The 72,089-nt window shown below is 47.1% G+C and overlaps 1 protein-coding gene and 1 long non-coding RNA gene across 2 annotated transcripts; one reads left to right on the top strand and one right to left on the bottom strand.

Moving 5' to 3' along the window:
• Positions 1–30,272: 30,272 nt before the first annotated feature.
• On the bottom strand, positions 30,273–58,630 carry LOC144100574 (uncharacterized). The gene is made up of 3 exons (XR_013307740.1): positions 58,501–58,630; positions 55,646–55,697; positions 30,273–30,402 (listed from the first exon to the last, which is right to left on the bottom strand). It is a non-coding gene; the product is annotated as an uncharacterized LOC144100574 (long non-coding RNA).
• Positions 58,631–66,711: 8,081 nt separating this feature from the next.
• On the top strand, positions 66,712–68,666 carry LOC144102638 (anaphase-promoting complex subunit 10-like). Its single transcript, XM_077635858.1, has 2 exons — positions 66,712–66,734; positions 68,381–68,666. The coding sequence occupies exons 1-2, from the start codon at positions 66,712–66,714 to the stop codon at positions 68,664–68,666; spliced, it is 309 nt and encodes a 102-aa protein (XP_077491984.1).
• The last annotated feature ends 3,423 nt before the right edge of the window (positions 68,667–72,089 follow it).

The following is a 72,089-nucleotide window of genomic DNA, read 5'->3' as shown; positions in this document are numbered from 1 at the left end:
GGTTTCGACCGTACCGGCTCATCAGAGGTGAGCTCGATTTCGTGTGAGGAGGTTTGTCTTTCACGGGCGACTGCTGAATAGGTCAGCGAATTCGCTCAACAACTGCTTTAGCATGTCGACCTGTGTCCCGCTTAGGAAATCTGCATTCACGGAGTGAGCCAGAATGTTTTCCACGTTGTCAGTAGCGTCCGCACCTCCCTTCCAACCCTGACTCTCGCTGTCCAGCTCTTCTGGTTCATTTAGAGTCAGATTGACGATCCCCCTGCGTGCCACGAACGGCTTCATCAGATTGCAATGATAGATTCTCACCTGCTTTCCCCTGCCTGTAACCCTTAGCGCGTAATTCGTCTCCGAAAGTTTTTGCAACACTTCTACTGGACCATCCCAGTGAACTTCCAGCTTGTTTTTTCTCGATGGCCGGAGGATCATCACGCGATCGCCCGCGGTGAAACCTCGAAGGCGAGCGTTTCTGTCATAATAGACCTTGGCGGCCTCCTGGGCAGCTTTCATATTTCGATTTACTAATTCCCTCCTGTTGTTAAGGCGGTCCAGTAGCTTGAGCACGTACTCAACCACTGTCTGGTTCTCTCCTGTCCCTTCCCACATTTCTCTCAGCATTCGGAGGGGAGAGCGGAGGGCTCTTCCGTACACGAGTTCTGCTGGCATAAACCCCGTAGCTTCGTGGGGGACTGTTCATAAAGAGAAAAGTGTGGCCGGCAGACAATCCTCCTAGTCTGCTTTATGCTCATAACAAAGAGCGCGTAGCACCCGCTTCAGCACCGAATGCCATTTCTCTACACTGTTGGACTGGGGATGATACACCGAGCTGTGCAACAGTTTTATTCCGCATCTTTCTAGGAATGTGGTCGTCAAGGCGCTTGTAAAGACCGCCGCCTGATCGGCTTGGATTTCGGCCGGAAATCCTATTCTCGCGAACACTAACAAAAGGGCATCAACTATTTCTGTGGAGCTCAAGTCCTTCAACGGAATTGCTTCGGGAAATTTTGTGGCGGGACATAGCATAGTAAGGAAGTACTTATAGCCTGATTTCGTGTTAGGCAAAGGGCCTACTGTGTCTATTACAAGCCGGCGGAAAGGTTCCGAGATCAATGGAACAATTTTAAGTGGAGCCTTCCATGTCTCTCCCGGCTTGCCCACGCGCTGGCACGCATCGCATGATTTTACGTAGCGTTCTGCATCTTTGAAACAAGCCGGCCAATAATATTCCATTAATAGGCGCTCCTTTGTTTTATTGATTCCCAGATGTCCTGCCCAGCCATTTCCGTGGCAGAGACTCAGAATGTCCGCTCTGTATTTTTCGGGCACGACCAGCTGATCAAATGTTTTGCCTTTTCTGTTCTGCTAGTGTCGGTATAGTAAGCCTCCCTTCTCATGCATCGTTATGTTGCGTCTCGCGATGCCCTCTTTAGCTGTAAGGTGCAGTCTTTCCAAAGTGGGATCCTGCTTCTGTTCTTTTGATAGGGACTCCCTGTTCACCTGCAGAAGGCGATCAAAACTACGCGATGTTGGAGGTAAAACGGATCCTTCAGCGTTTTCTGATTCCTCTACCGACTTAGTGGTTGAAGTCCCTCGTAGCTCATTTGCTCGGTCAGCTGTCTGGCTTTCATTCCTCGTTGGTTCACTTCCCTCCTCATTTGATTGCAACAATATGCTGATGGTGCGTCTCTGGCTACCTGAGGTTCGGGAATATGACTTAGTTGAGATGCGAGCTGACGAGTTTTCGATCTTGTCAAAGCTTGTATCACCCCGCTTCCGAGTTTCTGGCCTCTCTCGCGTAGCAATTGGTCTGATCGATTCGAGAAGAGGTAAGGATATTGAAGTGGCACGGCCTTCGAAACTGCGGCCTCAGTGATTAGCTCTCCAAACGGTCCACAAATTATCACTCTAGCTATGGGAAGGCATACACTGTGTTCTTCTACTGCCTGTTTTATCCACGAGGCTTCTCCCGTAAAATCGTCCACTGGCACGTAAGACGGGTGGACAACGTCCATCGTCGCGGCGCTATCACGAAGCACCCTGCACGGTTTCCCGTTAAGGTGCAGCTCGTGCAGGTATGGCATAAGGAGCTCTAGATTCTCGTCGTTATCCTCGACGCACGAGAACACCAAACGTTGCTTTGTACACTTGGCTGCAAAGTGCCCGACACCACTGCAGTTGTAGCAACAAAATGGCCTACTAGCCTCAAACTCTTTTTTCGCGGCTTTGTCTGCTCCCTGTCTCTTCGCCTGTTCTTCACGCTTTTCTGGCGCTGCCTTCGTTGCCTCTGATTGCTCCGAACTTCTAGCACTTCGCGTCTTTCTGCTAGGCCCTTTATTTCGCATCGCGTTTCGAGCGTGTGACGCACCCTCTTCAGTGCTCAACCTTCTGCGCGAAACGTACTCCACTGCAAGCTCAGCGGCCCTTTCAACTGTGTCGACTTTTTCCCTGTCTTGAACCCACAGTTTCACCACTTGGGGAATGCTTCGGTAAAATTGCTCAAGGCAAACACACTCAATGATTTTGTCTCGGCTTTCATAAACCTAGGCTCCTTTTAGCCACTCTAGCAGATTCGTCTTTAGTCCATACGCGAAATCCGGATAGCTCTCGCTATCGTTTTCATTGCGTTCCTGAAGCGCTGTCGGAAAGCTTCGGCTGACAGCCGGTACCTTTTTAGCAGGCTGGCTTTGACTTTTTCGTAGTCAGCTGCGTCTTGTGTGCTAAGTCTCGCTATGACTTCAGCTACTTCACATGGCAAGAGTGTCAGAAGCCGTTGCGGCCATGTACTGCGAGCAAAGTTCTCTCTTGCGCAAGTTCTCTCAAAGTTTCCCAGGTACAATCCTATGTCCCTTCCACTTTCATAGGGCTGCATGAATCTGTTCATTCTATATGATTGTGCATCGCTTGCTCTTTCAGGAAACCCGGCTCTCGAACTGTCGCCTTTTTTTCGATTTTTGCTTTCAAGCTGCAATCGCTTTAGATTTCTTTCTTCTTTTTCAGCTTCCCACTTTTGCCGTTCTTTCTCTTTTTCCCATTCCGCTTCCCTTTTTCTTTTTTCTTCCTGTACCAAATTCCACGTATCTACCAGCTGATCGTCATCTACGTGCGTTTGAATTGTCTTGCATATTCCAAGTTTTGTAATTTTTCCCTGTACTTCTATTGACAGTTCCTCGCATAACAACAGCAAGTCCGACTTTGACAATTTCATAAGGTCCATGACAATGCTTTCTCCGCTCTGGCAATGCTATCTGCAAAATGTCGTGAGATTACTCTTTCTCAATTGACATACACTTCCCAGTGATTCGAGATTATTCTCTCAAAATCTGAAGCCTGGCGAATCCTATAGCAAAATGCCGAAACGCTTACAGGTTGAGAAATCACGATGTCGCACGGTCCATCCCAGCTGCTGCCAACCAGTTGTTAGAGATGAGGGGTCCTTGAGTGAGCTGACTCTTTCAGCACCGCAGGTCCCTTCTCCGAGTGACGTTGTCGGACTTGGTTATGAAGGAAACTGTACAGGGGGTTTATTTTACATTATTTGCAAGATTTTAGAACCCATTGGAGGGTGATGGGGGAAGGTCGGAGGATCTGAGAAGATCTGAGGATGATCGAGGATTCTCTCTTTCACGGCACTCGTCGTCCGGTTTAAAAAGGGTCCGGTCCCTAGGATTCCCCAGGTTCGAGGAAGTCTTCGCCAGGTTGGGCGTGGCCTAACTTGCGTTGTCGTACACACACACACACCACTTCACATAGGGACACGCCCCCGTCACATGCCTTGCCGGAGAAAGAGGGTGCCGCTGGACAATCGCCCCCACCAGAGAGAGCGTTGTCTTCGCGTCCGAACGACAGTTCTCACGCTCCAGCCGGACACGTCTTCCGGGAAGTCCGAATGGGCGAGGCGCCGGCGAGCAGGCATAGTTGAAGGGGTGAGTCACCCCTGCTCGGTTCTGGCGGTCGCTAACTGCCTCCGTGCCGCACGGTAGATCTTCCGGGAACAAGGTTTACAAACGGCAGTGGAATCCTCCGTCTCGAATCCAATAAACCACGTGAGGACCGGCCGTGGGAAACAAGATGCCTATCGCCGTGCAGGGACCCCGGCTGCAGGTGTCCTGGCCGAATACGCAGCTGAATCAGACCACCGGCTGTCGCCAGAAACCTTACAGAGGGCACTCACGCCGCCCCCGCTTCCTTTCGCGCCCCCGCAGCGACATCGCCGCCGAGATTTTTCCTCTTTCCCCTCTTAGCAATGAGAGACTACCTCTCCACAGCCCGGGAGAAGGCGCGGTCACCCGGTTCTCCCGGGACCCGCTTGTCTTCTGGCGGGAACGGTGCACACGCACGGACGCAGATCTGCCACTGAGACGGCTGCCTTTCTCACCCGGCCACCGCGTGTGAACTAACCGCCGAGGGCCGAGCGCGAGGAGCCACGCGAGGTGAGCGGAACCTATTTCCTCACCATTCTGTGTGTGTTCCACCCTTTTTGTTCATTTCACCCCCGTACCCGAGCGGAACACTCCCTCGTTGCGGTGGTTGCTTTGTTGCTTGCTGCTAATTGTAGTGCTCGGGAGCAATAAACGCTCATCCGAGTAGAATACTAGTGTTTGTGCCCTCTGGCCTGAACCCGCCGTGGTTGTGACTTACCGCACCGCGGGTTGGGGCTCACAGCTCTGACTGCTAGGGCTGGCACGCTGGTGCTAGAGAGCGACTACTGCTTCTAGCCCTTCGAGCGTTATTACAAGAATAACCCCCATATCTTCTAAACAACATTAAAGGCGCTCACGCAAAGTATATAAATAATATAGTTTCGGTAATATTTATAACTGTATTTTTTCTCAATATATTGCCACGCGTGATTGCGGGAGCTTACTGATCACAAGAGACGCGGCGGGCTTCGACGAACATCTTGACCACAGCTCCAGATCGCTTCTTTTCAGGCGGCGCGTGCTAGCGAAATGCACCGTGTCACTGCCCCCCCACGGAAAAAAAGTACATCGTCCCGATGCGCAGCCTGCGTGTTTTAAAAAAAGAAGTTCACTAGGTAAAGCATCATGTGCGCGCGAAAGTCCAACTCTACCACTATCGCTCGCAGTATGTCTGGAGACGGACAACGTGCACTACCTCAGGGTGCAGGAATCGCCGAGACTCCTGAAAGCCGTCAGGAACGACCTCACAGTTGAGGTCTCCAATTGGCCTGATTACTTTGTAGGGTCCAAAATACCGGCAGAGCTTTTCGCTCAGTCCGCGTCGGCGAATGGGAACCAGACCCGCACACGGTCTCCTGATGTGTAACTAGCATCACGGCGTCGGAGGTTACAGTGTTGGTCATCTCGGCATTGTTGGTCGAGAATCCTCGCTCTGGCCAGCTGACGAGCCTCTTCAGCGAGGTGCAGGAAGGTGTGAAGATCCGCATTCGTGCCGATGTCGTCCACATGCGCTAACATGGCGTCCAGCATCGTGGTCACGTCGCAGCCGTTAACGAGACGGAACGGTGGCATGTTTATCGTTTCCTGTACGACTGTAATGTGTGCGAAGGTGACGTATGGGAGCACTTCGTCCCAAGTGCTGTGCTGAACGTCGACATACATTGAGAGCATGTCACCTAGAGTTTTTTTTAATCATTCCATTAAAACAATCATCTGAGGGTGGTAGGATGTCGTCTTTCGGTGGTCTGGATGACTGTGGTGTAAAACCTGCTGCAGGAGGTCAGCCATGAATGCTCTACCCCTGACGGTGATTAGGATCTCCGGAGCACCGTGACGCAAAACGATCTGATGGATGAAAAATCTTGGCAGAGCTGATGTTTCCGCGTATCGTGTCAGGTAGTCACTTGCAACGATGATCCACTTGTTTCCCGAATGAGAAAGAGGTAATGGGCCCAGCATGTACATCCCGATCTGCTGGAAAGGGCGTGCTGGTGGTTATATAGGCTTTAAGAATCCAGCTTGTTTTGTTGAGGGCACTTTGCGACGCTGACAGCCTCGGCACGTTCTGACGTAGTGCGCAACGTCCGACTGAAGGCGGGGCCAGTAATACTTCTCTTTGATCCTTGCAAGCGTGCGGGCTACACCCAAATGTCCAGAAGTCGGTTCGTCGTGTGAAGCTTTAAATATTTCGTCACGTAGGCTCGTCGGTATGACAATAACGTATTGCTGGTTGTTTGCGGCGAAATTTCTCATCACGAGGACACCATGGCGAACGCAGAGTGACGCTACCGAGCGCTTGACAGCCTTCGGGACAGTCGGGCGGGTACCGTTAAGAAACTCCATGAGGTGTCGAAGTTCCTGGTCGGCATATTGTTTTTCAGCGAGTCTGATCGCATTAAAGGTGATGTCGTCGTCGTAGTTACCGTCCTCCATTGGAGATTTCACTGGTGCGCGCGAGAGTCAATCGGCGTCCGAATGCTTCCGGCCGTACTTGTACACCACTGTCATGTCGTATTCTTGGAGCGGCAGACTCCATCTGACAAGGTGGGCTGACGGATCTTTGACGGTCGCGAGCCAACACAAGGCATGATGGTCCGTCACTACAGTAAAACGTTTTCCGTAAAGGTAGGGCCGAAATTTCGACGTCGCCCACACTATCACTAGACACTCTCAGTTGCTGAGTACTTAGGTTCAGCGTGAGACAAAGAGCGGCTTGCGTAACCGATGACTCGGTCGCGCCTACTGTCGATTTGAACCAGAATGGCTCCCAGGCCGACGTTGCTTGCGTCAGTATAAAGCTCCGTAGATGCCTTTTCGTCGAAGTGAGCCAGAACTGGAGGTGCTTGCAGAGGGCGTTGAAGAGTTTCAAATGCTTGTGCTTGAGGGGCGTCCCACGTGAAAGGCGTGTCTTTCCTCGTCAAACGCGTCAGGGGCTCAGCGGATCGAGCGAAACCTTTAACAGAGCGACACTATTAGGCACATAATCCTAGAAAGCGGCGGATTGCTTTTTGGTCCTGCGGTGGAGCAAATTGACAATAGTTTGGGTTTTGTCTGAGTCAGGCCGAGCCCCCTTATAACTGACGACGTGACCCGAAAACTTAACCTCAGTGTAAGTAAACTGGCATATCTCATTTTTTAACGTTAGCCGAGAAGACTTTATGGCTTGCAGCACAACTTAGAGACACCGGAGGTGCTCTTCGAGCGTTGGTGCGAACACAAAAACGTCATCAAGGTAGACGAGGCATGTCAGTCACTTCAGGTCTGCCACAACTGTGTCCATCAGCCGCTGGAACGTTGCCGGTGCAGAGCACGAACCAAATGTCATTGCCTTAAACTCATAGAGCCCGTCCGGAGTAATAAATGCGGTGTTTTCTTGGTCCAGTTCATCTGCATCGATTTGCCAATATCCTGATTTAAGGTCCATGAATGAGAAATAATTTTTCATAGCAGAGGCGATCGAGAGCATCGTCGATTCGAGGAATGGGATAAACATATTTATTTGTTACTTTGTTTAAGCGATGGTAGTCAACGCAAAACCGCAGTCTACCAACTTATTTCTTCACGAGGACGAGGACGACAGTTGCGGAGGGCTGAATTACGTCGTCTCGAAGCATCTCCTTAATTTTACGGCTGATTGCAGCGCGTTCAGTGGAAGACACACGGTAATGTGACTGTCGGAGAGTGTGCACGGCGCCATACGTAATTATTTGATGCTTGGCCAAGTGTGTTCTTCCGATGTGGGAAGAAGTCGAGAAGCTATCGCCGTAGCGATAGCTTTGTACTTGGCCTCGCTGCTGCGGCGACAACGCGAGGTTAATGTCGTATTGGAAGTAGGGAACACCGGGTGAACTTCTGCTGACGACACCATGGCAAGGCTGGGCGCTCGTCAAACGTCGGCGATACCATCAATGTGGGCCACAGTGGTCCTGAGGCTGGGATGTTGGTGCTAGCCTCCAAAATTCGTAAGCAGTACTTCGGTTCCTCCGTTTTCGAGGCAAACGACCGCTATGGCGACAGCAAGGCAGTGGTCGAAAAACATAGGTGTATTCCTTTCGACCAAAATTCAAACTTCCGCAACGTCTTCGCGCCGACAGATACCACAACTCAAACGGGGGGGTGGTAACGCCACCAAGGACGTTAGGAAGCACTGTGGATTGCGTTCTCGGTGGAGAACGTCACTGAATTTGATTTAAGGTCAATGACCGCTCCATGTTCTGCCAAAAAGTTCATTCCGAGGTTTACGTCCCGGGAACACTGGTCGAGTACGACGAAGGCGGCCAGGCGCGTGTCCTCTTAGATGGTCACTCGTGACGTGCACTCGCCAGCTGGGGTAATAAAATGATCCCCGGCAGTACGAAGCTGTGGGCAAGTCCAAGATGTGGTCACCTTTTTTAGAGTCGCGCCGAAAGGTCCACTGATTACCGAGTAGTCAGCGCCGGTGTCCAGAAGTGCGATGACGTCCGTACCGTCGATTGGAATGTTTAGATCAGCAGTTGTAGCCGTAGGTGTACGGGAACGTCGCGGAGTCCACTCACGTCTGCGGTGTGGCGCCAATCGGTTCGTTGCGGAAGAGAATTGATGCGGCGAGGCGTGTAATCGGGCTCGTGATCGTCGGCGCGTCGTATAAGCGGTCGGTCATGTCTGTGCAGTGGTGGAGGATCTTGGAAGTGTCGCCGGTGAGCAACCTTCCCACCACAGGTTGACGCTTCTAGTTTTCCCGAAGAGGACTAGGAAACCTTCCGCTCGAAATGTCGGCGGAAGAACGTCGCGCAGACGAGAAACGACGTGGAGACGGCGACCGAGCATATTAGTGTGGTGCTTCGGATGCCGTGCCAGGTAATCGCTTATTTCTCGAGGCCATTCACCACGCTGCGGTCGGGACGCATCGGCACTATATCCCTCCAGACCCACACGTCCGTACCGGCAGTTGCGGTAGACATGACCGGGCGCGCCGCAGTGATAGCACAGAGGGCACCGATCGGCAGTACGCCAGACGTTGCTCTTCCGAGGGGGGACCTGAGAAGGGTGAGGAAGGTGTCGTTGGCGGCGAATGTGGACAGTTCTATCGGGGCGACTTGGAGGCAGCGGTGGACGGCGAACGGCTGCGGCGTATGTCAGCATATGGGGTGTTGTGTTCGGTTGAAGAGGGTCTGACGGCGTGAGCGCCTGTTGGACCTTTTCACAAATAATATCCGAAATGGAAGAAAACTGCGGCGACTGCGGGACTGGAAATAGCTTTTGAAGCTCGTCGCGTACGACAGTCCGGATGGTCTTCCTTAGGATGTAGCGACGGCGGACGCTCGTACTGTCTGGATCGTATGTCGAGCATGTTCTCCCTCGTAGTGGCTTCGGAAACAAATTCGGCAACTCTTCTGGGCGGGCTTCGAACTAACCCAGCAAAGATCTGCTCCCTAATGCACCTTATAAGAAAACGCAGCTACTTCTCTTCGGACATGTTGGGTTCAGCCCGGCGGAAGAGCTTCGCCATGTCCTCGGAGTAAACGACGACACTCTCGTTTTGTAATTGAACGCGTGCCTGGAGGAGCAGCTCGGAACGTTCTTTCCGAAGGACGGTGGTAAAAGCCGGCAAAAACTGAGTCTTGAAGGAACCCCACGTTGTTATTGAGGCCTTTTGGTTCTCAAACAAGTACGAGCTGCACCCTCCAGCTAAAAAAACACGTGCTGCAGCTTCGATTCTTCAGCCCACCTGTTGTATTGGGCTACGCGCTCGAACGTATTGAGCCAGTCCTTTGGGTTCTCGCCTGGAAAACCTTGAAAGGTGGGTGGCTGGCGTGGCTGTTGCAGCACGACGGGCGGCGAAGGGATTGGCATCCGGCATGCTGCATGGGAGATTACTGATCACAAGTCAACGGCGGGCTTCGACGAACGTATTGACCACAACTCTTCTTCTTCTTCACCCCAGGTATATGGCACATACCCACGCGGGGGGGTTGACCACAACTCCCGATCGCTTCTTCTTCTTTTGAGGCGGCGCGTGATAGCGGAATACAGCGTGTCTATATGCGCAGATAAACAAATCCGGTTCTAAACGACCCCAAACCCCGTAGATAAGTTCAGAAATCCAAATTGAAAAAGAAATTGTTTTTTTTTCGGGGGGGGGGGGGGGGGGAAGGATTTGGCGCAATATGGGGGAGGCGTCTTTTCCTTTTGTTAAAGCCAACCTTAACTTTCCTTCTGTTAAGGCGCAGTTCGGGCGTTCATCAAGATTTGTAAGACAGGCGTCATTTCCTTTCCTTAAAACCAACTTTACTTTTCTCCTTTCCTTACGGCTCGATTCGGGTGTCCACCGAGAAATGTGACACAGGTGTAATTTGCTTTCCTTGAAAGGATCGACTGTTCATTTCATTTTCCTTCCCTTAGAGGCGCAATTCAGGTGTCCACCGAGATATGTGAGAGAGGCCTCATTTCCTTGTTTGAATCCAGGGTCAAACTTGCGGCCCCACTGACGGCTCGAAAAGCTGGCGTAGTGAAGGTTTTCTCTTCAAACACAATCTTAAATTCTCTTCAAAAGCAAACGAATGGCGCATAACTGGCCGCCAGGGGTAGTGGACACCTCAGTCGAGCTTTAAACAACGTGGCGGTAGTGACATATGTGCATGGAAAACGTTGACATTCATAACATTATAGCAGAAAAGCGGCACTGAAGCTGTAGACCGTCGCCTTTTTTTGTGTACATTGACGTTAGTGTTTACAACACTCTAGACTCCGAATATATTGAGGAAAGGAATGCGCATAAAAATTCGCAAAGAAATGCGCATAACTGGCTCTCTGAGGCAGTTGACGCCGCAATCGATCTTTGAGGTACGTAGTGGGAGGGAGAGAGAGATGTGGGCTGTATGCATTAGCGCTGACAACGTTGCGGGAGAAACGCTCCATTGCAGCAATGAGCGGCAGCGTTCATCAGGTGACCAACCTCTCGCGATCAACCACTAATTTAACTGCTATTTCGCAGGGTGGGCGCGTTGCCTATTTGTAAGGAACTGGCGCCACACTGCGTCTCGGGAAGACACTCGAGAAAAAAAAGCAGAAGTGGAACGTGGCGACGAGCGCGTGCGGAGCAAACAGAAGACCGCGGCCGGCGACAGACGTGTTCGAGATCTGCTGTCCCCAGTAGCACGAGGTGGCGGGCCCATGCGGGTCCAACATGGGCAATAAGCGCTGGTGGCTGCCCTCAGCAAACCTATGTGGGTCCCTCGTGGGCGCAGTGCTGGCAAAAAAGGTTTGGGCTGCCCATTTTATGCCTGAGTGGGCACCTCGTCAGCTACGCAAGGGCTTAAATAGAGCGGGCAGCCCACCTGGGTCCCACCACAGATGCATGCGGGGAACAGTGCGGGCTCTATCATGGTAAAGTGTGGGAAGCCCCTCTTGGGGCTGCCTGTACAGCACCTTGAGGAAGCCACGGTGGTTTTGTGTGGGCAGAGAGATAGTATTGCTGCCTTCGGCCTACATGGGTCCTGTGTGGAAAATACAGGGGCTAGACGTTGGGCTTCAAAGTGGCGAAGCGTTGTAGGCATGCAGTTTAGGCTGTCTGAGCAACACCTACGTTGGTCCCGCATGGGCTAGGCGGGGGCACATTTGTGTTTCCCGAATCTTCCACGCATCTATCCTAAACAGGGTATAAAGGGCTAAGCATGGGCTGCATGCATGCCACCACAGGAAGGAAGGAAATGAACTTTAATGGAATAGGAGATGTCTGCTTGGTTGTGGGCCAGGCATGCTACTCCAGATGAGGGTGAAAGAAGAAAAAGGTAGAGAAGAGGATGACATAAAGAATAAGAAAAGAGAAAAAGAAAAGGTGAATGGTGAAATCAAGCACACTTACGCACTGACAAACGCGCACACACAAAATTGTCAAAGAATGTCCACCAAACCCGTGTCTCTTAAAAACACTAAAAATGCTTTTGTCCCTCGCACACCTGAAGCAGCGTTCCTTCAGGGTCCAAGGACATTCTCGATGAGAACGAGGCCATCCTTTCGGAGTCCTAAAGCACTTAAAAGTGTCTAGCGATGATTGTTGGAAGCGTTTGCAGCGGGAGACCAAATGTGGCAGATCCTCGGGTAGACCACATGAGGGGAACAAAGGGCTACTTATTCGACCAATTTTATGTAAATAGAATTTAGTGAAGGCAACGTCCAGGCGAATTCGGTGGAGGCAATTTTGACCACGTCTAGTATATTGCGTGGCATGCGGAAGTCACAAGGGGGGTCAATACGAAGAAGGGGTATGTAGTGATGTTCCGGATCGCACCACAAAGAGCGTTGCGTGCGCCAGGATTTTGTAGATAGAAGTCTCGCGCAGTCACTCCGAGAAAACGGTATAGGTAGGAGCAAGGTGGTGTCGCCATGTGCCGATCTCGCTGCACCGTCAGCGTGATCGTTGCCTGCAAGGCCACAGTGAGCGGGTAACCACTGCAACACAACACGATGGCCAAGCACACAGGCCTCGGAGTGGAATCTCTTTAAGTCATCGATGATCAGCTCTTGAAGGCTTCCTGATGACTTTATGGATTGTAATGCAGCCCGAGGGTCACTGAAAATAACCCACGCTGTTGGGGGTTGTTGAAGAACGTAAGTTAATGCTGCTCGCAGAGCAGCCAGCTCGGTATCAGTAGTCGAGGTGCGATGACTGAGTAACGCCGAAATTGTGGTGCGCGTTGACGGAACCCAGACGCCAATCGCTGATGAGACGGATGTGACAGAGCCATCAATGTAGACATGACGGTGCGCACTGTAGCATCCATAAATGTGTTCAAGGGCAAAATATTTGTGTGCAGGACAGGGGTGGTCGTTTTCCTTTGATGACAGGAACCGTTGTTTTGATATGCCATGCTGCGTACCTCCAAGGTGTGGAGGAAGTGCAGTGGGAGAATGTCAGAAACATCCTCTATGCATGCGCTGCGAGTGGATGGTGAGGCACACAAGCCATGAACCGCATCTGGGACGAATCAACTCCTGGGTTAGCAGTACTGATGCAGATAGACGCCTGCTCGCTGCTAGACTACACACTGTGGAGGTGGTCTCGGGAAGATCGAGGCAGAATCCCAAGGCCTTAGCTTTCATAGCTGCAATGAGTTTGATATTTGTTTGTGAGATACCCTGAAAAGCTGGGAGGCTAGCGTAGGAGGCTTTCACACAGCGCACCATTCAGCCGTAGTAATAAAGGTGTAAACCAGCCTTTTCTGGCGGTGGAGAGCATACGAAAGATAACCGCTTAAAAGCAGAGCTTAATTTAAGCTGTTGTACATGTGGGGCCTTTCCGGAGCCAAAGGCTCTTCTCCTTCTCCATTTTGTATCAAGTCTGACTTTGATCTAAATCGTTTGCTCCCCAGCCGCTGTAGAATGAAGGCCGGGTGTTTATTAGTGTATTTATACAGGAGGTGTTCGCCAATTACTACTCGAATTTGGCAAAACCCTCTTCTGGTGAGGCAGTTTTCCGGCTCTGGTCACCTAGTTCAGGCCATGATCCAAACCTGGTTGTTCAATAGACAATGCGGGAAACTGCTTGGCAGTCTGGAAACAGCGCGCCCACAGCTTGCGGTGTTCATCTTGGTTCGGCAGAGCTCATAGATCTGGTACGTCCTTTGCTATGCGTGCTTCCTTAATACCAGTGTTTCTGTCACGAATCTCGTGGCCAGAATTTCAGAAGCCAAGCTTCACCCACCGCGCTGCTTGCACTGCACGTCTTTTACCATATGTAGGTCATTTCAGGCGGCGCTAGCGTGCTCCTTACGAGTCCTCAGCTTCGCTTGAAGTTTGGCGCTAATGACGCAAGAATCTGCACGGTAAAGTGGGTTGGAAATTCGAATTCTGTGCCGTTGTTTTCTTAATACGCCGCTTTAAAGGTCACCAATTATCATCGATATTTTATTTTGAAGTGGACGCGAGTTAATCAGGTAGGGTAGCGATTGGTTATTTTACGCTGAGTGCATTAATGTGATGACCAAATTCTGTGACAGCACGAATTTACGTGCGCTCCGACGGTAGCAACTTCATGCAATTGAATATAATCACACAAGATCCTCGGCCAGCTACGAAATGCCACTCTTTTAACGGCAACGTGCAAATGCCCACCAGCGGTTTTCAACGTCAGCGTTTCAGAGCCAGAGCGCCTTTGCTTCTGTTGCCAGTGTTGATTCAACGATGCCGGCGTACCGCTAGTTGCAATTTCGTCTTAAGTTAGACGCAGTTGCAGTGAATATTACCATTCTAGTAGTCGATATAAACAAGAAGATTGAGACATGTATAATAAGAAATTCTTGCGAGCACGGAACGTAGTATTTTTCTTATATTTCCTACTTGCGATGTTGGATTGAACTGCATAAATTCCATTTTTATTTTGCAACACGACGTTGCGAGGAAAGCCAGGAAAAAAATGTGTAAGCATCTAGAGAGATTTGGAATGTCTCTATACTCAACACTGGAGGTAGCGTTGATCATTCCTTCCTGCCATGAAGAGCGTGCTTGATTAGAGAAAGAGCAGACAGCACTAGGTGGATGTACGGACTCGATATATACGTTGTTCAAGCTGTGTTTGCAGGTGGTAAATTCGCATGTTTTGTTGCTTCCGACTGGGTAAAGCTGGACAAATCACTTAGCCGCGGCGCAAGCTGTTGCAGCTTGCCACAACGATAATAAAATCAGGCGGCCTGAAGGTTTTGCACCATGCTGCCTTACGTACTTTCTAACGTGGAAATAAGTTTTTCCTCCGCAGTAAAATAGATACATTATCCTGTTTTGAACAAACTTCATTCACCGCGGATATCGATTGCATAGATACCCCCCCCCCCCCCAAAAAAAAAACATTCACACCTCATTTCTTAAGTATAGTGTGTGTTACATCACAAAGACGCTTTAACGCGTCGTTTATCACGTGGGCGCTATTGCACGACATTTGATTGAAACAGCGCATGGGACCTCGCAGAAGCTCCACAGTTGAAAGTTTTCTGGCAATTCTTGAAGCAATTGAACACAGAAAAACCCAACTGAACACGTAAAAAGCTCAGCAGTAAGGGGTGTATGTGGGCTTTTGAGTGCTCTTAGTTCGATATAGCACGAGCGATAAAGGTTTGTAGAAGCAGCGCGATGAGTGCCCGGACCACTATTTACCGAAGAATTAATGAATACGCTTTTCGCGGACTTCATGCTTGAGCAACAAACGCCTAGGCTGGCTGTAGAGGTATGTCTCCTCTTTTGTGTTGTTCACGTAGGCGTCGATATGTTCACGTCCGACCTACTATGTGCTATCCCATCGAGGGTTAGTAATTGCACAAAATCAGCTTCTAATTTCGATAAGAAAGAATAAAGACTCTGATCCATATCTTAACCTAACCGCCAATCACGTATAAAACTCTCTGAAAAGTCAGCGCAGAAAGCGAAAGCTGCGCACTGGTTGGCGTGCTAACGCGTATATATCGCGTGGCATTTGGTGTGATTAAAACGTTGGCATAGAGTAAAAAATAATTTAAACACCGAGAAGCTCAAACGATACTGTTTTTCGCACATACCGTAGTGTCATCGCGCAGTGCACAACCTAGCGCAACAGCGCATCAGTATTTCACACTACAGACTAAGCGCAGCCTTCTTAACACAAAGCTGGGCTGCGGTTTCGTTTTCTCTACCGAACCAACATGGCGGGCCTGGTTCTTAGAGCGCTACAAGTTGGCGCTGCGCATTTCGTCTATCCCTTCTTCATGCTTGTTTTTTCTCCGGTGGAGAATTATACGGACTGGGTTTTTAACCTCGGTGATTTCGCTCGCGAGGCGGATGCTGTACTTCTAAGCCATCGCTGCTATTGTAAGACTAGTCAGCGGCAACGGCTGTTTTGACTGTTTTGACGCAATGGTTATTGAGTCTCTTGAAGTTTCTTCCAGACAAAAGATCAGGCTCTTTTTTGTTTACCAATAACATTCTGAGAATGCTTCATATTTAATGTTCTTACAATCCAAGGAACCCAACAAATTAAACCAGGCGTAGGCATGTGTCCCGCGTCCAGACTATGTGAATCCCTTTTCTTGTTGTCTGGAACACCTGACTAAAAGGAATGAACTAGCGGTTGTTCAATCCTTGCTGGCTGGTGAGCAGGAATCCAGATCGCAGACTCACCACTTTTGTGTAGAAGTAAATTTATTCATTCCAGCTCATTACTGTTAAGAGATGTTTACGCTGAAGTGCAAGAGAGACTTGACGACCCGGTTATCAAGAATTTTTTGGAGCTAAAGTTATCTTTTCTTCATTAGTATAGGGCAGGCTACCTCATGTTCTATTTCTGTTTTATAATGTCTGCGTTGTTAAGGTCTCAATGCTTACTAGCGATCGCCATCATTAAACAGCGATATTAGGAGTTTGTGAGAACAATAACCAGCTCTTTGTTGTCGCTGCTTGTGGACTTAACTTCATTCAGCGTTTCATTCGATTGCTTAGATGCATGGCTGCAATGAGTTGATTAAAAGTAGGCCAAGCTACAGCCAAAATGTTTTTCGGAAAAACGCATTTTGTTACTGACGTTTTTTTTCGCAAGGTGGAGGTTAGATTTATACAGTTGTCCTCAAACTGCATGAACATTTTTCTCATCTTACTTTTAGTCCCAGACAAATCAAACAGGTAAATAAACAGCACGAGGCGCAAGACAAGGTGCAGAAACAGTGGAAGACACGCATGGGCACTGTGTCTCTACCTGTTTCTGTCCCTTGGCTTGTGCCTTGCACTTTATATTCACCATGCAGAACCGAGTATCCCGTCAACTCGATCTGATCTTGTAGACGTCAAATGGACGTCATGTAATTTGATATAGTTTTGAGAGAAAACAATATATACTTGAAAAAAACAATTCATCAGGTTTCCAAAATAAAACTGACACATAGCAACTCCTTTCCACGGCCCGATAATATGTCGCACAGTGGTGACGGCAGCCGAAACAGTGAGGAAGACAGCCAAAAGTTCTAAAAGAAAACTTTTTATTGGGGCTAACTTGCACCCAGAATGAACTGAATGATTCGGCGGCGGTGAAAACAACGAGCGTGCTCGACGGTCGTCGAACAGAATCACCGCCGCTCGCGGCCGTGCGTGCTCAATTTAAAGCTGATAGCTCTCAATCGAGGTTAATCTAGTCGCGTCTCGCGTACACAAAGTGATAAAGCGACAATTTTGAAGAATGAACAAACATTACAAAGAATCGTGGCATTACTGCCCTCCCAAAGAAGCAACGACCCAATGATTTAAAACAAATAAGGTGACAATAAAAAAAAACGCGTCGTCCGCAAGATAAATAGAGCGTGGAAACGCAGCGTCCTCATGGACATGGAAAACTTCTGGTTGCACGCCGCGTCGCTGGGATGCAGTTATTGCGTCAGGGACGACTTCATAATCCGTTTCACCTAGCCGACCAAGAACCTTCTACGGGCCGCAATGGCCGCGCAAAAGCTTTTCAGTCAAACCACGGCTGCAAATGAGCGTCCAAACACAGACGCAGTCTCCTGGCTTGTATTCCGAGTTGCATCTTCGTAGGTTGTTGCGTCTGGCGTCGGCTTGACCCTGGTCTTTGATCCGTAACCGGGCAAGTCTTCGGGCTTCTTGTGAACGCTGAAGTTACGCGACGACAACGACGTTATCTTCTTCGGTAACGTTGGGCAGCATGGCGTCTAGCGTGGTCGTGGCCTCCCTACGATGGACGAAGCTAAAAGGCGTCATCTGGGTGGTCTCCTGCACTGCGGTGTTGCAGGCCAAGCCGATATAACCCAGGAAGACGTCCGATATTTTGTGTTTAGTACCGATATACATGGACAGCACGTCAGCGATGGTTTTCTTCAGGCGTTCCGTTAGTCCATTGGTCTGCGGATGGCATGCATTTGCCCTCCGGTGGCTTCTTTGCCTGTAATGAAGGATTTCATGCGTTAGTTCCGTCGTGAACGCTGTTCCCCTGTTCTTGATGAGCACATCGGGGGCGCCGAGTCGCAGGAGAATGCACTCCACGAAAAATATGGCGACTTTTGCCGCTGTTCTGTCCGATAGGGTTTTTTCCTTGGCGTTGTGGTTCAGGTAGTCGGTCGCTATTATGACCCCTTCATTCAAGACGTTGACTTTAGGAAATGCCCAAAGAGGTTCATGCCGATCTGCTGAAAGGTCCTTCAGAGGGTGTCAGTAGAGTTCAGAAATCCTGCTGATCGGGTGGCAGGGGTCTTCCGTCGCTGAAAACTTCGGCAGGTTTTCACATAATCTGCTCGTCGGGCGGCAGTCGGGGCAGGCATACTTGTTCTGAAAGCGGCGGAGCGTGTGAGAAAACCTGAGATGTCCAGCTGTCCGCTCGTGGTGCGAAGCGTGCAGAACTCCTTTGCGGTGACTTGCAGGTGCAACAAGGCAGTAGGCTGCTTGGTTCGCCTCGTTGTTATTAACGAGAACATCATTCTATACAGAGAAGGAAGACAGTCCTCTCTTGAACAAGGTGAGGCGTGAAGAAACCTTGTCTTCCATGAACTCGATGAAGTATTTTGGGCCGAAGTTCGAGAGTTGCTGCTGTGCAAAAGAGCTGAGGCTGATGAGTCCCAGGCAGGCGTCCTCCTCGTCATCCGGTGGCGGTGTATCTACAGGGGCTCGTGAGAGACAATCGGAGTCAGAGTGCTTGCGTCCCGTCTTGTAACAACGATGACGTAAAACTCCTAGAGGCACGTGCTCCATCGTGAGAGGCGGCCCGAAGGGTCCTTCAAACTGGCAAGCCAGCACAGTGCTTGGTGGTCGCTGACCACCTTGAACGGTCGTCCGTACAGGTATAGGCGGAATTTTGACGTAGCCCAGATGATTGCACGGCACTCTTTCTCAGCTGTCGAATAATTCGCCATGGCCTTGGAAGGGAACGGCTAGCGTATGCGATTACTTTCTCCAGACCGTCGCTTTTCTGAACGAGGACGGCGCCTAAGCCCACGCTGCTTGCGTCGGTATGAACTTCAGTAACAGCGTTTAAATCAAAATGCGCTAGGAGCGGTGGAGACTGTAAACTGCGATAAAGTTCGTTGAAGGTTTCTACTTGCGTCGCTTTCCATTAAAAGGCGCCTCTGCCTTTTTCAGTTGGGTCAGAGACTCGGCGATGCGCAGAAAACTTAAGAAATCATCGGTATTACGCGCACAGTCCGAGGAATATGCGCACATCTTTCTTACCGGCTGGCGTTGTAAACAGCGCAACAGCAGCTGTTTACTGCGAGTCTGGGCGTACTTCCTCCTTCCTGACGATGTAGCCTAGAAGCAGGAGCTCTTCATAGGAAAAGTGGCACTTCTCTGCTTTCATGGTTAGGCCGGACGAGTTGAGTGCCTCTAGTACTGTTCTAGGCTTTTTTAGCCTCTAGTACTGTTCCAAGGTGCTCTTCAAAGTTCGAGGCGAAGACAACGACGTTGCCTAAATATACTAGACAAATTTACCACATCATCCCTGCCAGCAGCGTATTCATTACTCGCTGAAACGTCGATGGTGCGGACCAGAGACCATATGGCATCACACTGAACCCGAAGAAGAAATTTGTAATCATTTGTGGTCTTGCGATCTCTTTCATCGACATCAGTAGCCGCTCTTGAGGTCCGTCGATGAGGAATAATTGGCGTTGCAGAGCCGGTCCAGTGCGTCGTCGATGAGGGGGCGTCTGTAGACGTCTTTTTCCGTTATGTTGTTTAATCGGCGGTGATCTACGCAGAATCAAAGTGCGCCGTCTTTCTTCTTCACTAGAACAGCTGGTAGCGACCAGGGACACTTCGATGGCTGAATGACATCGTCGCGAAGAATTTCTTCTACTGGGGCCTTGATGGTTTGTTCTTGCGGAACACACGGCTGGGGCTTTGTCGGAGAGGTCTGGCGTGCTGGTCGGTTATAGTGCGATGCTTGGCAATCTGCGTTTGTCGTACGTTCGGCGATGAGGAGAAGCATTTCTGTAGCTTCGAAGCAAATTTCAGACCTGGTCTTTTATGTCGTGGGGCAGGGCTGTGTTAATGTCGAAAACGTGGTTGCGAATTCTTCAGGTGAATCTTGTGGGACTTGATCGGAGAGATCGAAGGCATCGCGAACGTCGTATAGCTTGTCGAGGTAAGCAATCGCCGTTCGTTTGTTAACGTGCGGGTATTCTTCGCTCAAGTTCGTCAGCAGCACTTCCGCTTGTCTATTGCGAAAATGTGCAAACCATCTTGCGTCGCCGATTTCTTGCTCTAGAAGCAACGCCGTGATCCCCTATCTGAGAGCTTCCATGTTATTGGCATCCGTGGCACCTACGAAGACCATGACGCTTGATCGGGGTGGGACCCTCAATTGTTTGTTCAGGACGCTCAGGGCGACATGTTGCTCCCTGTTCGTCTTTGAAGAGATGTCGTCATCTTTCGAAAGCTTGATGAGTTTCGAACGCAGCGTAGTCATCCCCTGATGCTCATTAAGGATATTGATGCCGAGTATCATGTCACCGGAACATTTCTCTAGCACTACGAAGGATGCAGGATAGGGATGGCCCTTGACGATCACTCGCGCTGTGCATCGCCCTGATGGTGTAATGAACTGCACTCTGGCGTGCGAATTTATGGGCCGTCCCAGGCTGTCGTCACTCTCCTCAATTCCGCGGAGAATATTCCATTCATAGTCGGCGCCCGTGGCGACTAGAGCGGTAACTTTCCGTCCGTCGATAGTCACTTCTAATTCGGACGTTCTCTATGGCTCTTGCGTTGACGTTGTCCTCGGCGTCGGGTCACGGCTTCGCCGCGTATGTGAATCGCGGGTAGGGCGTGTCGTCGAAATTTTTCTGTATGGCGGCGTTGTTTTTAAGGCGGTCCGCTTCGTGGTCGAAGTTGTCATAGTGTTCGGCGTCTGTTTAGCTGGGGCAGCGTCTTCATGCGGCGTGGTCGGTGGAGGATGTTCGTCGCTTCGGTGGTTATCAACCTCAACTCCAAATAGCGCCTGTCCTGTGTGTTCTTGTGTCTCTCTTTCATCCTTGCTGCTTCACGTTGTCGATTTCTGTGATCACTCAGCTCCAAAGGCGGCTTTCTTTAGTTTCCCCTGCGGTGTCTGGAGAACTTCCTGCGAACAGCTGCTGCGTAGCTGCGGCTCCACGACGCAAACCTTGTGTTGGACGGTGACAGACAGTGGGACAGATGGCTTGACGACACGTACTTCCCCCTGCGCAGGTAGTTGTCAATTTCCTGTGGTCGCTGGCAGGGAGTGGTCGTACGGGCAGTGAAGCAGTATGGCCACCATAGCCGCAGCTGAAGCACAGTCGGCGGTTGTCGGGAGTCTTCCACTCGTCGCATTTATTATAGCCGTTTCGTCGCTCGTAAAGTGGGTGTGCGGGAGCTAGGAAGTGTCGTTCTTGTGGAGCTGTTTCTCGTCAAAGAGGTCTTGGGGTGTCTTGTCGGCGCGCAGGATTGCGTAACGCGGCGGCGTATGTCATGGCCTGCAGTTTTGTGGTCGTCGTAGTTGGGGTGCAAAGTGCCTGAAACGCTTCTTTTCGTACCACGTCCATGAGAGTCGCTGCAGGATGGCAGCAGTCGCTGTAGCTCTTCGCGGACAATCTCATGGATCATGTCCTGTAGGCTTTCGTTGTTATTCGTTGAGGTCTCGTTGAGGGTGCCGAGCCCTGATGTTGAGGGTCTTCTCGACCGTAGACGCTTCAGTTTTGAGCTGGACTAAGGTCTTGGGCGGGGTTTGGACTAATCCACCGAAAAATTCTTTTTTGGCACTCCGCACCACTTCTAAGCGCACATTCTTCTCTGTCATGAGATTGTTGGCGCGTCGGAACAAACAACGCACCTCTTCGACTTACACTAGAGTAGTGTCATTTGGCAGTTGGATAAGCCTCTCGAGCACTAATTCAGCTTTTTCCTTGCGAACAATGCTTGAAATTTTTGACGAGTTTTTTCGTAAATACCTTCCATGTTCACAGGGAAGCCTCGTGATTCTCGGACCAAGTTGTAGCTTGGCCATTCAGGAAGGAAAAGACGTACCGTTGTTTTCCTTGGTCGTCCCATCTGTTGAAAGTCTCCACACGCTCAAACTGGTTAAGCATTCCTCGGCGTCTTCATGGGGTAGACCGTTGAATACAGGTGCATCATGTGGCTGTTGGAAAACGAACGGTGATGATGCAGCGTTGCCCTCAATCTTCTGTAGCAGTGGAGGTCCACGGTGCAACACCTTCACCTGATGTCAAGTAGTGGTGACGGAAGTCGAAGCAGCAAGGAAGGCACCCAGAACTTATTCTAAAAGAAAAGTGTTTACTGGGTTGGCCGGCGCCCAGTATGGACTGAATGACTCGATGGCGCCGAATTCAATAAGCGTGCTCATTGGTCGTCAAACAGAACCACCGCCGCTCTCAGCTGTGCTCTTAAATCTGATAGCGAGCTTTCGAGATAAAGCGTGCAAAGTTAATAGAACATTGTGGAGCAACCGAGATTCGGCTCCACCTGGATGCCATTAATCGAGATAAATCTGGTCGCTCCTTGCATCCACAAAGTAATAAAGCGGCGTGGCGGCAGCTTTGTAAAATGAACAAACACTACAAAGAGTCGGGGCAATTTACAGCAAAAGATTGGTTTATGACGGTTTAACGTCCCAAAGCTACTATAGGGATGCTGTAGTGAAGGACGCCGGCAATTTCGACCACCTGGGGTTCCTTAACGTGCACTGACATCGCATAGTGTTCGGGCCTATAGAGTTCCGCCTCCATCGAAATTCAGCCACCGGGGCCGAGATCGAACCAGTGTTTTTTGGGACAGCAACAAAGCACCTTAACCACTGAGCCACCGCCGAGGCTATATAGCGAATAATAATATCACTCAAACCAGTGCATTACTTGCTTGAGAGCGGTACATGCAACCTAGCACTCTGCTGCACAATGCGCTGCAACCTAATATAAGGAGGCAACTGTTTGTCCCCGTCATCTAAATAGCACTGCTATTGCCGCAAGCAAATTATAGGGTGAAGGCACTAATACAGTGTAAGAATTTCGGCTCAGGAAAGCATGTACCGTTGCCTCGTGCAGAATAGGCGAAAAGTATTGCAGAAATAATAAATGGCAGGTAAAACCGAGAGCATATAAGAAAATGTGAAGCTCATCAACACGCACATGCATGTCATGGCTTGGCATTAACGAGAAGTAGGGGCCAAAGTAGCGTCTTGCATTCAGTGAAGGGTTGCAAACATTCATATTTCTGTTTCGGCTCGAGCATCATTTCCGCCTTGACCCGTGCTCTGGGCTAGAGCCTATGCTTCTATGCACAACCGTGCTGAGCATTTATGTCCTCGTGTCAGCTGAGTCGCAATGTACCACGATATGAATATTGGAGATGGCCTTTATGGTAGCTAAAGTGCTGTATTGTTACGTACAGAGAGATTACACGCGAAGGAAATTATAAAGGGAACTTTCACCTCTATGTCTTGGCGAAAACTATAATAATAAATGGCTATGCTTCAACTTGATCCGAACGATTCAGCATAAGATTTTCTAAGCAGCGTCACTACCACTGCTCTTTTACTTCGTGAACATGCTATTAGCGTACGTTTAGCATGCGGCCATTCGTTCGACGATCCAGGCATGATCTAAGGAGCAGCTAGTGCGGATTCGTTCATGTTCCGATTGCGATACTTCGGAACATAAGCTGCGTTCATCTGGCGATAATGATCAGTTTCACAGAGTAGCCATATCCCCACGTACGGCTGAATTTTACCGCGGCCGAAACTTCTCACGACGACGCCGCATATATTTTGCTGACTGCGGCTGATCCGACAGCCCGCTTGTGTCTCACCGTAGTTGCTGCTAGCCAAGTTGGTTGGTTGGCGTCAAATAAGGACGGCACTTACCCACTACGCGGGAGTGGCCAGGACATAGGGCTCAGCCGCGAAGACAAGTACCCACAGGTGCGTGAGATGCGCTCGGCCTCTGCACTTCATATCGCCGCAACACGACGACGCGAAACTAGTTCTCAAAGTGCTTTAACACCGGCAACTACACTGAACCCACAACTGTAACATTAGGAGCCTAAGCAAGCACGACTTCTGCTGAGATCCTAAAGAAGACAATGCAGAGAAAGGCTCATGAGGCGAGCTCTTGCTGGGTTCCAGCTGGGTGGTTGTCAACGATTCAACGAATTATTTTACTTTTAGGCTTCCAATAACGGCTTTTCGCTGTAAACTAAAATTTCAGGGAGAAGGAGCGGCCCACATTTACCTTGTATCAGTTGCCAATAACCCTTTCACGCTAGCTTTGTTGGTATAAGTTTCATTATTATTCAGTATTAACGAGTGGGTGCAGTGAGCGCACTTAGGCTGAATAAAAGGCACAAACTAAAGCGGGTACAGGGCTACACTCCGACATGCAGCAATACATCATCAGATAGTAGAAAGCTTCTATGAAGACGAGGAATCGACAACGAGAAGAGTAAGAACGCACTCACTGCACTGCGTTAGTTCAATGTCAAGGTAAGCAAGCAGTAAGCTGGAGACCACGCGGTAGGTGGCTATAGCGTAGGTTCTTGGAACAGCAGGGAAAGTGATTAGTAGAGCTCTCAGATGCAATTTCCTGATCATGAATACGTCCTTCAACAAACAAGATGAGAGGAAGTTCACGGGGAAGAGCCCCAATAGTGAGACTAAAAATAAAATTGATCACGCATGTGCGGTAATCCTGGCATCGTGCAGGACATTGAAGTCCTCGAAAAGATGTGTTGAAGAGGCCAAGGGATGGCAATGTCTTGAATTAAGCTAGACTTGAAGAGGGAACGGAATAAATTAGTGGGGCGGAAGCCCATTATCATGCTAGAGGTAGGAGGGAAATAATAGGAATTCATGATCTCGCTGCAGAGCAGATATTCGGTTATAACCGAGGAGGATGAAAACTATGTTCAAGGAATGAATGATAATATCACAACTAACATTGTAGAGTGCGCAGTAAAAGTAGGCGGTAGGTTGATAAGGCAGGATACCGGCAAGATCTCTAAAAAGACTAAAGATTTGATTAAGAAACAGGAAAGCATCAGAGCATCTTATCACACACGGAATAGGACTGGCAGTGCTACTCGAGCTGAACAACAAGCCCGAAGTTGCCGACGTAAGGATTTTTAATATGTAGAGAATTGAGCGTCCTGTAATTAACCGAGACAGCCTAAAAGCGCTGAAGAAAGAGCACAGGCGAAAATTGGATGTATGCGTTGAGGGGCAAATAGGGCAACGTCAATAGCAATATGAATGAGATAGTTAAAGGATCCGAAGAGTTACACATAAATATATAAGTAGCCAATGTGATATGGACGCTAATGAGAGAGGCAGTAGAGCAAATCACTGGTACAACTCAAAGAAGTATGAATTAAAAAAGCCTTAGGAGGAATTACAATGGAGAAAGCAGGGGGTAATAATCAGGCAACAGCAGGCCTGTTGTCTCTGTACAGAGGTCATATTCCCCTCGCCGAGACCCTTGTTGCCAGCAGTCTGCTTAATGGGCGGTATTTAACTAAATCGTGGTGGAAGCGTCTACTGTAGACAGTGGCTAGTGGCGCGGGCAGGGACACTTTCCTCTTCGTTATTTTTAACGTCCCAAAATAATTTTTGTACATACTGGTAGGTCACCCTCATAATCAGGCTCCTAATGCAAGTAGCGTGCTTTGAACGTTGCGTACACCTTCAGAACACGGCTCTCTGTTGCTGCCGTATCCATGAACTGAATCATTTGAAGCTATATCTCACCACGTATGCATCAAAGGATTGTTGCCACCAGTCTACGTGAGCCTGACCACGTGTGGTTTCGAGAGCATCGTCTATCGTTCCTGGGCCCTCGCACCTACGAACGAGGTGCAGTGCCTGTACGGACTGAATATAGCTGTGCGGCCCGTTATCTGGCGCTGCATGCACCTGCTAGCAGCGAGAAAAGTGCAGCTGACTGGGCAGGCTACCCGTGCCGTAAATTACGCAGTGAGCAATAACAATATTAATTGGTTTTTGGGGAAAGGAAATGGCGCAGTATCTGTCTCATACGGTTGGACACCTGAACCGCGCCGTAAGGGAAGGGATAAAGGAGGGAGTGAAAGAAGAAAGGAAGAAGTAGGTGCCGTAGTGGAGGGCTCCGGAATAATTTCGACCACCTGAGCAACGAAATCAGACTGATCCAATCTCAGCTGTTGGTAGATCCACGGCCATGCGCTGGAATTTCGCTTTCGGCTTTCCCAGTTCGTGTTCACCACGCTTTTGGTTCCACCTGGGATGATTTTGGGAGCTGGATTACACGCGGAGGTGATCGACCTTCTAGGGCATCGCTAGGTACTTAATTAGAAGGTGGTTATTTTTTTCAATCATCATCATCAGCCTTACTACACCCACTGCAGGGCAACGGCCTCTCCTATGTATCTCCAATTAACCCTGTGCTTTGCCAGTTGCATCCAACCTTTGCCTGCAAACTTCTTAATCTCATCCGCCCACCTAACCTTATGCCGCCACTGCTATGCTTACTTTCTCTTGGTATCCACTCCGTTACCCACAAGGACCAGCGGTTATCTTGCGTTAGGCGTTAAATGCCCTGCCAAAGTCCATTTCTTCCCCTTGATTTCGACTACAGGTGGTCATTAGCACGCGTTTTTTTCTTACCCACTCTGCCCGCTTCCGGTCTCTTAACGTTACACCTATCTTTTTTTCTTTACATGGCTCGCTGCGTTGTCCTTAAATAAAGCTTAACCCTTTTTGTTGGCCAGGTGAGTACACTTTTCTCTTCAGCGATAATGGTAAACTGTCATTCATGATGTGAAAGACCTTGCCATATGCCCTCCCCCCCATTCTTATCTTTCTAGTTATTCCCATCTTATCTTCCGGATGAGCTTTCACTATCCGCCCTAAGTACGCGTATTCCTTTACCACTTCAAGCCTCTCGCTGCCAATTGTGAACTGCTGTTCGCTTGCTAGACTGTTGAACATATCCTTGGTTTTCTGCATGTTACTTTTTAGACCCACCGTTCTGTTCTGCCTGTAACTCTTTGATCATGATTTGCTGTTCACCTCCTGAGTGACTCCGCTAGGCAATGTCATCAGTGAATGGCAGATTATTTAGGTATTCTTCATTAACTTTTATTCCTAACTGTTCCCTATTAAGGCCTCGGAATACCTCCTGTAAAGAGGCGGTAAATAGCATTGGTGAGATCGTGCCTCCTTGCATGACGCCTTTGCTTATTGGAGTATTATAGCTGACTTTATAGAGCACTATGGCAGCTGTGCAGTTGCTATATATATCTTCCAGCATTTTGACATAAGGCTCTTCTACACCCTAATTACGCAATGCCTGTATGACTGCTGAGGTTTCCACTGAGTCGAATGCTTTCTCGTAATCAATGAAGGCTATATATAAGGGTTGGTAATATTCTGCGCATTTCACTATCACCTGATTGATATCGTGGATATGATCTGTTGTGGAATATATGTTACGAAAGCCTGCCTGATCATTTGGTTGATTAAAATCTAAGGTTGCCCTTAATCTATTAGCGATTACCTTAGTAAATATCTTGTAAGCAACGGGCATTAAGCTTAGCGGTCTGGAATTTTTCAAATCCTTGGCGTCTCCTCTCTTATGAATTAAGATAATGTTTGCGTTGCTCAAAGCTTCCGGTACATTCGATATAGTAAGGCATTGCGTATACAGCTCGGCTAGTTTTTCGAGCCCGATCTCCCTTCCGTCCTTCAACATGTCCTGACCACCTTCTTTTCCCCACTGCATTGCTCCTAAGGCTTTCTTTATTTCCTCTTTCGTTACTGGCGGGATGACGCATTGCTTTGCGCTACTATCTCTCTCATTAACTTTCTGATTGCATTGGATGCTGTACAGATTTGCGTAGAACTCTTCTTTATTGGTTCTTTTTGGTCTGAGTTCCGGGGCGGTGACCTGGCTGCCTGAGAGACGCTCTTTGATACGGGCGAGTTTTTCATCCCCGGGGCTGGGTTTACGGCGCCTCCTCGTTCGCTGTAACCGAGTGTGCTGCCACAGTTGTTCTTTGTGTCTGAGACGAACTGCCATTGCATTACCGCATATTTTGATGGCAGCGCCGCACTCGTCCGTAATAAGAGAGCGTTCGTTATATCAGGGCCCTTTACAGGCTCGAATTCATCTTCCAGAATTCATACGAAAGGCTCTTCTCTCATGCTAGTGGCGTTTCGCATGCATGGCTGCTTAAGTTTAGAGTGAGTCAAATGCTTGTTCGTAATCTACACAGGTTATATATAAAGGGTGGTTATACTCTGCGCATTTCTCTATGACCTGACTGGTTGTGAGATTATGGACTATTATCGAGCAGCCTTTACCAAAGCTTGCCTGATCATTTGTCAGACTGCTCATAATTATTTTGGCTTTCGGCATATTAATTTTTAGATCCACAATTCTGCTATGCCTGTCTAACTTATTGATCATGTTTTGTAGTTCATCTCCTGAGTGAAAAAGCCACGCAATGTCACTTGAGAATCGCATATTACTTCTGAGTTCTCTAGCAACTCTTATCCCTCACTTCTCCCAATCCAGTCCTCTGAATACCTCCTGTAAACAGGCGGCGAATAGCATTGGCGATTCGTGTCTCCCTTCATGACACACTTCCTTGTTGAAATTTAATAATGACTTTTTCAAGGACTACGGTAGCGGCGCAGTCGTTATTGACATCTTCCGGTGTATTTATATAAGGGTCATGTACGGCCTGATTCCGCAATGTCTCTGTGACTGCTTAAGTTTGGACTGAGTCAAATAGTTTCTCGTAATCAATGAAAGCTATATTCTCTGCATTTGTTGGTCGCCTGATTGACAGCACAATTGTATGCTATTGTCAAGTAGCTTTAACGAAAGCCCGCCTAATCACTTGGTTGATTGAAGTCTAAGGATGTGGACACTCTGTTAGCTATTACCTTAGTAAATACCTTCTGGGCATCGGACCGTTAGCTCATTGGTCTCATTTTTCAAGTCGTTGAAAAGTGGAGTCGACTGCATGAAAACTGCTCCATATTCACTGTAGCTATAAGCTCCATAATAAAGGGTTCGTGGGAGCGAGACACGATCCTGTCAATGCTATTCACCGGACTGGATTTGGAAGAGCTGGAGATAGGACTTATTTTTACAAGAGTAATCCACGATTCGCTGCTGACACTGCCTTGCTACGTCAGTCAGGGGATGAATTGTAAAGCATGATCCATGACTTGGATAGGCAGAGCAGAACGGTGGGTCATTATGTAGAGACGCAGAGTAAAGTTCGGAAGGGAACGGCTGCTTACAATCTGTAGCGAGGCGCTGGAAAAGGTAAAGGAACGCGTGTACTCATGGCAGGTACTGTCCACAGATCCGGATCATGAGATCTTTCAATCTCACGATCTTGATCTGTGGACACTACCTGCCTTGAGCACACGTGTTCTCGCAAGGAAAAGAACGAGGTGGAGCACATTTGGCAGGCAGTCACTTCATGAATGGCGATTTACCAACATCCCTCAAGAGAAAAGTATATAACAGCTGTATCTTACTGGTACTCACCTGAAAGGCAGAAACGTGGAGGCTTACGAAAGGCATTCAAATTAAGTTAAAGACAACGCAGCGAGGTATGCAAAGAAAAATGATAGGTTTAACTTAAAGAGGCTGGAAAAGGCCACAGTGGATAAAAGAACAAACACGGGTGGATGACATCCCAGTTGAAATCAGGAACAAATGGGGCAAGATAACCGAAGGTAGTTAAGGGTAATTGGCTGTATTTCAAGCGTAACAAAGTTACTTGGCTCGATGGGGTAAAGAAGTTTGCGGAAATAGGGAGGCCGGAGCAGCAGCAGGACAGGGTTACTTGAGGGGATATCGAAGAGGCTTTCGCGCTGTTGTGGGAATTGTCAGGCTATTGATGAGGTTTCAGCGCTTTGTGTTTCTTTCATGTCCCACTGGCTTCATGTTTTACCGTGCAATGCGATACATTTGCATTTTTTCATTTCGCCCAATTACACTGCGAGCGTATGCGCACTCTAAATCAAGGCTGGAGCAAGGAAGTTGCTCTGCGACGTTGGTAGTAGCTAGAAGCTACTCCTTTCGGTAGTATCCCGTTGGCGTACATCGGTGAGCGGTAGCCCCAAAGTGGCGGAAGGGAATTGTTCAGACACGTTCCTCTATAAGGCTTCGGTATCTCTGGATGATGAGGGCATCGTTGTCGTGGTGTTGGTACCTGTGGAAGGCACTAAAAAAGCGGAAAATATTAAACAAAGATGGAAATCACCCAAACACATGTGAACGAAATATCTTAGTGACGGGACCCCATCGGCTGAGTAAAATTAATTTATTCTGCGACGGCGGCCTCTTTCACTAACTAGTCCTTTCGGTGCTATCACGTTGGCGTACAAAGGTGCGCGGTAGCCCTGAGGCGGCAGGAAAGACGGGTTCAGGCACATGCCCCTAAAAGGGTTGGTTATCTCTGGATGACAGAGGCATCCTGCAGGGCATCGTTGTCGTGGTGGCGGTACCTGTGGAAGGCACTGAAAAAGAAACGTGAAAAAGAACGAAGGCGCTCAAATGACACGACATACGAACGGAATGTCTTATTGTCTGGTACCCCATCGCTTCAGTAAAATTTGGGAGATGCTTTATACTGTTACCCTACTGAATTTCATCGCCATCAATCAACTAAAACTTTTGCGGCATTTTCTTTCCTGCCCTGACAAAAAAATGCCCCCTAAAACCGTTCTTGACCTTTCCTTTTGAGATAATAATTCTTATGCGACCAATAAAATAAATTTCGGGAAAGCCAGGAAAAAAGGCTCAATGAGCATCTTTCCATCTTTTCTTTCTGAAAATTTTGATATCCGCTGAGAGATTTTGTGGACACTTACCAGTAGCCATAACTTTTATAAGGTACACGTTAGTTACCTTCCGAAAAAAAATTGTATATCGTGACCACTGGCAGACTTCGTTTCTGATGTTTCGATAAATTTAGGTTTGGACACGTGCAATGCGAAAACAAACGTTCGCTGATCCTTTTATCGGTTTCCGTTAATATATTCTAGCTTACCTGCGTGAATAAGCGGAATATATTTTTGTTAGCCACAACTGCACAGGCAGGAGATCGCGAGCATTGCTCTGAATCTAAGGATTAAAAAACGCGATTTTAGGAGAATCACGTAGACGACTACTCAAAACTCGATGCTGCGACTAGAACTCACGAATTCATGGAGTGTTGATTCCTATCCGAGGAGCAGAACGACAGCGATGGTGGCGTCTAAACAAAACTTTATTTGGGGCTGACTTGCGCCCACAATGAACTGGATCACTCCGCGGCGCCCTAGCAACAAGCGTGCTCGGCGGTCGTCGAACAGAATGTCCGCAGCTGTTGGCCGTGCTCAATTTAATGCTGACAGCGACCTTTCTGGATAAAGCGTGCAAAGTTACTAGAACATTGTGGAACAACGTAGAACCAGCTCTGCCTGGATGCGATCAATCTAGATAAATCTAGTCGCGTCTTGCGACGAAAACGAAGCGATAAAGTGGCGTGGCGGCAGATTTCATGAATGAACAAACACTGCAAAGCTTCGCGGCATTACTCCCCTCTCAGAGAAGCATCGACTCGATGCATTGATACAAATAATGCTAGTAGCAACTAATAAAACTGATCGTGCGAAAATAAACGCAGAGTGTGGAAATGCAGCGTCCTTTAGGGCGCATAATAGGGTTTCAGACGGACGACATGGACAACTTCTGGTCGAACGCGGCGTCGCTGGGATGCAGTCATTGTGTCAGAGATGACTTCATAATCCAGTTCACCCAGCCGACGAAGAACCTTGCAAGGGCCGAAATAGCAGTGCAAAAGTTTTCCCTCAATCCACGGTGGCGAATGGGCGTCAAAACAAAGACTTGGTCTCCTCGCTTGTATTCCGCGTTGCATCTTCGTAGGTTGTAGCGTCTGGCGTCGGTCCGCTGCTTGTTTGTTATTCGTAATCGTTTCAAGCCTCCGAACTGAAGGTAGGCGGCGACGTCGACGTTCTTTTCTTCGGTAACGTTGGGCAGCATGTTGTCTAGAATGGTCGTTGCCTCCCTGCCATGGACGAGCCTAAAATGCGTCATCTGGGTGGTCTCCTGCACTGCGGTGTTGTTGGCGAAGACGTCGTAAGGCATGATGACGTCCCAGGTCTTGTGGTCGGCATCGACATACATGGCGAGCATATCGGCGATGGTTTTGTTCAGGCGCTCGGTGAGCCCGTTGGTCTGCGGATGATATGAAGTTGTCCTCCGGTGCCTGGTTTGACTCTATCGCAAGATGGCTTGCGTTAGTTTCGCCATGAATGCTGTTCCTCTGTCCGTGATGAGCACATCGGGAGCGCCTTGCCGGAGAATAATGCACTCCACGAAAAATTTGGCGACTTCTGCTACTGCTTCATTCGGTAGGGCTTTTGCCTCGGCGCAGCGGGTCAGTAGTCGGTCGCTATGATGATCCACTTATTTCCAGACGTTGACTTTGCGAAAGGGCCAAGCAAGTCCACGCCGGTCTGCTGAAAGGGCCTTGAGGGGGGTTGAAAAGGGTTCAGAAATCCTGCTTGTCGGGTTGGAGCGGTCTTTCGTCGCTGACAATCTCGGGAGGCTTTTACATAATGTGCGACATCGGCAGACAGTCGGGGCCAGTAATATATGTCTTGAATGCGACGGAGGGTGCGAGTAAACCCGAGATGTCCAGCTGTCTGCTGGTTGTGTGAAGCCTGTAGAACTTCGCGGAGACAATCAGGTACAACAAGGAGGTAGGCTGTTTTGTTCGCTGCGAAGTTCTACTTCACGAAGAAATCGTTTTATACGGAGAAAGAAGACCGTCCTCGCTTGAATAAGGTGGGCGGTGAAGAAACTTTGCCTTCCAAGTACTTGATGAGGCGGTTTAGGTCAGGATCCGAGCGTTGCTGCTCGGCAAAAGAGCTGGAGCTGATGGGTCCCAGGAATTCGTCCTCATCATCGTCCGGCGGCGGCGCATCCACAGGGGCTCGTGAGAGCCAATCGGCGTCAAAGTGCTTGCGTCCGGACTTGTAAACGACGGTGACGTCAAACTCCTGGAGGCGCAGACTCCATCGAGCGAGGCGGCCACAGGGGTCCTTCAAATTGACAAGCCAGCACAGCGCGTCTTGATCGCCGACTACCTTTAATGGTCGTCCGTACAGGTGGAGGAGGAATTTCGACGTAGCCCAGATGATGGCAAGGCACTGCTTCTCAGTTGTCGAATAGTTATCCTCGCCCTTGGAAAGGGAACGGATAAAGTATGCGATGACTTTCTCCATGCCGTCGCTTTTTTGAACGAGGGCGGCGCCTAGGCCCACGCTGCTTGCGTCAGTATCAACTTCAGTATCAGAGTTTTCATCAAAATGGAAGAGGATTGGTGGGGACTGTAAACAACGCAGAAGTTCTTTGAAGGCTTCTGCTTGTGGCGCTTCTCATTTAAATGGCACGTCTGCCTTCGTCATTTGGGTCAGGGGCTCGGCGATTCGCGAAAAGTTTTTCACAAATCGTTGGTAATATGCGCACAGTCCGAGAAATCTACGCACTGCTTTCTTATCGGCAGCTGATGGAAGCTGCTCAATAGCAGCGGTTTTCTGCGGGTTTGGGCGTGCTGCCTCCTTGCTAACGATGTGGCCTAGAAACAGCACTTCTTCATAAGCAAAGTGCCACTTGTCTGCTTTCAAGGTTAGGCCAGACGACTTGATGGCGTCTAGTACTGTTCGAAGTCTTTTGAAGTGCTTTTCAATGTTTGATGCGAAGACAACCATGTCATCTAAATATACCAGACAAATCTGAAACTTCAGGCCTGCCAGCACTGTATCCATCAGTTGCTGAAACGTCTCTGGTGCAGAACAGAGACCAAATGGCTTCACCTTTCAAGTAACCCATCCGGAGTGATGACGGCCGTCTTCTCGCAATCCGATCTCTTTCATCGACCTCAATTTGCCAGTAATCGCTCTTCAGGTCCATCGATGAGAAATACTTGGCATTGCAGAGCCGGTCTAGTGTGCCGTCGATGCGGGGGAGGGGGTAGACGTCCTTTTTTGTTATGTTGTTCAAGCGACGGTAATCAACGCAGAATCGAAGTGCGGCGTTTTTCTTTCTCACTAGAACAACCGGTGCCGCCCATGGGCTGTTTGAAGGCTGTATGACGTCGTCGCAAGGCATTTCATTCACTTGGTCCCGTTTTTCTTGTCGTTCTCGTGGCGAGACAAGGTAGGGGCTTTGACGGAGGGGTCGGGCGTGCTGGTCGGTTATATTGCCATGCTTGGCATTTGGCGTTTGTCGTACCTTCATTGATGACGAAAAACACTCGCTGTAGCTTCGAAGCCGATTGCGGATCTGGTCTTGTCTGTTCCGGGAAAGGGCTCGGTTGATGTTGAAAGTGGGCGAGTTCTCTTGGTCAGGCGAATCTTCTGCGGTTGGGTCGCTGAGCGCGAAGGAGTCTCGTACGTCGGATGTTTCGTCGAAGAAAGCAATCGTCGTTCCTCTCTAAGTGCGCCGGTATTCTTCGCTGAAATTAGACGGCAGTACTTCAGCCTGGCCATTGCGGAAATGTGCGATGCTTATTGCGATGCCGATTCCTCGGTCTAGAAGCAACTGCACTTTCTACTCGAAGATGGCTTCAGCGTTAATGGCTTTCGTGGCACCTACGGTCACGATTACGCTTGAACGGGGCGGGACGCTCACTTCTTTCAGGACACTCAGGGCAACGCGATTTTCCAGAGTTCTCATCGAAGGGATGGCCTCGCCCGTCGAAACCATGATCAGCTTGTATCGTGGGTCGATGATCGTCTAAAGCCCACTAAGAAAATCCATGCCCAAGATCATTTCGCGGGAACATTGTCATAGCACTACGAAGGTCGCAGGATAGGTATGTCCTTTGACAGTCACTCGCGCAGTGCATCGTCCTCATGGCGTAATGAGATGGCCCCCTGCGGTGCGAATTTATGGGCCGTCCCAAACAGTCATGACTTCCGTCAGTTGCGCAGCAAATGTTCCATTCATCACTGAGTAATCGGCTCCTGTGTCGACAAGAGCGGTAACTTTCGGCCGTCGATAGTCACTTCCACGTCAGATGCCCTATCTCTTGCATTGCACGTCGCCCTCGGCGTCGGGTCACAGCTTTGTAGCGTGGTCGGGGTAGCGGGTGCACCGGCTTCATGGGGCGTGGTTGGTGGAGGCTCTTCGGCGTTTCGCTCGTGAGCAACCTCACCTCCAGAGGTTGCTGTCCCTAATTTCCCTTACGGCGGCTGGGAGACCTTTCTCGTACCGCGGCTGCGTAGCACGGCGTGGCGAAGCAAAGTGCGAGGTTTGACGGGGATGGTGAGCGCGAAATGCAGTTCGGCGTGTTCTCCTGTCGACGCAGGTACTCGTCGATTTCCTGCGGACGGTGACCGAAGCGTGGTCGTGGGGCGTCAACGGCAAATCCTCGAAGACCGATACGTCCGTACGGGCAGCGACGAAGAATATGGGCGGCCACACAACAATGAAAGCACAACGGCCGGTTGTCTGAAATCCTCCAGGCATCGCATCTTCAGGGGCTTGAGCGTCGCTCGTAGGCTGAGCGCGCGGGGGCAGAGAGGCAGTGTTCAGGAACAAGTTGTTCATGTCGGACAGAATGAAGAGATTGTCGTTGGGGCTGAGTAGTGCGTATTGCAGTGGCGTAGGTCATTGCCTGGGGTTCTGTGGCCGTCGGAGTGTCATGTGCCTGTGGCACTTCTCCCCGTACCACCTCCATGAGAGTCGCTGCTTGCGGCTGTGGGGAGGATGGCAGTAATCGTCGTAGCTCCTAGCGGACTTTTTCACAAATCACTTCCCGCAAGTTTTCGCTGGTGGTGGCTGTCGTGTCCGAACGGATTGCACAGACATAGGAAGGGCGATTGTACTGCCGAGCCCGGACGTCGAGGGTCTTCTCAATAGTGCAGGCTTCATGCATGAATTCCTCGACTGTTTTTGGTGCATGGGGGACGAGGCTGCCAAATAGTTGTTCTTTTACGCCACGCATTAAAAATTGAACTTTTTTTTCCTCGGTCATCTCGGCATCGGCGCGGCGAAATAGGCGCTTAATCTCCTCGACGTAACCACGGACGGGCTAACTTGGAAGCTGGATTCTTGTCTGGAGGAGTCGTTCGGCTCTTTCTTTCCTCACGACACTGGTGAATACCTTGAATAGTTTGCTCTTGAATAGCTCCCATATCGTTAGGGACGGGTAGTGGTTTTCGTACCACTTGCGTGCGGAGCCCTCCAATGAGAAGAATACGTGCCCAATTTTTGCTGCATCATCCCACTTGTTGAATGATACCATGCGCTCAAATTGGTCCAATCATTCTTTGTGGTCTGTGTCTAGGGATCCATTGAAAGTTGGGGGTACCCACGGCTGTGGCAGTATGATCAGTGTCGAAATCTCCGGAAATGTTGCGGTGCTCGTAGCAGCGTCGTTTCGCTGTCTCGAGCGGTCTGGCAGGGTCCCAAACTCGGGTTCGTCTCCCTGGAGACATCGGCTGGCTAAGCAGCTGTCTCGTCCTCGGGTGTGAATTGCTGAGGGCTGGCGTTACGACTTGAAGGGTGCGTCCGAAACATGTAAGGATAGCCAGCACCTACACCAGATTTCAGGAAGTGGTGACTGCTATCCGATGAGCAGAACGACAGCGAAGTTGGCGTCTAAACAGAACTTTTTTTGGGCCTGACCTGCGCCCACAATGGACTGTATAAATCGGCGGCGGCCTAGCAACAAGCGTGCTCGGCGGTCGTCGAACGGTATGCACGCAGCTGTCGGCCTTGCTCAGTTTAAAGCTGATTGCGAACTTTCGAGATAACGCGTGTTCCCAGATAAAGTGTTCGACTGCCTTACTTTAAAATAACATAAATGCATAATCTAAACCATAATTTCTCTTCTTACAATAAAATATATTCTGCTGTAAAAGAAGCAAAATATCCAAAGTTTAACTGCGCTCGAACCGTATGTGATGGCTTTTTCTTGCCACAGTAGGAGAACTGAAAAAAATGAAAGTTGAATCTTTATTTAGCCTGTTGCCATCATTTCTACTGCATGCAAGCGTAAACAAGTTTATATTTTGCGTAGATTGGCCAGTTTTAGCTATGCCAGCTCAAGAACAGAAATCCGTCCTTCCTAGCAATATTCGTTAATGCGGAAAATTGCTAATAGTTTTTATTTTATCTTTTACTTATTGTTGCTTTATACGAATTTTATATCGTTACCCGCTGTCCACAGAAACATTGTTGATAGTTTTATGAGCATGGATCTTTGAATATCCATCGGAACACTTCAATTTAAAAACTTACCTAAAACTACTCAGTCTTACAACCCTGAGACGAAAGCTTGATTGTAGTCAGGCACGAATAGGGGGCATTGTTTGCAGGATTTCTTTTGCACAGGAAATTGGTTCGCTTAAAAGATGCTACCCACTGACTACCTCGCTCTGAAGTGCGGAATGTTGAAAGATGATAGAGCACCTCAAGGAAACGTGTCGGCACATTCTTTCACTCACGCAATCACTCCTACCCCAACTCATCCCACAGCCATGAATTCGGTGCTGCGTGAGCAGTTGCTAGCATTCCGCTACTGCCGCGGAATGCATGATATTACGGAGAATTCGACGAATAGCCAAGGAAAGATGTCGCTTCGCATATTTAAGTAATAACCTATGAACTTCGCTCGGAGGCATCGGCTTCTGGCCATGGGCAGGAATGACTACCACGCTCTGGAAGATCCCTTCTTACCAGACCAACCGCGGCGCGCGCGACACTGGAAGATTTCTAGAGCGTGGGTGCATTAGGTATTTCACTTTGTGCTCAAACCGCTTTTGGGGCAAACTATTAACAGACGGGAGGCGTCTATAAGTGAACACCGCTTAGCGTCGGCAGTTATCGCGTGACGTAGAAACATGGTATCCAGTTGCTTTGAAGACGCTCTACCGCACGACTCCCGGGGTCAGTGCTTCTGTCACCCAGCCTGCTGACGAGCAAGGGAGGGCGCGCTAGTGTTTGGGACGGCCACTTCCGTGATCCTCCAATCGCCGCAGTGCCCGGTAAACAATCTGCATTTCAGTGCGCAAGCACTCGTTAACACAGTACCTACCAAGAGCCTTGTGTGAAGCCTCGGAGCAACTCGGGTAATCTCGGGCTAGTTCGGAGGAGCGTCGCGCAAACTGCAGCCATTGGGAGGGAGACGTTGAGGGTGACCTTGTCCAAACCTAGCATAGTTTCGCTGGTCACTGCACGAGAGCACTCTGCTATCGCCGCTGCCGATCACGCCTCGTGTTAAACTGCAGCACACTCTTGAGGCAATGATGATGTCCTCATGGTTATTGTTGTTGTTAGCCTTGTTAGCCTATCAACAGATAGCACGTACCGACACTGGGGGATCGGCCAAGAATCGGGTGGCTATTCACCTGTATTCAGGTAATTAAAATGAAAAGCACGCGGGAAAGCAACACCGGAGGATTCTTCCTCATGAACAGAAAAGGGATAAAAGTTTTGACTTCAAACTTTGACTTTGGAACGACGCCGAAAGCAAGAACATTGTTGCCGTTTTCAACAGCCGTGCGAAACGAAACCAAGTGATTGACAAGGCACGCAGCAAGAAACTAAACACCGAAGACCTAGGATTTTCAACCAAGGCATCGGTGTTTGTGAACGAACACCTTTGTCCTCAGCTTAAGTTTCTGCTAGGAAAGACTATCGCAAAAAAGAAGGCAATGAGCTGGCGTTTTGCATGGGCAAAAGGCGGCAAAGTTTTCGCGCGGAAAACGGAGACATCTCGTGTCATCCGGATTTCATGCGAAGCTGATTTGGAAAAGATTGTGTAAGCACCTCTTGCGCTACTCAGTGCATCTTCTTTCCCCGTGCTGATGAACACACCGAAAAATATCGCTTGCCCGAAAGACAGTGCGCACCTTGCCTTTCTACATTTTAATGCGCAGTCTGCAAGGAACAAATACGATGAACTAACAACATTTTTTGATGAATTTAGGTTCAAGTTTCATATGATAATGGTAACCGAAACATGGTATAAAACGCAAGAAGAAGTGCTTTGTCTACCAGCCTACAGGAGTTTCTACCTAAACAGACCCTGCAGGCGTGGTGGGGGAGTAATGCAGTTGATATCAGAACAGTTGCCATGCGTAGTGCTCCCCGACTTCACAGCTATTACTCCCGATTACGAGACTCTGACGCTCCAATGCAAGCAATCTATATTTGTCGTTACTTATAGGCCGCCAGATGGGAATACTGATCAATTTTTTGCCTACTTAGAAAGGCTCCTGAATTTCGCGTGTTTGAATAAACTGCACATTACCATCGGTGGTGACTGCAACATTAACATGCTTCAGCCTACTCTAAACTCGCAACGTATGTGTCTGCTTCTGGACACTTTTCATTGTTCAACCGTTATAACAGAGCCTACACGCATCACTTGTCACTCTGAAAGTCTTCTTGACATATTCATCACAAATAATCCGGAAGGCTGTATCAAAGCCGGCGTATTAGAATGATTAGTGAAAAAAATGCGATGTATTTTCAGTTCTTGAAAACAAAAGACCCCAATGACTTCATATCATTTAAGAAATACAGAAACAGCGTAACAAAAGTGCTACGCAACTCCAAACACACTTATTTTGAAAATCTTTTTGGTCGCGTTGCAACTCGGGGAGACGCTCTCTGGCGTGAATTAAATAAACTTTTAAATCGCAATACGCACGAAAGTGGAGACCTCGAAATTAGTGTCAATAATCAAAGTTTTAAAGGAAGAGAACTAGCAAATAAGTTTAATGAATACTATACGAATTTAGCGAACAGTAACCATGATGATAAAGCATCGTCCTACTTGGGTCTACCGAATGCCCACACTGCTTTTTTTGATCCAGTTACTCCAGATGAAGTGTATTCTATTTTTATGTCTTTGAAGAATAGCAAAGCGCGTGATATTGATGGCCTTCTTATCCGCCCCATAAAGTTTGTGCTCGAGCTCCTGGTACCTGCTCTCACACATATTTTCAATAGCTGTTTGACTACTGGTGTTTTCCCACAAAAAATGCAGCTAGCCAGAGTCACTGTTCTGTTTAAGTCGGGTGACAAAAATGAGTTTTCAAATTATAGGCATATTTCTGTGCTGCCTGTCATATCAAAAGGATTGGAGAAAGTCATCTGCAAAATAGTTGTATCGTTCTGTGATAAGCATTCTATAATATCCATCCAGCAGTTTGGTTTCCGACAAGGTATGTCAACAGAACTGGCCGTTCTCACACAAAAGGAATTTATTATTAAAGGTTTCGAACAACGAAAATTAACACTAGGCGCCTTTGTAGATTTCTCCAAGGCATTTGACAGAATTAACCACACAACCCTATTTTCTAAGCTTGAACATTACGGATTCCGTGGAATACCTCTTGCCCTTTTACAGTCCTATCTGTCCGCGAGACAACAAAGCGTTTCACTAAAAGAGGAGTCGTCAGCTCTACGCAATATATCTTGTGGAGTGCCACAAGGTAGTATATTAGGACCCATTCTTTTTACTATCTATATAAATGATATAGTAACAATAAGCAACCAGGCATTCTTTGTAGTCTATGCCGATGACACAAGTTTCTTTATTCAGTCAGAGGACGCTAGTGAATTATCGTCTTTAGGTAATATTACATTTAGTAAACTGTTAGAATGGGGTAAAGTAAATTCATTAGAAATAAATACGAAAAAAACCAAGGCTGTCCTATTTCGACCTGCGCAAAAAATTCTTGATTACGGTATTTGTTTAAAGATAGGCCAAGAAAAAATAGATACTGTACGTGAGGTGAAAACCTTAGGTGTAGTATTTAATGAACATTTAAATTGGGATGCACATGTAACAAATGTGCTTCGCAACTTGGCCAAGGCCTGTGGCGTTCTGCGCAGACTTCGTTACATTGTCCCACCTAAGATAAAGCTAATGTTATATAATGCCTTATTTACCCCACACATCAATTACTGTAGCCTTGTTTGGGCAACGACATCAAAGGCGAACATAAACCGGCTATTTTTAATGCAGAAGAAAGCAATCCGTCACATTGCAGGCTTACCGTATGATGGCCATACAATAGAGCTTTTCTCAACATATAATATAGTCCCTGCAGTACATCTATACAATTTAAACTTAAGTATGAAGTATAAAATCTCGTTGGCAAAATCCAATACATGCTTTCTCTCGCTTTGCCATCTCAGACAATCTTGGGATGTTCCTTACAACATAAGACACAGAAACATTTGGCTAGTCCTCTTTTCGCGCATAAATAACGGTTTTAATAGATTGGAACATCGCTTGCCAGTATTATTAAACACACTTCAAGACACAGACATGGACATAAGAACAGCGTCAAGACCCGCACTCGTTAAATATTTTAGGAATCTAACAGTATGAAGCAATAGATTAAGGATTGGCATTTCCATGTTGTAATTAATGAAACATTTCTGTATAAATACATTTGTCTTTGTTTCAGATATCATTTTTGAAGTATGCACATGTTGTATAAATTTTTGTGTATAGAGTTTTTATATATATATGTGTTTGTGTGCGTGTGCTGACTCGGTATAATGTTTTCTGGTGTACGCGCGTAAAATATTATTTGATCGTATTTTGTGCTGTAGTGCAAGAACTTCTGCAGAAACTAATCTAATCATTGTGTGTAAATTTTTGTGTGATTTGAAACCGCTGTACGCTGCCATCAAAGGGGGCAAGGGCCTTAGTCAAGCTGCTTAACTAGCAGCTTTTAGTCCTTGCCCTCACATTTTTTCTGTAACAGGATAAATGTGGAATAAATGAAATGTGAAATGTGAAATAATAATATAATAAAGAGACGAACTGCATGCAGCAGAATTATTAAGCCAAAATGTAATAATTAGGAGGAAAGAAAATTTTGTAACCCTTAGCATTACAGTCGGTGAGATTCTAGCAGGAAATTTAGATCAGCGGTACAAACAGATCTTTGGCTGAACCCAAATGTGGTGGCGCCAAATGATAGCAAGAGCGGGCTGCTTAAACTAAGGCCAAGAGGCCGCAAGGGCTCCTCCAGCAACCTTCTTCTCAAAAGGTTTATCGGCGACAATAGAGCAAAAAATGCTCAATAGATTCAAGCTCACGGCAAAATGCACAAAAAGGGGAATACGCCAAACCCGACCTGTGTAAATAGAAATTTAGAGGAGGGATACGGCATCGTAGCCTCGTCAGAGATACTTCAAGCTGCCGAGAATGACAAATTTGCCTGTTCCAAGAATATTTGAGGTGCTGGTAATCCGCCGATGTTAAAAGTGTTGTGTCTTGCATGCTTAAAAACGCGTCGCCAAAACCTAGATGCTGTAATATAGGCTGTAGCCGAGATGATAGGCAATACGTGGCCGCTTAGGGAAGCTTTTGCGAGCGTATCAGCAATCTCATTAACTGTCACACTCCTGTGACCGAGAATCCATACTAAATGAACAAGACTGAAATGTGGAGGAAGCAAGGACAAGAATGTGTTGAAAATGTGTCCGCCAACATGCGCGGCGAGGGAAGAACACAGAGATAAAGAATCCGCAATTACTGCCACTCTGCTAATAGAGAGTGTAGCTTGCGTAAAGCAAGTACTACTGAGAGAAACTCTGCTTGAAAAATAGGGGCGAAATCTGAACGGCGCAATGAAAAGGAGCAGTCAAAATGTAAACAGAATATTCCAACACCAGCCTTTTAATTGCACTGCGATGCGTCGGTTGCAATTGCAATATTTGTACGTAGGGTCTTTAGAAGATCGTCTAGTAGACCATTTAGAATAAGGGCGGAAAAGTTTTGCATTTTGGGAGAAAATATCGTCGAAAACAACGTGCACAGCGGGCCCTCTGCATAGCGCAGGAAGGATGTCATAAATTTTCACCTCTAAAGGCTCAAGTAACCTTTGCACAAACACTACCTTGGGGTATGAAAATAAGACCAGACAGCACTAAAAAAGAAAGTCGGCTGGCAACAGAAAATGCTTTGTGAACGTTGGAAATGAAATTCGTAGATTCTTAGGTAAGTCTGCACAAATAAAAATTGATGTCGAAATAAGAGAGGGGGAATGCGGGCTTCAAGGTACAGCACATTGGTAGCTAAAAGTTTTTGGAGGCCGAGGCACATCCTAAGTGGTTCTCTCTCCAAATGGACGAGAGGACGAAGTTTGTATTTAGCCGAGACTGAAAACAACACAGATCCAAATTATAAAATTGGTCCGACATAATTTTGTAAATCATTAATAGCGCATCTCTTCGCATGCCTTACCAGTGACTACATAATCTACGTAACATGCCCGCGGCATGAACAACTTTCACCGCGTCATTTTCAATGTGGGGTCTCCAGGTGCGTTTCTCGTCATAAATGACCCCTAGGTATTTTAGGGATTGAACGTGTGGTATTGGTTGTAACTGGCGAGTGAGAGAGACCACTACAGGATTTTGTAGAGGGAAAATAAGGATGGCCCACTTGCTAACATTTAACTTCAGCTGTAAGCTGCTCAGCCAGCACTCTAGTATACTCAAATATGACTGCAACAGACCATACAGGGAATGTATATCCGGCGCAGACTGAAAAAACGCAATGTCATGCGCATAGACGTAAGTGCGTACATAGCGATGGATAGGAATTCAGATCAACAGAGTAATATAATAGAGCACAGGAGAGAGAACAGCACCTTGCGGTACACCTCGCGTTTGTCTGTACCTCTCGGAATGAACACCATTATGGACGCAAAAGAATTCCCTGTTATAAAGAAATGCAGATACATGACCTGAGTATATTTTTGCTGTTCACGAAGGCAGACACCCGAATTAGTAACACCCTTTCTATTAATTTTACCACGTTTAATGTTGAAGAAATGGGCCTAATATTATCCAATTCGTAGCCTCCACCGTGATTTTTCAGCAGAGGAATCACCTAGGCCAGCTTCCACTAAGGAGTTGTCCAAGCGTGTTTGATAGAGTAGTTTATGAGGTGCAATAAGGAGTCTGGAGACTCCTCATAAAGAATCTTGAGCATCTTACTAGTCACACCATCAGTCCCTGGAGCAGCCGCTGGTAATTTCTGTACAACTTGGAAAGCTGCGGTAGATTAACTTGTGAGGTATTATTATTTGGCACCACTGACGCAAACAACATTGGTCGCAAAGGCAATAGAGACGAGAACCGCATTTGCAGGGCTGTGGCAATTAATTCAACAAACTGTATAGCTTCTTTAGGTGACATAACTACGGTTGCAAATTATTAGAGGACATGAGCAGTCTTCTAGACCGTAGAAAGCCGAATAGTTCACGTCGGTTGCCCGCCTTTGAAAGATAATATAAATGTTCTGAGTCATATTTTTCCTTCGCACCAGAAACTATCCATTTAAAAGCGGCTGCAATAAATTCATATTAAATCCAGTTATTTGGGCATTGGTTATGAAGAAGCTTTTTTTATGAAGCCTTCCTCCGCCTGTAATTTCTTGTACAGTCCGCATTCCACCAGATTGAAGAATTCCATTTCGTTGGCCGCACCAACAACTTCGACTGTTTACGGCGTTCTATAGCCAGACATATGCTTGTTGACTGGTAGACCTCGGCGATGTTAGACACTGACTCAAGAGCAGAGCGCAACGCCGTCTGAAATCTGTCATAATTTACTTGTGAACACAACTGAGAAGACGCCGGAGTTACACGACATACCATATCAAACTGAATATGTATATGGTCACTTGAGGTGCCGCAATGAACAGTCGACCAATCCGTTACGCCCATGCCAGGACTAGTGAACGTGAGATCTAAAACAGATTGAGTCTGTGCGCGAATGTCAGTGGCCGATCTTGAATTTAAACTCATAAGGTTGTGATCAGAAACCCAGTTCCAAAGGCGCTTGCCGCATACATTAGTCCTAAAACCTCACGACACATGGTCAGAATTGAAGTCGCCAGCCACGAGAACTGGGATTTCACAATTAGCGAGTAACAAGTCCAGAGGTCTAATATCCTGTACTCCAGAGGGGAAAAGGGGAAATTATAATTGTTTATGGAAAATGAAGAGCACCCAAAAAGTGCAAACTCTAATGCTAAATCTCAAAGTCAGGAGACATTTCTTGAAAATATACCTTAGCCCTGTGGCGAAATCTTGAAGAGATTAACGTTAGTAAACCTCCTCCTTTTGACTGGCGATCTAGGCGAAATTAACGATGATTTTTAAAATGAAAATGTTTGTCGGTTCAAAGCCAGGTTTCTTGCAGAATTATGACATCTGGATTAAGCTGGGTAGAAATGCAGAGTAAATCTGTGGATGCTGAAAGAATAGAGCGACAGTTCCACTGTAGAACTCGCAACAACGCTGTGGTTGCGAAAGCCTAGCAGCAGCAACGACCTGCTCCAGATGGTATCCTTGGGCTTGGTGCAAAGCTGTTGCTTCTTTGATTTGGGCTGGGCACGTGGAGAAGATGACGAATGAGACATGGGAGACCCGCTGCGCTTCAGAATCCGCGCATCAGGCTCCTACATCTCGAAATCATAGATGATACCATCAGCACTCGAAGTACCCGAGGTAAGTACCGTGGAAGGGGCTGTAGTACGTTCCTGGGGCTGAGATGCTTCAGGAATTGTAGACCGGGTAAGATTAGAGGGAATTGCTGTCGAGAGAGTGGCCTTAACCGGCCTACACGGAATGTGTAAGGTAATTGCTAGAACATTTGTAAGGCACTTCGATAATCTTGCGACAATTTTTTCTACCATTTTAGGCATTGAAGCCTCCACTGCAGCCGCTATTGCCTGGGACAGCGTCGAGTCTAACATGACTCATTGACGAGCAGTCACACCTGCCTAACCGTGGGCATGTTTTTTCCACCATGTAATAGCGTCACGGCGCGAACAGCGTTTCTGTCAATTATCTCTATAAATTGAATTCCCTACTCTCGGGAGGGACAATTTCAGTACATTGCAGAGTGGACCCCAGCGGAAAGGCAACACTTCTCGTTGCATGACCATCCCCACAGTTGAAACACTGCTAGTTGGATTTGCAACCGCCGGCGCTATGGCCATAGCGCCAGCGGTTGTTGTACTGCAGAGTCCTAGATGACAAAGGGTGTACCCGAAAAACTAGAGTCCATGCCGTGATTTCAGAGGGGCAGGAAGTTCCGACAAAGGCGGCAATCACAGCAGGCAGCCGCATGTTGTTACATCCCGGCTACAGCGGTGCAGAGCAACAACACCTGCTGCAGACAGAAGCTCAATAGTCTCTGCTGGAGACAGGGAAGAGCCCACGCCTCGAACGATACCTTTCGAACAAGCGAGATGTGAAGGGATAAGTGAACTTACCCGAAGCGAGGCAAAGGACGAGGCCTTAGTAAATCTGACACAGTCGAGGTCTCGCGATCTACATAGAATCCCGCCGCGTCCAAACTCGCGTACCTCTGAGATGGACTCATAATGAGAAGTGGCTGACTGGAGAGCAGCCCCAACAGCTCCAGGGTTGGTCATCATGATTGCATCGCCATCCTGAGGCACCAGCGCAACAAGGATACTGCCGACACCACTGCGCAAAAAAGCTTCCAAAGGCCGGAGGTCAGGGGATAGAGAAGCCGACCAGGTTGAGCTGGTAGACATAGCCCGGGGTTACTGCCCTACCGCGTGCTCAAAGCCCACAAAACGAGAAGCCACTCGAAACATAGCCGATCGTTCCCAGCAGAGCAGACAGCCACGCGTTTCTACAGGCGCCCTTTCTTCTCAGGCTTAATAAGTGTGAATTGCCCATCTTCATCTTCATCAACTTCTTTCTGCAGGGAGAACAAGGAGCTTATTTTAAACTCGATATGGGAATAACCTGAGTTTAATATTTTCGCCAGACTTGCCAACAACCAAGCGTTCAGCCCACTGGTCTAAAGGCATGCTTTGCACGTCTACTCGGTTTAACTTTATTAAAACCCCACCACTTTTTTGTGCGTTTCACTCTGCCTTGGGTTAACTTGTATCTCTTTACGCATCGTAGCCTCTAACAAGTGTTTCTTTCCATGGGTCTCTATGTACGAAATGTATTTGCTCTGTGTATCGTCCATGTGCCTATGAATTTTGTTGTTCTTTGTAATCCTTACTTCGACCTTTTCTTTGCCTTGCCCCCGGCGAAAGCTCGACATTACACGACAGCCGAGTTCCGGATGAGCTTTTTACGATACATCCAGAAGTTCAGTAGAACACACAAACAGCTTCCAAACGGTTCAAGAGTGCCTGTGGTGCCTTCTGGAGAGCGTTACAAAACGTCTGGTGCATTTTAAGCGCGGAGAAAGGAGAGTCATGTTTTTACGAAGGCATCGCAAACAAGTGACAAATCCAGACAGACGTTCCAAGATGACGCTCTCAATGGCTCAGTTAGGCCCTCAGCTGAATTATACATTACCTGAATAATTCCAAGGAGGTGATGGACTCGGGCCTTCAAACCGGTCTAAAAGCACTGAACTTGTGAAATGGGTGTGCATAAAAATTAGGACATCCCTGAAAGTGCTGAGAGAGAAAAAGAGTGGGCTTCTGAGCCGCAAACAGAGAAAGGCAAACGAAACCAGAAGCAGAGAAAATGGAGTTGGATCGAAAAGAATTTCAAAGAGAGCGCGCGATTATTCTTACGACGTTTGCTGCTCTTCGAGGTGTGTGAAATAAAACCAAGCCTCCAGAGTTCCCCTTGGTTAGACTCAGAGAAATAATATATAACACTGGTTAATAAATACACAGAACTTTGTAGCTAGCCTCATTGTGCAGTTTAATGTTTGGAAGAGCGCTTTGCAGCCTGAAATTAGGTTGTGCGATAGCCAGAAATAGAAAAAAGTAAAGGACAGAATGCAGCTGAGCTTTGTCACAAATCTTAAAAGTAGACGCTTTATAACTTGCAAATCAAGGGGTCCCACCTGAATTTACATTATTTTGCTTTTAGTCTCAAAACGAAAAAAGGAAGTTCGAGCTATAGTGAACAAAAGTCAGAGCCGTACAGGTGATTGAGGTGTAGGGATGATCCAGAGACCGGAAAGCTGCTAGGTAAAAGCGAGTGCAAAAGCTTCAAAGTTACATCGCTACATCGGTGGAGAGTACTGCGATTGAGAAATGACATATGGATTCAAATGGGTTTGCTGGCAATGTAGAGATTCTCAACACTAAGGAAAGCATTGCGGATAAAACACGAGGTTCGGAATGAGCTTGCTGGGAATGCCGAATTTTTTTGTTGTTTATGAAGTCAGAAATTTTTCTCCATTAAGGCAATCGTGAGTGTAGACGAAGAAGTGGAGCAGCCGAGGGAAAAAACTTTCTACTCCTGATCTCAAATTATAGAGTTCGGGGATGAAATTCGCGGAGAATAAGTGAGTAGAAGTGTGTAAGGCTAGCCTTAAATGAATCTTGACTCGTTCCTTAAGGATTGAGCACTTGGCAAGTTTAGAAAAAGGGAGAAAAAAGAAGTGAATCGAAGCAATGAGAAGTAGAGCTGAGGAAAAACGAAAATCTACTGAACTAGAAAGTTCATCAAGATAGAGCGACTATGGGGGTTCCCCTGAAATAAAGCCAGGCTTGGGTGGAAAAGACGTGAATCAAGACAGGAAAATAAAAGAAGGCAGCCACAAAAAAATCAGGCGACTGGGTAGAGAGCTGGGGCTAAAATAAATGTTTTTCCCGGACCTGGCGTCCTACAAAATTTGTCCCGATAGTACGTACAACCAAGGTAGCAGGCGGCATTGTTCGGGACGGCACCTTCATGATCCTTCGGCAGTCGGTGTGAGGCGGCGCCGGGTGTAAAATTTGAGTCTCTATTTTGTCGGTCAAATGCATTAGTGCACTGCTGTAAGGTCTTCGTCCGTTTATTGCGGCCTCTCCCAAGCTTCTCTTTCTTAATGTGTCCTTATATATTAAAGTATTTGCTGTTTATCGTCTCACTACTAAACCTCTAGTTGCTCTGCAAAACCTTGGCTCCGATTTATTGTTTGCCTTGCCACCGTCGAAAGCTGGACATCGAACGGCAACTACCGTTTCTCAAGGATAGCTGAATTCATTTTTAAAAGACAACTTTCCAAACTTTTCACTTTGGCACCAAGTAGCAGTCATACATTTCGAGCTTGCGGTTAGAAAGTACACCATGTCTTGTTAGAATTGCGAAAAGAATATTAATAAATTGTGGCGGTTAAGCCCGCGTTTTTTAAACTGAGCCTCTTTGAAACGCTCGCTACAACACCCTGAAATTTACATTACTCTTTTGGGCACAATTCACGTGGCGTTAACTCTACGGCCTCCTACGGACAACTGGGTAGCGGCGAGCCCTCTAGCTCGGTGGGAAAATGATGGTTACATGACACGTGAGCCCCGGATTGGAGTAACCAAGCGGGTGTTCCAACGCGCCAAACAAACGCGATCTTTGAAACACGTATACGACCGCCAAAATGTTTTTAGCGAAAATGCATAAGGAAATCGGGCTTTTTAATACTAAAAGTTGACCTAGCTAGTAATAGTTGCCAACTACAAATTAGTGATCGCTACCAGGCAGATACTTTTATTAGTTTAGAAGTTATTCAAAATTACTTAACTTTCAAACTAGTTAGATTCATCTTGTTTTTCACATCCGCAAACACTTCAATCACAGTGAAGCAGAAGCCGTCAACTAGCCTAACATTATTAAAGTGTAAGCCTTGCTTGCCCTATTCAGCGGAAGCCCCGTGAGTGTGCGTGTGTGTGTGTGTGTGTGTGTGTGTTTGCGCGCGCGTGTGTACACACACACACACACACACACACACACACACACACACACACACACACACACACACACACACACACACACACACACACACACACACACACACACACACACACACACACCACACACGCACGCACACACGCACGCACGCACGCACGCACGCACGCACGCACGCACGCACACACACACACACACACACACACACACACACACACACACACACACACACACACACACACACACACACACACACACACACACACACACACACACACACACACACACACACACACACTAATCGGCCAATCACGCATGCGCGATTAATGGCACGAGGTTGCTCGGGACAACCTAGGTCGCACCGATGGTAGCTCCGGCCATCCCAGGGCAACGGCGTACTGCTTAACCGCTGCACCACGCGCCAGGAGTGGTGTGATGACTCCCAGGGACCTATGAACGTCAAGTAGAGAAAGGCCAATTCTGCATATGTGGGCATTATTCCATTACCGTTAACGTGATACCCTCAGGGTGGAGTGCGGGCTGTGGTATGGCGGCGACTGCCTTCATGAAGTTTACCTGCAGATCACAAGGGCTGCGGAGTCTTGGCGTAGAGCCATGCAGAGGTAGAAATGTGAGCTGGGTGGCTCAGGGTTACACAACGTAGCAGTGGGCGGTGACTGCATTCAAGAACTTTGCGGGTGGGCTTACGCCTTCTTAGGCGTAAGCGGTCTTTAGCGTCTCAGCCGCGCTGTTTCTTTAACTAGCCAATTCCCTTGAGGCTGGGCGGGAAAACTAGAATGTAATTTTTAATGATGTCCGTAAAGGACAACTCCTGCAGTTTTTTTAACATCTTGACTTGATGATCACATCATATTCCTTAGACGTATCGTTCTCTGCTGCAAAAAGCATTTTTAGAAATACTAACTAGGACCATTTTGAAACAGCAGACACCTCGAAACCAACACCGAAACAGAGTTTTCACCGAAGTACGACGTCATGACATGTCGGCTTATGACGTAATGAATACTGTCCGAAAACAGCGTGTTCGCGTTCATTGAATAAACTAGCGACTGTAAGCGACAGATTGAGTTCTTATATTTGTTAAGTGACCAGAAACAAGCACGAGATTTTTGTCCTTCAGCAAACGCAGGACGAACATCAAAGAGCGTGACAAAATATATCGTCGGGCACGCAAGCTTACTTGCAGAAATGGCGCTGACTGAGGCCACGACATGAAAATTTTCGATTGATTTGCACTGCAACAAAGAAAGACGTCACCAAGCTGCACGGTTTGGCACAAATCATCAAGAACTGCTATAAAACGCCCTTAAAGTTTCACAAGAACTCGTGGAAGTACGATTATTCGTGGGTTGCTAAAGGTCGGCCTTAAGGGTATGGCGCGATAGTTTTAATTGCTCCCTTGAGTGATCGGGAGACCACTGCAAATCCCTTCGGAGACACAAACACTTAACGGCGAGGGCCCTTGCGTTAGCAAGCGTTGCTGGCCTACTCAGGCCTCGCAGGCCACATGTCGCGCGCCATCTCTTGGCCCAATGGCGCTGCGCTGTAAGGCTGAGTTCTGGCAGCCGACGCTGGCCGGCCCCATTGCTCCAATCAGTTGGGTACAACTTCCACGCCAGCGGAGTTCACCATTCTGGGATTTTAGCCTCACGACAAACGCACGGCCAACGCCCAAGACGCAGGATTGTCTGCATAATGAGGCCCTTAAAGTTCTCACTTTATCAAAACGCTGGAGTTCCCTTTAAGGAAAAATTTCTTACTACTCGCTAGGTGCAGATCTAAACCTATGGAATTGGTCGGGTAAGCAGCAGTGGGGTGCTGTTCATTTTCAAGATTACCTAGATATAATCTACATTCTTTGCTAAAACGCCTTTGACCACAAATCTGGAGGACAGTTTGTTTACTCGCAGCGCACCTGCGTGGCTAGAGGCGGAAAATTACCTCCTGTATTGCCTCGGCACGAAATTTACCGCTTCATTTAACACAAGAGTACTCAGTCTTTCATGGTGGCAGTGTTCGTTTCTTTTATTTGTGTTTTAGTGTTCTGCTGCGCCGGAATGTTTTTAAGAAGGTGACCTCGACTGCGCTGTTTTTTCAAGGTGAATCGGGAGTGTTCATTACCTCAAATGAAGAACGCAAATCTTCCGACTACACGATATGGTGTCCCTATGAGGGTTGAGAAAGCGAGAGGGGCAAAATGTTTACGTGAGTGCCCAAAAGCGAATCTTCACCATATTAGAGCTAAATGGAGCTGTTCCGAAAGGTCTGACTCCTACCAACAGGCGCATGAACTAGCATGACAGATATCCGAGAGGATGTTGTGAGCATTCAGCATTGCCCAGTATTACCCAGGAAGCTGAAAATTTTAATGTGTACTTGACTGTATTTTGTATTTATTGCTGTAAAAACCAACTACCAATGAGTCAAACTTAATTTTTTATCTAGCTCCAATATGAACATTCCATCATCTCTCTATACATTCAGTGCGGACGACCAAAGGGCTCCAAAGGGACATAATAGAGTTCCTGTTTCGCCAACGGAAAGATAAAAATCACATCCATAATGAAATTTCTCTAACTTTGAATGACAGCAGCCCTTAATACCTAGGAGTCAAATATTGGGCTGTATATTTTAAAATTGGTAATTTCGGTCTTGAAGGCAAGAAACCTAATTCAGGACCTGTTTCCGTCTTGCCTGCAAATTTGAAAGCCATTCACGACATGACAATGAATGCATGGCAAAAGTATTGCCACTTATCTGAGGATATCACTTGAGAGAGTTGGTGCCATTATCCACAACGACTTAGAAATGAGGAAGCTTACGACCTTGTGGATTTGGAACCTTTCTACAGCTAAAGACAAGAGAAAACGTGTGAATACATAAGTGGCTGTTTTCAAACATTTTCTAAGAAACGATTCAGATTTTCTAGACGAACTGGTAACTACTGGCTATGAGATATTGATCTGGGCCCGGTTATGATGCGCTGACATAAGAAGAGTCTAAGGAATCAAAGTACAATGCTTACACGAGAACAAAGAAGTGTGGTGTGCAAAGATTAGCGCTGAAGCGAACCGCAGCCATATTTTGCGTAAAGTAGGAAATTCTGCTTTTGGACTACCTCCCAAGGGTTCAACCATCAATGAATCATATTAGGGCTTATATTGGCAATGTTGAGGCGGAGTATTAAGAAAAAAACGTCCAAAGGTGTCCTGTCACATGAAAATTCCCCGTCACAGGTGCCAGTATTCGCAGTCGCCTGCCTAGGCTTTCACCTGATGCCCGGTCAACCTTAATCGCGCGACCTGGCTCCGTTGGAATACCTTCGGTTCCCAAATCTCAAAAGGCAGCTAAACGGACAAAGCTTTGGGAGAGTTTTGCTGGCAAATAATGTTGCAGATGAGTAGTTCGACCAGCAGTCGCAAGGAACATATTTGTAGTGACTTAAAACGCTGCAGCTTAGACGTTGCAAGTGAATTGACATCATGGGAGAAAGTTTACAACAGAGGGGAGTTGCTCCCTGGCTTATTTTTTTCTGAGTAAGGCTTAGTACTTATCAGCAATCCCTCGTATTCAAGTAATCCAGTCGGACAGGAATGGTTCAAGTAAACTGACATGGCATAAAAACAAATATTGAGGCCACACCACTTCTCAGTGTTAGTCGGACATGAATTATTGAAGTAAACTGACATGGCATAAAAGTAAGTATTGAAGCCATACCGCTTTTCAGTGTTCCCGCCCCCTTCCAAAGAAATTGAAAGAAAATGTATGCGAGGCCAGATTTACAGCCTCTGAACTCCAAGAAGCTGCGTGAGCTCCGATTTATAAGTGAAGATTTCCAGTCGGCGAGCGTTGTAGGAAAATTTTACAAGCGCGCATTGTGGTCTTTCATTGTTAATTTTCCTCATAAAACGCGTGCCGCTTAGAAGCGTACCGAAATCGGCTCGGCTCAATTCACTTCGATTTCTTGAGCATGAATATATCATCTCAATTGACCCTGACAACAAATTCAAATTGGCTTGAATACGGTTCGTCTTCTTTGGAGATAGTTTGCCATTTAATTTATTCAAGTCAGGTGTGATCAGAAATACTTTTGCTGTATGCATGCGCCGACGTGAACATTTTGACAGAAAGATGTCTGCTTAGAAGTTGAAATCGAAAAAAACGTAGCACTCCCACAAAAACTCTCACAGGGAAAGCCACAATGGTTTGAAATGACTCTCCACGTTCTTCAGTGGTGAGAATATGGGAAAAATGGCTCGATTTATAGCCAAGACGACCTCCTCATCTCGATATCAGCGCAAGAAGGAGGAAGAACGCTTCCTGGCTGATATGCTCAGCAACGGCTACACTAAAAGCTTCATCCGACGATTGGCCCGACACTAAACAATGTGAAAGGACCAGAGGATATTAAGATCGGAAAATAACCCCCATTAAAATCTCATTAGGGTGAAGGCATGAGTGGACTTCAAGTGCGCCTATTTCAAAACCATGAAATTCAAATGTGTCAAAAACCCTCGTAAACCCTTGCCTGCTCCTTGTAAGCACCAAAGGACACACTCCAAGTGAAAGGAGCGCCCCACGACAACTCTAAATGCTTTGTACGTGTCAGGAATATAACATCAACCTTCATGTAGAATTCAGCTGAACAGACCGCGCCAAAGTATCCCTTAAAGTTTTTAAAATAAAAATCTGTAAAGGTTTGCTGCAAACGTCGGCACGTCTTGACTTTTGCGACATTCGGCTTCAATGCACGGCCATGGTTTCATCCTCGCCACCTCGCTAATACCCATTGTTCTCACAAGACTCCCACTTGCACCTGCTCAAGCAACTATCACTACTACACTGCTTGTGATAGTACTGTGGCTCCAAACGTCATGAAAGTTTCAGAACACGTTTTCGTCCGCATCTTTTCTCTAAACCGCCACCGAAACATCGGGCTTTTCCTCAAGGCACTTTGGTTGGAGTACAGAGTCGATCACACTTGTCTAGAGTGCTCGAAAGGTGCCATTCGGGGGAAATAAAGCGGATATCTAAAGCAAGTATTGACTTTCACTGATAATGGTTGCGCTCGAGAGCAGCAGATTAGACACGTGAACTGCACAGGTATCACCGCCTTACCGCTAGCAAAGTAGCTGCGAAAATATAATAATTCATTTGCTCCGCAGCACACCGCCCGAGTGCTCTAGACAAGTGTGATCGACTCTGTACTTGCTGTTTCAATTGTAAAGATGATTCTTTTTACCTATACTGCTCTTAAAGACTAGCGCGGAGACGAGGTTCTTGTAGGGCAGCCTTTCTTAGTGGCGATTCAACAGCACCAAGCTCTGAACACGAAGCAAAGATTGCAAATGCACAAGCTCTGATTTCTGAGTTTTTATGAGAATCAAAGTCAATTACAGGGCTAACCGTTTCCAGCTACTCACCGCTTATGGTTTGTCATTCTTTCTGTCCTGTTACTCGGTGGTCCTATAGGATGAGCTGTGTTTGACGAACTAGCTCGCATCAGTACGATGGCGTGCTAGAAGACTAACACGTCCTCAGGACTTCTCAGCGAGAATAATAGTGGGCAAGGGCGGGGCTGGCAACACACATTACAGATAAACAGTGATGTCATGATGCATTAGAAAAAATTCCAAACCAAAGATAAATAAAGAGGGAGACTGGAGCAGCAGACTTAGTTGGGGAGATAAGATAAGAATATATGCATGGATAGCGCAGTCGCGGATTGCGCAGGATGCGTGATAATGTAGATGAACAGTAGAGGACATTACAAGGTTTGATAATAATGTCAACGTTGCTAATTCACCACTGTCTTGATTCCACATATAGAAAGCACCTCCTATGCATCCCAACTGAACATTCATATTATTTGCTTGAAGCGAACTTTATACAAAACAATACAGCAAGATTACTTCCAACTCATAAGTATTTCCACTATTGTAAAGACTTCAATTATTTTGCACTCTTCAAACCAAAAAATGTGAATAAATTGGCATCATACGGATTGGATGCATCTGTAATGAGCTTGCATGAGGCTTTGCACGTTGCCTGCCCTGCAGTAGAAGCAGATAAAATAAATAAATGAGCTCCTGAGAGAATAAATCGAAATCCGGATACAGCTCATTTATGCGCCTCAGTTCATGAAAGGCAGCCGGCATTTCTGCCCAGAATACTTTATGCAAGAGAAATGTTGCGTTAAAATTGGTGAAGAGTCGACGCGCATTTAAGAGTCAAAAATACGCACTTCTACTGTTCGATCAACTTTGGAAATGTCAAAATATACAGTAAATGACCAGAAATGTTCCGCTCGTCTATTTCATTTCTAACAACCGAGGATCAGTTCGTGATACCCTGATCAAAACGAGCTGGTAATTTCGAAGCTCTTTCACGCGCTGTGGTCAATGAGGTGGCATCAATTTTACAGTATGAGAGCTCCCTTTTGTAACATTACGTTTGTTAATAAAATCTTTTGCCTCATTGTTACTGGCTGCTGACTCCTGTATAGTAAAAATAGACGTGCGCCCGTTGAGGCACCGCCCATCGGCACAATTCTGTCCATAAGTTAAAGAATTAAGCACAGAAAAAAACTGACGACAGAAAGGTTTGGTTTGGTTTATGGGCGCATAACGTACCAAAGCGGGTCAGGCTGTGAATGACGCCGTAGTGAAGGGCTCTGGAAATTTCGACCACCTGGGGTTCTTTAACGTGCGCTGACATCACACAGCACACGGGCCTCTAGAATTTCGCCTCCATCGAAATTCGACACCGCGGCCGGGATCGAACCCGCGACTTTCGGGCCAGCAGCCAATCGCCATAACCGCTCAGACACCGCGGCGGCTGACGACAGAAAGGAGCTTCTGAGAGTGATACTTCATACTTGTTGCGATGGTTCCTTGCGATAAAATGTTGTAGGGGCGTGGAAAATTGGCGCTGCTCATAAGTTGCTTTAAGCGCTTGCAAATCAGGTGAGTTGGCATTCCATTTGCGTAATCTTAATCTCAATAATAGAGATATAATTAGTTTTTAAGAAAAAGAAATGGCGCAGTATATGTCTCATATATCGTTGGACACCTGAACCGCGCCGTAAAGGAAGAGATAAAAGGAGTGAAAGAAGAAAGGAAGAAAGAGCTGCCGAACTGGAGAGCTCCGGAATAGTTTCGACCACCTGAGGATTTTTAGCGTACACTGACATCGCACAGAACATAGGCGCCTTAGCGTTTTGCCTCCATTAAAACGCAGACTCCGCGGTCTTGTTCGAATCCGGAAACTGCGGATCAGTAGCCAAGCGCCCTAATCTGTATTTTAAGAAAGCCAAGGAAGCATGCTATTTAGATAAAGCCGTTTTCAATACACAATCTTCTTAAAAGTTTCCCCTAGGAGTAGCGAAGTGTGTAGCGTGTTTTCTTCCTCAATATCCGTATTTAAGAGTGGTAACAAGGGACCTCGAGCATGGCACGTTCAAAGTAGCTCGCTTCGACATAACACAGCCTGCTTGATTGCATTATATAATTCTGTATCGGATGAGTGGCAGGCGACTTCATCATGTTACTATCAATCTATATGACCATGTACAGTCATGAAATTTTTTTGAGTGAACGCGGCAGCGAGTGCCCGATAGCCTCGAACCCTAATCGTGGCGACACGCGGCGGCCGCTTTCCTTAGGATTAACCAGGCAAGGAGGCATAACCCTTACCACCACGTTGCGGAAAGCAGCTGCCACGTACCACCGCAAGAACGGCTCGAGGCTATCGGGCACTCGCTGCCGTGTTCACTCTCATAAATTCCATCACGGTACAGTCACGGTCAAGATGAAGCAGACTACTCTTCATCGGGCAAACCTCTTTTCACAGCTTACCAATGGAAGAATAATGCCTGTCTGATAGCTATGCAAAGTAAAAGGCTTTTACACCAATCCGAATAAAAGACAGAAATTTTTGTTATCCCATTGCGCAGTGCGAGAGAAGAGTTTCAGAAGCTTCCTATCTACACTAATTCTCTCCGCGAACATACACTCAATCCCTGTCTCCTTCTAAGCCATTGGTAGAGCAGGCTTCAAGAGGCAACTTGAAAGCTATAGGGGAAGTGTACAGGCTTGCGTTGTCAATGATTGCACCAGGCAAAAAACAGAAGTGTGCTTTGGTTATCTGGCCACACGCGCTTTCATGACCTGTGACCTTTCATATTTGCAAAACATGTTACCGTCATCAAAGAAACTCCTTCGATTAAGCTCAATGCACATTATAACGTTTTATTAACCTTGACTGAGAAAGATGCACCAAATGAGAACATTTGTGGAAACAGCTGTAGCTGCTAATGCTAGTGGCATACAATTTTGTTGGCAAGTGCTTATAATTACGAATCGATATCGAAGTATCTGTCCTTTGATGTGTATTAGAGAGCGGTTCTCTTAGTCAATAGCTTATTCACTCTACAAAATCGGTAGTCTGCACAAGTCGAATGGTGCATTCCACAAAAATATAAAGAGCCCTGCAGGCATACGTTGCGCCCACAAGAGGAGTTAACTTTAAACTGAAGGGCAATCCCTCTAAGCAGCCGACAAGGTTAACGAAGACTAATGTCTTTTTTTTTATTTCACAGTAATTCTAGAAGAATGTCCGGCAAGTGTGAGCTTTTTAGATCGAACTAGTCAAAGGAAGCAAAGTGCACCAAACCTAAATATTCGCTGTTAGAATTCCCGCACCTCATCACAGTTATCCAAACACTGTCTTTTTCAATGGTTACAGATTTCTGCCTACATAAGCAAGACTTTGCAGTCTTTTTTTCTATCATATAAGTGATATATTCGTTACTTGAACGTACGCGTTTAATCTGCAGGCTGAATACGCAACACTTACTCCACAAAAACGGCGAAGAGGAGAAGAAAACCGACAATTAGTGGAACAGAAATCATCTTGCTAAAACACCCAAAGCGTGGACTCACAAAACCTAGGCGAGGACTTCTGTTAAGTCTGCTCATTTTGAGGCCTCTAGAAGGCGTTACGAGTGGAGAGCAACACAATACGCAATTAGTATAATTAAGCTCATCACTCATGAAGCGGCGCTATTTTCCGGACGTGCTAAGACGTCACCATGCTCATTAGGCATTCATGAATACTAAGAGCGGTGACATCGTACAGAGAGGAATAGGAGAAAGAAATGAGAAAACAAATTCACAATTTCGCTCTCCAGCATCGAATAACGAAACATTGCTGATTTGTATTCAGTAACTTGCATGCATTTCTGCCCTTTAGTATAAATAGAGCGAGCAAGTTTTCGAAACTAAGAAGCGAGAGGGGGCGCCAGACTACGCATTGTGGTCTTCCCTAAATTTATGCTATAAATTATGAAGCGACATGGAAAGCGGTAAATTTTCCTGCGCTCAGCAGGTTTTCCAACAGCTGTCACAAAAATGAAAAAAATCACGCTCTCACAGTTGTCACGAAAAGGAAAAAAATGTACAACGTATGTTCTTTTTTATTTCAGCCGTGCATTCAGCTACGAATTCCTAACTTCTTGGAAAGCGCGTCGTTGTTTTCCTACTGCGTGGAGTTTTTGAAAATTCTAGTTAACTTGACGTTCGAGCTTTAGGAAAGATATGCAAGGCTATTTTTCTACTTATTTCCAAGAGCCTTCGGCAGAACACTTAAATCGCGGCCTCATTTCGGAAGACCACGGCGCTTAATGTGCAGAGAGCAGCCAGATGATAAATTATTCTGACGTTCATAAATGCACGCGCCATTGAGTTCTTAATAATGTTTTAATTACTCATTGATATCCACCCAAGCGCAGCCATACGGTTACTTCCCACTTCGAGTTATTGATTATTTCGCTCTCGCTATACCATATGCTACCCGTTTTGGTTTGTTGAGTTAACATAGAGACTGCTCCGGTGAAACGGTGGTCCAAGGTTCGAAACCCGGACAAGGACAAATTTTTCTTTCACTGCGGAGTTTCTGATGCAGCTGTACAGATTACTGTTGTAGCCGTGTGGATGCGCTTCGGTGGGTGTCAATCAGTAATTAATCCTATATAACGAATCTACTCCCCGTTAGGGGATTCGCATAAAGATTTAAACATCACCCTATCACTTCTTCACGCAACACAAAGTCTGCGTCCCAGCCAAGGGAAAGCCAGAGCATCTCCACAACTGGTCACACACGCTAACATAAAATGTCTACAAGCTGCTTGCCCAGGTATTCGGGATCACGTACCACACGATAGCTCCTTCATGTGCACATCTCCGTACTCTCATCTTAGACGCAGCGGTGACGTTCAGTAGTAGACACCTTTAGCACACCGTGTAACGTGTCACCGTTACCGTTACCTGAGTACCGGGAGCCCGCCTACCAACGGTGAGAGCGCGCTGATTAGTCCCGATGCTGCAGACGCGCGCGCAGCTGCTCGGTGCCTGGCTCCACCTGCCGCCGTCAAGGCCATTCGCGCATGCGCATTGGCGGCGCGTGGACTGCAGGGTAGTCCGGTACCGCTAACGGTAACATGATGCACGCTACGTTAAAAGTGTCTATTAAATCGAGTTGGTGTCCTGTGATATTCCTGTGGCCGACCTAAGGGATTTCATATACTGTCGGACTGGTACATTAAAGTTAGGGTTGCATGAAATAGACAATACTTGAAAGTGTCTTGCTAAGAGCTGTGCAGAACAGATCGCAAGGGTGGCTACAGAAGCGAGCTAACAAACAAAAAGGAGTGAAATTTGCGCTGCAACTGGCTATCCAGCTACTGTCTCCTAAGTACCAAGTACATGTTGTTTCTTCAGAGCAGTTAAGTAAAAATATTCTTATTCTTTAACCAGAAGTATCCAAAATGCCATTTTGTTTCGTTGGGCTTATTAATAGGACAACAAGAACACATAATAATCACAGTAAAAACGTTTTGGGTCAATGCGGTACCCCGCATTGAAGGAATGCGAAAGCATTGACGCCTCCTATTTCTCTTTGCCCCGCTTTGCCTCTTTTTGCCTCTCTTTGCTTGACTCGTCGCCTCTCTTAAAGCCCCTCCATGACGTTTTGTTCCCACCAGGTTAAGTAACGCCATCCTCCCCTCCCCCACGGCTCTTCCTCCTCACATAGCTCTCCGACTTCCCGTCTAGAACATAAGGAAGCGCTGCCATTTTGTTTCTCGGTTCTCGGTGCGAGGCTGTGCATGGGGCCTGTGTCTGCGCTGCATCGCTGGTGTTTTCATCCATCGTCGTATTGCTGTTGGGTGCTATTTTTTCAGAGTGTCGGAAAAAGAGGCATATCCCGCTATTTGTTTGTGTCCGCATGCGGTGATTACACAGTGTCAAAAGCGTCGAAACGTCTTAGTGTTCAAGTCACGTAGTTTACCGACGCCGAGGGACAGAGACCGGCGCTGCTTTGTTGGTTCCGTGGTGCGCGTTTACACCTCGTTTATAACACCGGCGCTCTCGAGTTATGTGCTTGCATCACAGATTTGTATTAGGTAGATCAACGTCTCGGCAGAACGATGTGCCCGACCGTGATTAACCTGTGGCGATAGCTAACGTACAGCGACTTGACGGGGTCCAATGTCCGAACGGGAGCAGCACTCTTTTTGCCTCGTCTGCCAGCTGTATCGATGCGGCTACATCGATATTAAAGTTTGTTTCAGCTAAGACATCAAAAAGTATTTTGCTACTAGCTCAAACCACTGGCCCCCGTGCTACCCTGTAGCCTTGCGAGGGCGGACTGCATTGTCGCCTGTCTATCATTCTCATAGGCCGATGTGCTGCTGACGACGAATTGATGCATCCTAGGAAGTCCCGTACGTTTGTTTCGCATGATCCTCGGCTGCGCTCTGCATGTTGAGCGCTACAATACAGATATATGTTGAGTATTGATGTATTGGACAGTTAACTCTATAGGGGCAATGTATTGTAAGTGGCACAGGAAGAAAAGTGCATTTCGAAGGCGTCACACGATATTGGGATTTTTGCTGGCGCCTTGCTTGCGTGATAACCAGTCGTGTCCGGTTAATACGACCTCGTTAATACTAAAACTCGCTGTGTGGACAGTGAACCGTCTACAAATACAAAAAGTCAATAAGAGCTCGTACATTCGTCGCGTTTATGTGGACAGCGATGAGAACAAATTCACCACTGCCCGAACTAGATGTTTTGATTCCTGTAACTTAAGAGCTGTACACCAGCGGGACGCGATGCGAAAGCGATGTAAATGTTTTAATGACGGCCTTTTATTTTGTGCTTTCATGCTTTTAACTGCCAAGCTGCCCCGACGAGGGGCTTTACCATTTGCAGTATTTCGTGAATGAATACGTAGAAAATCCTCTCTGCAGCTCGTGTTTTTTGAAAGCTGCATTGAGTAGTCATCTACCGACTGAGCATTGAGAGGTATTATGGATAGATGGCCAGCACAAAAAGGAAAAAGCACAAAAACGCTGCGGCGATCAAGAACCCTATGTATTCTGCCACTTTGACATAAAACATCAAACCCAATGTGATGTGTCAAAGTCTACTTATTATACAAAGTGTTGGAAGGTGGAATTCTTGAAAAGCACAAAGCTAATCAACAAGGGTTGAGGGGAAGCCTCAGTTGTTAGCCAACATTCAAACAAACGACTCGTCTTCACAAGGGCGAAGGTGTCCTCTTGTCAAGACGGACAGAGTGCTGTATCAATGTTTGCAATCGTGAGTACGAGAGGTCAATTAAAGACCAGGAGCAACGTCACCTACTGACGCATTGCCTGGCATTCAAATGGAAACCTCTTCTAGCGGAAGCAAGATTCTGCGCAATGAAATAAAAAAGCACGAGGAATTCTCGAAGCGTAGTTTATCAAAAAAGAAGGCAACAATGGATCAGTGACACATCAGACTATATCAGTGAAAAAAAAAACATTTTCTAAGGCACAGTGACGACAATCCCCTCCGTCCTACTACTCGCAAAAATTTTAAATGTACGTGCTCCTGGAATAAAATTTTCAAATTTCCGCTCATCCCATCTTGCCATGAATTTTAAACGCCCCTTTAACGCAACCAATCTATCCATCGTTCTTAACCAACTTGCCCAACAAAACTTCCTCAAGACAGGCACTAGCAGCTCATGGGATGTGAACAGGCATAGTGGGAGGTACATCACACCCCGAGACACAGTCAAACCTTATAGGTCATTAGGCGCTTCGAACTGCACCGGATTGCTTTAAACGTAACTGCGGCCAGGGTAATGCAGTGCATCTGATGCTCCTAAAGATTTTGTCCAATTAGCACTTCACCGTGCGGCACCATGTACAAAAACAGCAACATCAGGAAGTTTCTCTTCGTGTAAAATTGATATTCGGCATGATTAATTATTATGCACAACCTGTTTCATGGACAGTTTTGCCAAGGAAACAATTCATTCATATTAAGGAGGTACGATCGCACTCAGCTGCAGTATTGGGGCACGGCATGCGCAACTTATACAACTTTTGTTGCTAGCACACGGGCAAGAAGCTTAGTCAGAACCAGCATGCAAGGAATACAGCACACATCTTCTTTTTGTCATCATTAAATAATTTCCACACACTAAAATTTGAAGATCAACATGACGTCTAGAAGCTTACAAATGACACGCAGTGACATACAGCTCAAAAACAAAGCTGCAAATGCCCGTCAAAGGCATTTGCAACCCAAATACACTCCAACCAGCGTGAATGTCTGTTTTTTATTTATTAAAATATATTGCAGAGTAGGTTGACTCGAAGAAGGAAAGACAACGATAAAAAAAGTACAGGCATCAAAATAACACAAGCAGCAACTGCAACAAAAAAAAAATACATCAAATCAAGACACCAACACATAAAAGAATGCGAAAACACCTTTACAGATCATTTCCTTATAATTTCCAATAAGTGCTGCAACACAAACATTTGGAAATATGCTTCAGTAATTTATCCCGCTTGCTTTTAGCTCTCAAAAAAAATATGAAAATTTACATGTATTGTGTGGCATGCCATAATCCGATCATAAAAATCTGCCTCTAATGCAAGGTTACGGCGGGTAATAAGCAAGTTATTTTTTGTCATGTTAAGTATATTGATACTTCCTAACTGCAATTTGTCTTAAGTGCCACTTCATTGCTTTATCTGGCGTGAAACTTAAGAAAAAGCACGCATTAGACTGTACTGCAATACATTCACATTATTGCACTGGCAGGCTGAAGCATCCCACTGTTTCTGCTCCCACATTTTGGTCCCAGTCATGTTCCAAAATAGATTTTTGTCTTGCAGAAGATATGGATTCGGGTTCGTTGGCGGGAATTTCAATAACTACACGTTGTGGTGGCTCCGTGGTTTTTTTGCACAGCGACAGCTGCATGGGGCATGTTCGGCGATATAATGTAGGTGTCGTCGGTGTAGCCCGCGCATTTTCAACATGCGCAGACGCGAGCTTTCATGCTCAGCGAACGCTCACAAGCCCGACAACCGCAGCAGGCCGTAACCATGTTTGTGGTCGTGTGTCATTCCCACCCTTCACTCCTGCCCCACTCCCCCCTACACCCCCGTCCCCGTTCCCACCCTACCCGCCATGACTTGTTAATGCACCCGCCTGGCTGCTCCAACACACGCAGTAAAACTCGTGGCTCTAAAGCAAGTATAGCAGCATAAACGCAGCTGCTGTCGTAGTTCCTAACCCAGGTTTGCTAAAAAAAATTGCTGATGACCTAGCTCTGTCAGGCGAGAATATACGTAGGGAAAGCGCGGCAATTTCTACATCGAAAGAGTGCATTCACTAGATGCGCCTTTATTCATGGTTAAAGCTTGAGCCGTCGTGGCGGAGTGTTAGCGTCTCCGCCTGAAACGAGGAAGGCCTTAGTTTGATTCCGAGCCTCAGCAGAGGTTTTTTTTATTCAATGAGTGTGCGAGGGGTTTCACTGGCTCCCATAGATGCCACCATCAAATAAGTTGGTTAGCAGTTAAGCGCAGGCTCTGTTAAGGCGCGTTTATACTGCGGCGTAACGCGCGCGCGCACGCTGCACGGCGGCGTCACGTCGCTCAAAGCCAGACCCTCTATACTCCAACAGCGCTTGACCGCCGACGCGTTCGGCGGCTTTCGCGCAATCTGACCGCACTGGCGGAGACTTGAAGCATGTCTCTATTTCGCGCCGAGTGCGCAAGCCGCCGCTGGCCCGGCCAGACGGGCTCAGCTACGTGGCGAGGCGCGCGTAGTGACGCCATGTGCCTCCTCGTAGCACCGCCACTTCGAGATCGCACGTTCGCGGCCAGTAAAGTTTTCGCTTTAAAACTTCAGCTGTTGCCCACAAAAGACGCGGGTTTGATCTCGACTGTCGCGATCGCATTTTGTTGGAGGCGAAATGCTAGAGGCACCTGTACTCTGGGTTGTTAGTGCACGTTAAAGTACCCAAGGGGGTCGAAATTATACGGAGCCCTCCACTACGGCGTCCCTTATAACCTACGTCGATTTGGGATGTTAACCGCATAAAACCAAATCATTTCTCACTATCACAGAAGTGGGTGAAATTGGCATAAGTTTCTTTTTTTTTTGTGGGGAGGGCGTACGCTAACAACATTCCTTTACTACAGCGAGCGTGCATTCTTGCTGTCGCGCTTAAAAGACTGAAATAGAACCTTGGCCTCGAAGACAAACGGAAAAACTCCTTTGCTCATTGGAAACAACAACAATGGCTTAATATGTAGACGTGGAAAGGCTGAATGCAATCTACATTTAGCACAATACTGCAGCAAACCACGAGTGGGGAAGCGAGCTTTCGAACCACACGCCTCTATCTTAGCGAACACGCCTTCTGCTCTCCCGAGAGTAGACGACGTTCTCAGTTTAGTCACGTCATGCCTTGGTCCTTACATTCACCGTTGCTTTTGAAGCTTATTGGTAGGGTAAGATAGGAATGGGTTAGAAGTGCACTTCATTTCTTTTGCTTTTGGCAGTTCTTAAGAATCTGCTTGGACGATAAACGTCGGTGACGTCAATCTACAGTAAGCGTGAAAGAGAGAAGTCTCTGAAGCTGCCTACCTGAGAGGTACAATTGTGTTCCCAAGTTTCGACTGCTGGATTTAAAAATGGCGCCAAGTTTACGCTATGCGCCGTAATGCGACAAAATAAGGCGGAGCTATGTAAAGTGCTTATTGTGAAAGTTGGTTTTGCTATCTTTGAAAACAATGCTGAAGGAGGCAGACTGATAGACAGGAGGCACACATGCAGACACACGGCTCTGATGAGAAAGCTGAGCTTAATTAAGAAGTCAGGAATATTTGCATTATAGGTGTACACAATCATCAGACCCCACTGTCACTTTATTCTGGAGTGTCACTCACATTTTTGCCCTCCAAAATACCGGCTCTATCTCCGGAGGTGACAAGAAACAACCTCACATGCATCTGTATTCATTCCGCACGATGTAGTTTGCCTCAATAACTTCACCTGTTGTCCGATTGTGGTCTCGGCAGATTACTACTTTCCACAGCGAGAGTTGTGCCGCAAGTACGCATTGTATCGCTCACTGCCTCTTCGCGTGACATTTTCGAACGCCATCTCTGCTTGAAACTGCGCTACACAATATCGCCCTGCCTTTGCAGGGCTTTCATCATTTTCCCCCTCATCCGATTCCTGCTAGGAGGCCAGAGCGCTCCTGCGCAGTTGGTTCCTCTCTCAGCTTTCACCCTCACTTGTTTTCCTTCACCCGATCAAAGACGACGGACGCATACCTATCTTACATATATAGCCCTCATTTTAAAAAAATGATGGCACGTCGTTATGAGCTCACTAAATACTCGTTAAAGGTAGAAAAATAGCGAACATGGGCTGTCTTATTTGCAGTGTTGTTCAGAATCTGCAATACCACATCAATTTAGATTCAAATACACGTGTCTACTGCAGCTTGTTTGAAGAATCAGAAGCTTTTGAACTTCAATTTACTACAGAGTTTCGTTTAATGAAACTGTAAATTGTAGTGCTTAGAATCCCTCTCTGGAACCGTCTCCAGGCTACTTGTTGGCATTTTGGTGAGGGATTTATCAGGGCGGGTAGTGGAGCTTATCGCTGCAATAGTAACTGGTAATTTCTTAAAGGAGTTACCATGACCTCCCTCACCGACCTAAGGTACGGGAAGGCCACTGCTCAGTCGATGAATCATCGGGCATAGTGGAGGCTGCTTTGTTCCCTGCGTGGGACGAGTGCGTTGAAACCCAGATAATTTGGATCTGCCGAGGTTCTAAATTATAGTGCTTCTGAAGGATTGACACGATGGCAGAGCTGACTCTGCCTTTCGCATGATTTTGAAAGGCTGTTTTGCAGTCACTGAGAATGTACTTTGCTAAGGGATGGCTGCCTCTTCTGCTTCATCTGCACCTTCTGAGGTTGTTCCGTACCTTTGCTGCGTCGACAGCGACGTCCTCGGCTCTCGGACATGATATAATGCAACTTTGCATTAAACCACTAACAAAATTCCTTTTGTTGGCTGTGTTCGCCATCTATCGTTATTGATTTGCAGCCACGAAATGACGAAAGAATGTCCACAACAAGGGGCAGACATATATGTTTTCTCGATTTTCATGAGTGCGGTGTGTCTTGGTGGTGGCGGCTGTTATGTGGTAGCTACGTTATCGACTCGCAAGAAGTAAAACCTTCCTGTTCGGGATACTCGCGACATTGAGATGAGCCATGAAAACGTTTATTAGGAGCATAAATACTGGGTTGGTTCAGTAGGAGAACCCACTGGTCGCCATCATATTATATCGCATTTCTTGTCCAGGGGACTGTACATAAGGACAATTGCCTCCCAGCACTCTTATGTCGTATTGAAATTGCTGTCCTAGGCTGGATGATTTAACAGTGACATGGACAGCCTCCTGGAGTAAGAAGAACTGGGTACCCTTTGTGTAGTGCACGCGCTCGATCTTTGCGCAATGCGGCGTGGTGTTCGGGGTGCATGTTCTTCCGGTTGGGGTTAATGATGAGTTTTTTTTTATGTGTTGAGGAAGTGGTCTTTTGGAGGTCTGTGTAGAGCTGTGTCCTATTCGCAGCTCTAAGAAATTGAAGCGGGCCGAGGAGATTTGGGATAAGCGCTCGTGATGGGTTTGACAACCTCGTTTGGTGAGACGAGCCATAGATGTCGCCGAGCGCCAAGTCCTCATAGCCACTGATTGGGTAGGACCCCACCCCCCAACAGTAACCTAATCAAGTAACTCTTTGGGTAAACAAACAAATTCTCGCCCCCACCACCTGTGCAAGGGATTGCGCAAACAACTACATGATCTGGCACCTTGCTCTTCCCATTTAGCAGCTGATAAGTTTTTGGAAAGAACATATGGCCTTCAGCAAAAGATGCTGTCGGGCTAGTTGGTTTGATACCTTTGATGACATGTAGCCGCCTGTACGTCATAATTCAGTAAGATACGCGCAAGAGATTGACTAGTTCCCGGAACATTCGACACAGCAGTCCGCTTCTGGTGGGATGGGGGGAGAGGGGGAGGGTCATCTGGATATCGACGTCGTGGCAGTTGTGGTTTTGTTGCGTTGATGAAGCGTCTTAGATATCTGCACCTTCTGAGGTCGTTCCGTACCCTTGCCGCGTCGCCAGCGACGTCCTCGGCTCTCGTACATGATATAATGCAGCTTTTCAATAAAGCGCTAACAAAATTCCTTCGGTGGGCGGTGTTCGCCATCTATGGGTATTGATTTGCAGCCACGAAATGACGAAATAATGTCCACAACAAGGGGAAGACATCTGTTTTCTCGATTTTCAGGATCTCCGTGCGTGTAGGCTGCGTACTCCTTAATCTGCGCGAGATTGCCTTGGTGAACCTGAACAAGTCCTGGGGCTGGGTGCACATCTCGACGTGGGACCCAGCCGGACGACCAGTACGCACCATGTCCGTAGAGATCACTGCGCTCTCCAACCACAAGAACGCCCAAGACACTTGTGCCGGAGAAGTCAAGCTTTGCTCTCCTGTCAGCCAAGGCGACGTATGCGTGCTCCTTCACGTGCACTTCACCAGTCGTGAATTGCGCATGCACAGCGTCATGCGCTGACGCCGCAACGTACGAATGCTACACGGTGCTTAAACCCATGGCTTGTGACGTTTGGTAAAACTTCTTTGGAGATGATACCTTACGGGTGTTACCCGTATCTGCACCACTGATATTGAAACTGTGTTGGTTAGGTTATCGTGTTTTCACTGCTGTGTCTGCGTTGTTTTGTTCTCGCGGACAAGAATGTACTTCACTGCCCAGCAAGGCGGCGTTAGTGCCTTGCTTTGCGTCATTGTAACCGCTGTGGCGTGCCCAGATCCACTCTTCCACTACCTTTGGGAATGTCCATCCCCAGAGGCAGTACCCCCCTCCCAAATCCCACTCATTCTTCCTGGGAGGTTTCTTTACGGACCGCTCAGCCCGCCAGCCAGAAATGGTTGGTGGATAAGGCTTCATGTGAAGCACAAGCCCGTGGACCACTGAACAAGTAGGGAACCACCCTGGATTATTCCTTTCTTTCTTTTAGTCCTATAAAGGTTCTTTTCATTCATCCACAGACCCGACCAGCGCACGCTGCATGCCCGGTACACGGCAGAAATTGGCAGTTTTTCACATAGATTTTAAGCAAGCTTGCGCTCAGAAGTACAATTTGCACGTAAACTCTTTGCAGCCGCTGAACACTGGCTGCCTCCTCGTATTCAGGTATTTATTTATTATTTTTCTGACACGCACTGCGCTAAAAACATTAGAGTTGGGGCGGCGGTTAAGAGAAGAAAGATAAAGAAAAGAGTGCTATGTATTCTTCAAGACAGTATACAAACACATGTCACAGAACATTTTTCCACCATTACACTCTAATTTTATTGGCGTAAAAAAACAGAAAGAAAGCACTACTACAATGTGCGAACACACAGGCGCCAAAAGATGGATAAGGAAAGGGAAGATGCCGCGAACACATCTAATCGCAACCAAGAAGCTGCCTCCAGTGAAAGGAAGCCCATGTGAAAAAACAAGCGCACATGCAGGCTCACCGAGGGCTTGCTTCATTGCTTTGTACAGAAAAAAACTGTCATTCATGGCTGTAAACTAGTTGAATGAAGCATAAAATGTGTCACAATAAATATAAGAATCCTACGACAGACAAATACAAATCGTTCCATTATCGAATCGTTTCTGAAAAAAGGAAACACGAAATGATTACGATTTTCTGCTGTACTCGCGTATATTTTGGCCATGGTCCACACGTGACGACACATAATGAGGTGAAAAGCTCTACTTTTCTTGTCACATACCAAATCGTGCATGATAAATGTCGTGAAATATCTTTATTCTAAGCTTGGTTCTGGGGTGTTCTAAAGTCTCCCAGCCTAATATTTTTTAGTAAATGCAGCACTGAATAATTATCTTCAGCTGATTTTACTAAAACGCTACGAGCAAATCTGTACTGTTTTTAGCTTGCCTTTGTGGAGTGCAGTGGGAGGATATTATACTGCGCAAGCATCTTCTAAAATTGAAGACATTCAACTTTTATAAAGCTTCTCTAGTCACCTCAAGAAAACTTAGTGTTCCTGCGTAAGACACCAAGAAATTTGAAGGCTTCGGCAACATTGTAGTCTACATGCCGTTAGCAAAATAAGCATGAACAAAGATAAATTCCTATATATTTGTATCTTGGAGGTACATTTAGGAATTTCCCGTTCATGACATATAGAAAATAATTTGTTAATTTTATCCTGGTAAATTGCATACACACCCATATCAACTTCATCCCCCATTTTTTGCAGCGCACGAGTACTGAGTATAGATCGTTTTAAATTAGAAGACACTCTTCATCGTAGATAATTGTCCTATATAAAATGCACTCAACCGCCAAAATTTTCATACAAGGCGTGATGTTCTGATAAATATCATTTATATAAATTAAAAATGAAGAGGTCTTAAGATCGACCCTTGAAGGATCCTTACGTTCTGCATTGCTTTTCGATGGAATAACTTTTCATCATTTATCATTTATTGAGTATTCCAGTTTGCATGTAAAGTATGGATGGCTTTCTCCGTAAATGTCTCCGCCATGCTAGTGCATCAGGGCCACAAAGACTGCCTGCGCATTTATCTGATCTGCTTCACTCCGTTTCGTCTAATCTACGCTGTGGAAGCTATCCGTGGTCAGTCTGCACTGCAGCTCATATATCACGTACAAGCCTTTTATATTAGGACGGCTTACATGCTGGCGGCAGTAGCGGCATGCTCTGAATTTTCGATTTTTCTTCTGTGCTAGAGCTGGGCCTTCTTTTCTAACTTTTGAAAACCTGCTAACTTCAAGTACTTTCTTGAAATGCCATCATTCTAAATACGTCACTGCAAATTGTTGTGCGGTAGCAGTCATTGTGGTCATTCCCTACAAATAGCCGTTTTGTATTTGTCTGTCTCAAGCCGGTTTTGTGACAGGATGCTCATCTACCCACCGAGTGGTTGCTCACTCGGTGGAGGGCAGGAGAGCAGCCTGCCAACCGTGTTAGGCAGTAGCTCAATTAGTCACGGATGGCTGCCCGGGAAGAGCTACCTCAATCGCAACCCAACACAAGTACCCCAAGCCCACCGATGGCAGCACCTGTCATAAAGGGGCAATGGTGCATCACTTGACCTCTGCACCACTGCGCCAAGAGCGGTAGAAAGACTCCTAGGGATATTTAAATTTAGCGAATACTAATTCCGCATATATAGACACTAACCCACTATTGCTGTCACAACTTCCATCCGTGACCACTGGATATGAACACCGAAAGTGGAGTGAAAACCGAACTGCTGGCGCACGTAATTTGCATTTTGCCTGTCCAACGATATATGAGACAGATACTGTGCCATTTCCTTTCCCCAAAAACCAATTATTATTAATTATTATTGACTACGCAAATCGAAAATGGCATTTTAATAGATATCGCGAGTCTTCGCCTGCGACATTTTTCTATTAAACCATGTTCTATAAGCAGGGTACCATCATAAATAATAATATTTGGCACAAGCCTTCGTGGTTCTTTTTGAAGATCGTTGTCTGTCTCTGCCCTAGACTCTCAAGATGAAATCGGGTACATGATTTTCGGTCAGAATTTTTTGTAAAGTACCTGGGCAGTCTTCAAGGCGGTGGAAGCCTGAAGCCTTTTATTTTGAGGCGAGTAGACAAGTTGCCGTTTTCGCTCCACATCTACTGCCTACTTCGAAGTTCCCAGGCGATTCCACTGGCCTTTAAGTCAGGTAAGGCTCTTGTAGCAGCTCCGTCGTTAGAAATATTTCCCTAAAGAGAACAATTTGGCTAGCCACATATTCAACTTATTTTAATGATAAGGCTGCTATTAAAGTTCAGTTTTCCATCCCAGCTCAACAGTCGCTTGACTGCGAAACGTGGAGGGGTCGTTGCTACAGGTACCCTCCACTGTTCTCCCGTACACGACTCGTACCCAACAATTCTGAGCAAAAGAATATTTG

The sequence above is a fragment of the Amblyomma americanum genome, chromosome 8 (genome assembly GCF_052857255.1).
Source record: "Amblyomma americanum isolate KBUSLIRL-KWMA chromosome 8, ASM5285725v1, whole genome shotgun sequence".
In the NCBI taxonomy this organism is placed as follows: Eukaryota; Metazoa; Arthropoda; class Arachnida; order Ixodida; family Ixodidae; genus Amblyomma; species Amblyomma americanum.
The sequence above is the reverse complement of the archived record's forward strand: the minus strand, read 5'-3'. Positions and strand labels throughout refer to the sequence as shown.

Coding starts and splice junctions, on each gene's coding strand:
- LOC144102638 (XM_077635858.1), top strand. CDS start 66,712: ATGACCTCCCTCACCGACCTAAG. Junction 66,735..68,380: donor ACCTCCCTCACCGACCTAAG/GTACGGGAAGGC, acceptor CTCGATTTTCAG/GATCTCCGTGCGTGTAGGCT.